General features: G+C 51.0%; 1 protein-coding gene across 1 annotated transcript; it reads left to right on the forward strand.

Annotated features, from left to right (window-relative positions):
- Positions 1-13,612: 13,612 nt before the first annotated feature.
- On the forward strand, positions 13,613-41,821 carry NRROS (negative regulator of reactive oxygen species). The gene is made up of 3 exons (XM_008266715.5): positions 13,613-13,766; positions 34,168-34,288; positions 39,668-41,821. The coding sequence occupies exons 2-3, from the start codon at positions 34,181-34,183 to the stop codon at positions 41,636-41,638; spliced, it is 2,079 nt and encodes a 692-aa protein (XP_008264937.1). The 5' UTR covers positions 13,613-13,766; positions 34,168-34,180; the 3' UTR covers positions 41,639-41,821.
- The last annotated feature ends 25,634 nt before the right edge of the window (positions 41,822-67,455 follow it).

Genomic DNA, 67,455 nt, shown 5'->3' on the forward strand with positions numbered 1-67,455 from the left:
AGCATCATCTCAGAATTAGACACAACTGCCCCAGATAGAATCCTGTCATTCTGTCACTCCAGGGACTCAGTTTTGTCCGGAGTGATGGGCCACAGTCTCTGATTTGTGCCGCCTGAGTTGCAGCTCGGGGTCCCCTAGGCCTGGCAGCTTTGCTCCCGGTCCAGGTAACGTTGCTTTAGCAAGACTCACAGCTGTCACTGCTGTCTGAGAATTCCAGGGAAACCCTGTCTTACTTTTCCAAACCCCGATACCTCTCTCCTTTTCCTAGTTCCTTCTCTTCTTCCCCCATCCCCTGTGCTAACTTCAAAGGGTGTTTAGGTATGGTTTTTCTCCTCGGACAATGAGTTGGGGTTTTTGACTGCGAGCAACAAGAGCTGATCCTGGCTCTCCTGGGCAGCGAGGAGGGCCTGGAGGGGTGGAGGGCGGATGTCCACGCCCAGCACGGGGCAGGTGGGCAACAGTAACAAGAGCCACAGCCAGGCCACGGTGAGCACAGCCTGGTGGGAGGGCAGCGTCCCCACGGCCACTGACCACCATCCTGGCACAGCCACCGCCACAGCCTGGGCCAGCAGAGGCTGCCGCTGCCTGCCCTGGAGCCAATGGCTTCTTGGCATCCCTGCTTCCTGACACCTGTTCAAATGGCTGAGCCCAGCTGCATCCTCACGGCCCAAGGACTGGGGTCTGTTTCATACCTAGACCACACAAGGGAGGGCGCCCCAAAACAGTAAAAGGGTTTGGAAGCTGAGCACTGCTCAGAAACTGCCCCAGCAAACATGGACTGTTAGAGATCCCAGCCATGGCTACCTAATCCTCCTTTCCCCAAGAAGGGGCTCGTCTCTGCTCTCAACGGCGTGAGGGCCCTTGCTCCTTAACAAGGAGTACCAACTTCCTGCAACTTTTTAATATATCATTTACATATTTAAATTAGTTACATTTAGGCTGGCACCGTGGTCAGTAGGCTAATACTCCGCCTTGCGGCGCCGGCACACCAGGTTCTAGTCCCGGTTGGGGTGCCGGATTCTGTCCCGGTTGCCCCTCTTCCAGGCCAGCTCTCTGCTGTGGCCAGGGAGTGCAGTGGAGGATGGCTCAAGTCCTTGGGCCCTGCACCCGCATGGGAGACCAGGAGAAGCACCTGGCTCCTGCCTTCGGATCAGTGCGGTGCACTGGCCGCAGCGCGCCGGCCGTGGCGGCCATTGGAGGGTGAACCAACGGCAAAAGAAGACCTTTCTCTCTGTCTCGCTCTCTCACTGTCCACTCTGCCTGTCAAAATAAATAAATAAATAAATAAATAAGTTACAGTTGTAAATATATATCATGGTGATTCACAAAATTCATAGAAAATGAATTAAGCTTATTTGAGAGACAGAGAGAAAAAGAAGCACAATCAGATCTCCCATCTGCTGGCTGCCTCTCCAGGAACCTGCAACAGCTTAGCCAGGACTGGGCTGGGCTGAAGCAGACCTGAGAACTCCATCCGGGTCTCCTACATGGGTGGCGGGGACCTAACCACTCAAGCCATCACCTGCTGCCTCCCAGGGTAGGCATTAGCAGAAGCTGGGGTCAGTAGCTGGAGCTGGAAATCAGACCCAGACACTCCAGTATGGAATGTGGGCTCCCAACTGGACTCTTAACCGCTAGGCCAAAAGCCTGCCCCAAGAAAAAGGATTTTGTTGGGAAAAGAAAAAAAAATTCCATGTACAACTTTTTCATAATACACATTTTCCAAGAACTTTTGGAAGCACCTTGTGTTTATCTGTATTATCTTTATATACTAATTATATTTAATGAAATGTAATGCCATAATATATAAAAATGTTGGATAATATAATTAATACATATTCCTGATCTCTTTTGCAACCATTTTCAACATAAGGATCATCTTTTACATTTTTTATTAATTTTTATTCTATTTGAAAGGCAGAGAAAGAGAGAGGGAGAGAGAGAGAATCTTCCATCTACTGGTTCACTTCCCAAATGTCCACAACATCCAGGGCTGGGCCAGGCTGAAACCAAGAACCTGGAACTCCATCCAGGTGTCCCATGTGGGTGGCAGGAACCCAAGAACTTGAGCCCTCCTCCACTGCCCCCCAGGGTGCACATGAGCAAGGAGCTGGATGAGACTGAGCCAGGCACTCTGACATGGGACACAGGTGTCCCAGCAGCTTCCTAACCACTGCACCAAAGCCCTGCCCTGATGGCTGTATTGTATTTTTTTTTTTTTTTTTGACAGGCAGTTAGACAGTGAGAGAGAGAGAGACAGAGAGAAAGGTCTTCCATCCGTTGGTTCATTCCCCAAATGGCTGCTGAAGCTGGCGCACTGCGCCGATCCAAAGCCAGGAGCCAGGTGCCCACTCCTGGTCTCCCATGCGGGTGCAGGGCCCAAGCACTTGGGCCATCCTCCACTGCACTCCCGGGCCACAGCAGAGAGCTGGCCTGGAAGAGGGGCAACTGGGACTAGAACCCGGCGCCCCAACTGGGACTAGAACCCAGGGTGCTGGAACCGCAGGCGGAGGATCAACCAAGTGAGCCGCGGCGCCGGCCAATAGTTGTATTGTAAATAAGAAATCTATGGCTTCAAAATATAACATTTAAACAATTGTGAAAGAGGGAATTCAACAGCAGTGAAATATTTTCCCTTTGAGAAGGCAAATATTCATGAGACACTCAACAACTACAAAGAGAAACCGCCCGCTGTGAAGTAGCGTGGTCAGAGCAGCCTGCCGCTCCGCTCAGCCAGCGTGGAGATGCTGGCTGTTCTAGCATCCCACCTGATCTACCCTGTGACAGCTGGGAAGCAAGAACCTTTAAATACCTATAGCTCCCAGGGAATTGGACACTATCAATTTAAGCACCAATCTTTTCCATTCTGGTTTCTTAAAAACTTTCACACAAGCCATACACTTCCCTTTCTTGCATTCAGGACACAGAATCTATGTGATTCTGTTCTTTTTTTTTCCCTGGTTTTATTTATTCCTAGTTTTTATATAATAGCTCTATTGGGCTATAACTCCCGTTCCATTTAATCTACACATTTAACATGTCTGGGCCGATGTTTCTGTTGGCAAACTCAGAGTTGGGAAACCGTCACTGCAATTCTTCATCTCAAAGGAAACCCACACTCATTGCCAATCACTCTCTATCTTCTCCCAACCCTCCAGAATGAGGTGCCCCTAATCTTTCTGTCTCTGTTTGTCTATTACATTCAAAATAGAATTATGTGATACGTGATCTTTTGTGACTGCCTTCTTTCACTTAGCACAGTGTTTTCAAAGCTTATCCATTTTGTGGTCTTGGAGGCTGAGGGGGCCAGGTTCTTGTCTCCAATACATGAAAGAAATCCAGGTCTAGATGTAGATAAAGTTAGCAGGAGAATCAGAGAATTTGTTTGTTTTTAAACAAAGTGAGAGCACACACTTGAGAGGGAGCGCTGGCATGCTGTAGAGTGAGCTGTAACCCACAGGGTTGGGGTCATCCCTTTATGTGATCTGCAGGCATAGGCGGTGGTGCTGTGGGAAGAGTTCTCCAGGAAAGGGCGAGGATTTCCAGGAATTTGGTGACTGCTCGTTTTCTGATGAAGTCTCGTAAGTATCCCAGTGTTAGGTGCATGATGGGAGTGGGAGTGTCAGCCACGTAATTTCATTATAATGATATAATAACGGGCTACAGGTCACTATGTGGACCCAATCGGCAGCCATGTTGGTATTTTCTGCCAGCATCAGTTCTGGGCAGTGGCTTTCCTATAATAGCCATTCGGGGTTGTGGGCCATGGGAGGAGTATTGGCGGCAATTCTGGGAGGGTAAGGTGTGTAATGGTTTCTCCACCTCTTTCCCAACCCCAACCGTCTCCTTACCTGTAATAGTAGGATGCATCTGTAACTCTTCACGGTTGGGCAATAGTCCATTGTCTACTTATACAGTGGCCCTGCATACCTGCAGATTCTACATGTACGGATTCAACCAAGTGTAGATGGAAACTATTCCAAAAAAAAAAAGTGTTAGACATCTTAGTGGATCTCAAGTAGAATCTCATTGTAAGTTTTTTAAATGTTTATTTATTTTCATTTGTTTGAAAGGCAGAGAGCCAGAAACAGATGGAGAGAGGTCATGTATCTAGTGGTTCACTTCCTAAATGCCTGCAACAACCAAAGCTGCATCAGGCTGAAGCCAGGAGCCTGGATCTCCACTTGGATCCCCCAAGTGGGTGGCAGGGACCCAAGTACTTGAGCCATTACCTGCTGCCTTCCAGGATACACATTAGCAGGGAGCTGGATCTGAAGCAGAGTAGCTAGGACTGGAACCAGGCATTTCCACAGGGGATGTGGGTGTCCCAAGTGGCAGCTGACCCTGCTGTGACACAGCGCTAGCCCCTCGTTATAGCTTTGATTTGCATCTCCCTTGTGATGAGTGATGCCAATCCTTTCATGTACTTATTGGTGATTTTTCTACCTTCTGGAGAGATGCGTATTCTATCCTTTACCCATTTAAAAACTGGGTTCCTTGTACATCTGTTACAGAGTTTTAGAATTCGTTAGGACACGTGCCTCCATCACAGCCCGGCTCTCACGGAGAGTCTGCCCGTCCACACAAGACGCTGTCAGGAGGAACCAAAAAGCAGTTCTGAGCCTGTGTCCTGGGTTCCTGTTGGGTTTCCTTTCTCCCTGCTACCATGCCTTGTTCTCTCAGCTCCAGAAAAATAGTATTGCTCTGGGTAGAGGCCAAGGGTGCCTCAGTTTCTCCCATGAAGGATGGGACATCATTGGTTTTGAGACGGTTTCCTGCTGTGTTCAGGGCCGGTGTAGCGGCCAGGGGTCCGATTTCTGGAGGAAGTAGGTGGCATTTCACCTACATAGTCATAGGGTGGGGATAACTGGGGCAAATCTGGGGGAGGTTTGTCCGTAGTGAGATCTCCGGGTAGAGGGAGGAGACTCCACGGACTGCGAGGGCGGGGGCGGGGTGGGCAGTGGCCCTGAGCGCTGGGTCCCGTGGAAGGGAATTTGCCAGGTAAGTGGGGAAGGCAGGTGCTCTTGGTAACTATGGTGAGAAGCAGTGGTGATGTCTCCAAGCAACCTTTGAGCCCAGGGCTAGGCTGGTGATGCTAATGATTGGTTCTGATGGGTTCACCTTCCTCTGGTTTGCTGGTGTGAGAAAGAAAAACTTACTCCTCCCCATTTCCGCCTCCCCAGCATCTCCTCCCCAGCCGACCCCTTCCTGCCCCCAGCTTGCGGCCAAACTGCCCAACTGCCAATTAAAACCCACACTTCCCAGCATGCCTTGCACCACTCAGAAGCCCCAGACCCCGCCATTCATCCTGCACAGCAGCCGAAAGCGGCCCTAGCAAATCACCTGCGAGATTCGGGGCTTCCAGGGCAGGCCTCTCCCCCAGTGCCCTTCCTTGCGGCTGACCCTGCTACCACTTGACAGCAAACCGCACTCGACACAGGAAGAACAGGCCCATTGCCCTGGGCCTCCACGGAATCAACAAGGGCGTGCCTGCCCGCTCCCACGCAGGCTGCCTCCCAGCCTTCCGCCCTCGCTCCCTGCTCCCTCACTCGCTTGGGGTCTCAGGTGGCCCAGCAGGAGAGCCCACCCCACCGCGGGCGCCTTATCCTTGACATGCAGAGTCTTTGGGGCAATGTGGGTCTGAGATTAATCTGGGAGCTTTGAAGCTCGGCATTGCAGCCGTTTGCACCTGCACTACTGCCGAGTCCCCTCTGGTCTCAGTCACCAACTTCCTCCTTCTTCAGAACCCCCCACCCCCACCCCGCTTCTCAGGAAGCTGCAGCTGACCCCCGCCCCAACTTGCACCCCTCCCTGTTCCAGGAATCCGTCACCACGCTTGCTTCCTTCTCCCTGAGCAGCCAGGGCTGTGCCCCGCCGAGGGGCCTCTCTGCTGCCACTCCGAGTGACACAGCTGCGGGGGAGCACGGTCAGGCTGTGGACCGAGGCAAATTTCAGGTCCTCATAGGAGCCCACAGCTCTGAAACCCAAAAAGCTCCAAAAACCAAGGACGTGTTTTTTTGTTGCATGAGTTTGACCCCATCTCATTTGGTTGCAAAACCTAGGCTGAACTGGCACAAGGATGTCATGTGTACCCACTGCCCGGTGGATGCGAATGGGAATGTTTGTGGCCAAAACATTGATGTATTGGTTTGGGGCTGTGGTTCTAGACTCCGTTGGAGGAATTATTAATAAACGGCAAATGCACTGCTGTTACCTCTCTCAGCCATGAAAAATTGTGAGTTTGAAATACTTGTGAATCCCACGTTTTGGGCTAAGAGGTTGGGCCCTGTGCTATTGCACTACAACAAAGAAGGCCAAATAGTTCATCCCAGGCATTCACACTACAGAACACGAGGGAGCTCATCACACTCACGTCTGTGGACATTAAGGACATAGGAAAAGAATTCTCACATGTTATAAATCATGCATGCACGCTTTGCAACATCTGGCTTTCACTTTATGTCTAACAAGAGACACGTGCATGGGTGCAGCTGGGAGGGCAAAACACCACAAGGTTCACAGTGGGTTGTCTGCCTCCTGGGCCTGTGGGTGATCTTAGCCTTTCTTTATCGGTAGTCACGTAATGCTTCTATAATCAGAAGTTAAACAAACCAGTGTTACTAAAAACAAGTTGGTACTGACACTTTCTGGTGTGTGACTTTGGTGAGTCTGATTTTCTCTCCTGTAATCTGGGACTGTCCACGTAGAGCTGCTGGCAGCGGGGCTGAGAGACAGTGTGAGTCCCCGGCAGACGGAGCTCCTATCACGCACCTCACGTCGCGTGGGCTTGCTCTACGCCAGCAGGCCTGGGCTGCCCGGGCCGGCATAAAGTATGCTGGCTGCCGCTGCCCGCGCGGGTCCTTGCTGATGCTCCGCAGGATGTTCAGGTCCCTTTGTCTCCTTTTCACGTGACTTTCGTTTCACCCCCAGCTGCGGAGGGCTTTCCGCTTTGCCAACGCCACCGCCAGCATGTGGGCACGCGACCCCAGCTCCTGCCATCCTTCCTGACCTGCTCTGCCAAGGACGGCAGCTCCGTGCAGGTGGCCCTTCCCCTCTCACGGGGGACAGTCACCCCCACCCTTCCCACCAGAACCCCCTCTCCAAGAGCACCTGTCCCTCCCTGTGTTGGCTTCAGTGCCTTGGCACTAATTAATCATCTCCTGGCTCCTGACACACACACACACACACACACACCCGGGCACTGTGTTGTGAGAGCATCCATCCTTCCACTCACTCACTCATTCATTCATTCATGCAGGTAGAAATGTGTGAGTGCAGCATCTGTGTCTGGCTGCGGGCCAAGCCCTGGGATACAGCAGTGAACACACAGACAAAGTTCTTTCCCTCAGGAGTGCTCAGTCGAGGTGGGAAGGCAGATCATTGGCAGGTAAATAAATAATAAAATGCCAGGCAGGGCCATAAGTAGAAAAAATACTGTGAAGAAAAAGCAAAACAAAGGAAAAGAGAGGTGGGGGCGCCGGGTTAGATGCTGTGGTCAGAGATGCCTCTTTGAGGAGGTGCTGTGTGAGCAGAGGCCTAAAGGAAGTTCGGGGGTGGGAGGGCACAGAGCGCAGCCTCCCTGACCCAGCAAAGAGCCAACGGCTCATCGGAGTGCCGATGAGGGCTGTGTTCTCCAAGCGGTGTGAGTGAGGTCACGCTGGGTCCGAGACCGCTGAGCCCAAGCCAAGGACTCGCTTTATCTCTGTCAGCTACGGAGAAGGACTTCTTGATGGCCAGGTCCTTGGCCTCTCTGGGAAATGACACTTGACCGTCCTTCGTTTAGGAGAGGTTGCTAAGCACTTAGGAGACGCTGGACTCAGGACGGCTTCAGGATGCATGCACATGTGAGCAGACCACGATCCCTGCCTGCAGGCACTTGCTGTCCCTGCGGACAGGAAGATGGTGGTGACAAAGATGATGCCCTGGGCAGCTCCATGAAGGAAGTCCCCTGGAGACACAAAGAGATGCCAGCAAGCCTCTCCCAGTCTGTCCTCCTGGATGAGGCCACATCCTGATTCACCGTCTTCCTATCTGTTCTCCACTCTGTCCCCATGCTCAGTCTCATTTCCTGTGGGGCCATTCAGGTGCCATGTCTTCCGGAAAGTTCTGTGTGAAATCTCCTGCCAGATGTGCCCTCTTCCTCCCACTGCTCCCCGTCCCCTTATTCCTGGGATGCCTTTTGTTCCACCACGGCCGGTGGCGTGGCCCCTTTCCTCCTCAATCCCCCTGGCAGCCGGGCCCCAGTATACCCAGTGTACATCTAGAAGCATCGTCTCATTCCTGCACAGCCTGGAACCCTTTGTCTCATGTAGACACTGTCGTTGACATCTTCCTTTCCAGAAAAGGAAGGGGCCGTGTCCCCACAGAGCCCGTCCCGGCAGTGAGGCTGAGGGAGGCCGTGGGGAGCACGGAGCACGAGGAGGTGCTCTAGGATCCGAGAGCCGGCCCTCCCCGCCCCCACCCTGATGGTTAGTAACCGTGCCGGGAGCGACCCGCAGTCAAACCCCACTCCTCCGTGGCCCTCAGTCTCTGCGTTGACCCCTAAGCCCTTCCGATAGCGGCATCACGAGGGGCTGAGTGGCACCAATGTGGGCGGGGGCCCCTCTTCTTCCATTTTTGACTTCTTGCTCTTAAGAACTCCATTCCAAATGAGGGAAATGAAACTCCCCCAACAGCCAGCTGACGTGGGGCCAGAGAACAATTCCCAGTTAGGGCCCCAGAGGAAATCCCCTCCCTGTCACGTGCTGAGGCTGCGAGGGGGGGGGGGGCCGCAGCTCACTGCCTGGCCAGCTCACTGTCCAGCCACCCCGGCCAAGGGCTGCCCTGTCCGTGGCCAAGGGCTGACGGTCCAAGGCAGGGTGCAAAACACCAGGGACAAGGGCAAGAGGGCCAGGCTCGTGGGCCCCGTCCTGGTTCCCTGCACACCACTGCTAGGCACGGTGGACTCTCCCCCATCTCTCCAAGGGACCCCTTGCATATTGTCCCCTGCTCAGATGTGTCTCCCTCCACTGTCTTTTAGAGTCTGTAGCTCAGCTGGGGAAAGCAGATAGAGATGCAAAACAATTAAATCCCGGCATGAGTGATGGCACAAGGTCATTGGGCAGATGCAGCCGGCACATGTGCTATGTGTTCAGAGGGACAGGTAGCAGTGGCAGCAGGCCGCGGTCTCTCAGAGGACAGGATGGAAGCTGCACCTTTGGAATGGGGAGCGTGGCGGGGGCAGAAGAGCGGCACCTCAAGCAGGAGCGAGTGCAGGCAGGGGGAGCATGCGTTGTATGGCTGGGGAAACAGTGGAACCCACTCACCCACCATGTGGAAGCAGCCAGGCCCAGCTGCAGCTCCGCGAGGGCTCTGGACTTTCTCCTCCCTGACTCCCAGCCTTCACTGAGCTCTCCCCAGGATATTAGTGAGCTGCCCCACACTAACTTTGCTTTATTACTTTTTTTTTTTTTAATTTATTTAAAAGTCAAAGTTACACAGAGAGGCAGAGAGAGAGAGGAGAGGTCCTCTATCCTCTGGTTCACTCCCCAGATGGCTGCAATGGCTGGAGCTGGGCTGATCAGAAGCCAGGAGCCAGGAGCTTCTCTCATCCGGGTCCAGTGGCTCAAGGACTTGGGCCATCTTCCACCGTTTTCCCAGGCCATAGCAGAGAGCTGGATCAAAGTGGAGCGGCCTGGACTTGAACTGGCGCTCATATGGGATGCCAGCGCTTCAGGCAGCAGCTTTACCTGCTATGCCACAGCGCCGACCTCCTTGCTTTATTACTAATGAGCAGGGGTGGGCACAAACACCACGATACACGCAGCCAACTCAAAGCAAGCAGTCCCGGGGCCCCAGATTCTCACTGGCTGAGGGTGGGTGTGCATGGCCAGGGCAGCAGGGCTCGAGGCACCGCAGGCTGTGTTGAAGAAGAAGCACTCTGCTCACCTAGGCCTCTCAAGGCACAGCTGGGCAAGGGCCCGGAGCCCTGGAACAAGCTAGGGAATCCGGAGCTGACAGCCTCGCTGGCGCAGGACTGCTGTTTTCAGCTGCAAATCTGCTTTGGTTTCCATCGGAAGTCAGGTGCTCCTTGCCACACCAGCCTGCTGCTAAGTCAGGAGAGACTTGTTGGTGCTGTTTTCCAACTAAGCTGTGTCCAGGCAACCATCAAGACCATCGGCTTTCTAAATTTTCTTGATGGGTCACAGCTGTCTTGTCTCAAAAGCAATCCCTGGGGCCGGTGCTGTGGCACAGGGAGTTGAAGCCCTGGCCTGCAGCATTGGCATCCCATATGGGCACTGGTTTGAGTCTTGGCTGCGCAACTTCCAATCCAGCTCTCTGCTATGGCCTGGGAAAGCAGTAGAAGATGGCCCAAGTCTTTGGGCCCCTGTACCTGCATGGGAGACCTGGAAGAAGCTCCTGGCTCTGGACTTCCGATCAGCGCAGCCCAGCCATTGCAGTTACTTGGGGAGTGAACTAGTGGATGGAAGACCTCTCTCTCTCTCTCTCTCTCTCTCTCTCTCTGGCTCTACCCCTCTCTGTAACTCTTTCAATAAATAAAATACATCTTTTTTTTTTTTTTTTTTTTAAAGCGCAATCCCTGATGTGTAAAACGCATAACAGTGGGACTTGGTGGGCTGAGAAGAGGATGGAGAGCCTAAAGTCGCACCCAGCTGGTTCCTGGGCCTCTGGAAGGGATCTCTGAACCAAGTTTTAAACTGCGGGTCCAAGTTGCATCCAAGGATGTAGTGCCAAGGTATGGAAGGCTGTTAAGCAGAGAGAGTGAGTTGATCCAACACACCTTCGAGAAAGATGCCAGGGGCTGCAGGCTGGAGTCTGTAGGGAAGCAGGTAAAGACAAGGGGCAGGGAGCCAAGGAGGCCGCAGAAGTGGTCCAGGCGTGAGTCGGTGAGGTCTACACCCAGGACCCTGGCCCACAACCAGAGAGTAGAATAGGGTTCAAGACCTTTCCGAGTAAAAATCACAGGAATTGGTGACTAATTGGATGTGTGGGGAGGAGACTCTAACCCAGGGCCAGGCTGCCGGGGTCGCAGACTGCCACAAATGGTGACGGTCACACTGGGAAACATACTGGGACAAAGGCTAGGACTTCACTTTGGAACAGGTGGCATGGCAGTGGCTCTGGGACATCCAGGAGTTGGTTGACCAGAGAGAGTTAAAAATGTAGGTCTGAATCATTGGCCCTGGAGGAGAGATTTGGAAGTAGAGCTCAGATTGGAGAATGTGCATGCAGTGCGAAGGCAGAGGCCAGAATCTGGAACCTGGGCTTGTGAGAACTGAGCGCGCAGCATTTGCACTGATGTCATCACTACCACCATCTCAAGTGGATGGTTTAGAGAGCACACAATGTGCCAGATGTTTGATGTCTGAAGCAAACACGACTTGCTCCTGCTCTCGTGGGACAGACTCGCCAAGCATAGCAATGCCGTACAGAATCACAAATGACCAGGCTGCCAGGCGGTGACCCCGTCCAGCTCCGCCAGAAGTTCCAGCACTCCAGCTCCGCAGGGAACTGAGAGAGAACTGGAGCCCCCTCCCCTGACGCTCTGTCTGCAGTTGTCTGCATCACCTGGGCGGCATGCTGGGGACACCCTGAGTGCTTTGCCTCTTCCAGGCTCTAAGATACTGCATGTAAAACTCTCTCTCTCTCTCTCTCTCTCTCTCAAGATTTATTTATTTATTTGAAAGTCAGAGTTACACAGAGAGAGAAAAGGCAGGGTGGAGAGGAGTCTTCCATCCGCTGTTTCACTCCCCAGTTGGACGCAACGGATAGAGCTGTGCTGATCCAAAGCCAGGAGTCAGGAGCTTCTTCCGGGTCTCCCATGTGGGTGCAGATGCCCAAGGACTTGGACCATCTTCCACTGCTTTCCCAGGCCATACCAGAGAGCTGGATGGGAAGTGGAGCAGCCAGATCTCGAACTGGCATCCATGTGGGATGCGGGCACTTCAGGCCAGGGAGTAACCCACTGCGCCACAGTGCCAGCCCCTGTATGTAGAACTCTTCACAATGACTGTCAGCCTTCTGATGGCAGCTGTTTCATAAATTCACATTTTTTTTTGAATTCTTGGCAGGAGCTAACATAGAACTTTAAAATTCCCAATAGATGTACTGACTTATGTTGTGGCATAGAGGGTTAAGCTGCCACCACATCCCATATGGGCACTGGTTTAAATCCCGGGTGCTCCACTTCTGAACCAGCTCCCTGCTAACGTGCCTGGGAAAGCCCGGAAGATGGCCCAAGTTCTTGGGCTCCTGCACCCACATGGGAGACCCAGAACAAGCTCCTGCTTCCTGGTTCCTGGCTTGGGCCTGCCCAGCTCTAGCTGTTGCAGCCATTTGGGGAATGAACCATTAGATGGCAGATCTCTCTCTTTCTTTCTCTTTCTAGCCCTGCCTTTCAGATAAATAAATAAATACATTAAAAAAAAGAAATTGCAGTATGTGTAAAAGAAAAAAACAAAACAGAACAGAGTGGGCATTTAGCCTGGAAGTCACCCTTTCCCCCTCCCACTCTCGCTCCCACCCCATGTTAGAGTACTTGGGTTCCACACCCAATTCTGGTTCCTGATTCCAGCTTCCTGCTAACGTGCACCCTGGGAGGTAGTAGGTGTTGGTTCAAGCAACTGGATCCACGCCAGAAGGCATGGATTGTGTCAGCTCCCAGCTTCTGCCGGCACCGTTTTGGCCATAGAAGATAATTGGAGAGTGAACCAGTGGATGGGAGTGTGCGCGCTCTCTCTCTAAAAAGATAAACAGTACAAATAAAAATGTTTTAAAAGCCCACCCATTCATGCAGCCGATGATCAGGAAGCTCGGGGCACTCTCCAACGCCCAGAACAACGCAACTCCCCTTCCTTTCTTTCATTCATTTTTCTTTTCCTTTTTTTTCATAGCTTGGCACTGGGCCCATAAAAGGAGACCATTATTAAAGACTGGGCTGAGGGGCCGGGGCTGTGGCTCCGTGGGTTAACACCCTTGCCTGAAGCGCTGGTATCCCACATGGGCGCCGGATCGAGTCCTGGCTGCTCCTCTTCCGATCCAGCTCTCTGCTGTGGCCTGGGAAAGCAGAGCAAGATGGCCCAAGTCCTTGGTCCCCTGCACCCACGTGGGAGACTTGAAAGAAGCTCCTGGCTCCTGGCTTCAGATCGGCACAGCTCTGGCTGTCGCGGCCGTCTGGGGAGTGAACCAGTGGATGGAGGACCTCTCTTTCTCTGTCTCTACCTTTCTTTGTAACTCTTTCAAATAAATAAAATAAATCTTAAAAAAAAAAAAAAAAAAAAAAGACTGGGCTGAAGGGGAAGGACTCTCCCCTTCTATAACTGGAAGATCCCTGAGCTGCCCACTTCCCAAATCTGCCTCAACACGCTCTTTGGACATAATTTGGGAAATGCATTTCCAGGCAGACAGCCCTAGAAGGCAAGGGCCCCCAGGGGCATCCCCTAAGAACAACCAAGACAAGAACCCTCGGGGAGCCCGCTTAGTCTGCTGGGGGCTCCTTGGCGGGCTGGGCAGGTGCTGCAAGGGCGAGTCCCAGCCCCCACGCCGCAGGGGGCAGTTCCCTCCTGGGGACGCTGAGCGCTGCTGAGTCGTTGAGCTGCAGCTCGAGCTCCATGTGACTTCAGTTTCCGTCCGTTCCTTCCGCAAGTGCTAAAATAATCCGATGCCCCAGAGAGGAGGCAACCCAGCCCCGCGTTTGGCTGCTCTCGAGGAGGCGGGAGCCCCTGGAGAGGATGCGCCCCGCGGAGCCGCCTGGGCCTGCGGGAGCCGTGAGTATTTCCCGCGCGGGGGCCTCCGGGAGGTGGGCGCGCCGGGAGGCTGGGCAGTGGGAGGTTGGCGCCCTGGCCGACAGCACGGAGCCAAGCGGGAAGTTGCGGCTCGCTCTGTCCCAGCTTGGCCCCGCTGGCTTGGGTGGGAACAACTCCCTGTAGGAGCGCTTAGGGCTAGAAAGGTGGGGTGGTGCAGTGGCAACAGTCGGGGCCTCAGCATCAGTCGTGACTTTGATTCGTGGTCTGGGGGGGGGGGGGGGAGAAGGTGAGCAGGTCAGAAAACGTTTCTGAACCTCAGTTTTCTCATCTGCAAAGTGGGAACAAGCGACGGCTTGGCTCTCCCTTCCTAGCCCTACCCCGCACCTGTATGGAGGGTCACCAGTTCACAGATGAGACCCTCCTGACACCACCCTTACCCACCAATATCCTCCACGTGCCAGGCCCTGGGGATGCCGCTGTGACTGTTGGCAGAACCCCTCCCCCACAGAGCATTTGTGTGGGGGGGGGGGGGGCGTGCTGGGATTCAGCAGGCTCTGTTCCTTGGGACCCCAGCTAGTAAGTGTCAAAGGGGGACTAGAACTCAGCCCTTCCGACTCCTTGTCCAGTGCTCTTCTGTGGCCCTCCTGGCCTCTGGGTGCAGGCTGGGTTGTGTAGGGGCGACATACATCCCCCATGGACCCAGGAGATGTAAGGATGCACAGACGTGGCTCCTGCTGCCCTCTGCTGCCTCGGAGGGGGCTGGCAGCTCCACTTTGCCCCCAGAGGAGGTGGACACGTGCCTGGCTGATGGTGGCTGGCCCTGCAGGAGGCTGAGGCTGGTGGCAGGAATGGGGCCTAGGACACAGCGAGGGAGGAAGGCACCTGTGGTGGGGGTGGGACGCAGGAGGACTGTGCAGTAGAGTGTGCGCAGCTGACCCTCCCCGATTCCCTGTGCTCCTCCTTCCTTCCCTGCTGAGGCTGAGACGCACCCCTGTGGCCAGGGATGCTGGTGGTTTCCTTGGCGTTGTGGTTCTGAGGCGTGCTTATCTTCCTCACACAGCCCACAGATCCGTACATGAAACCCTGAGCTCCTGGGACTCCAGGATTGTGGGCCCAGGAAAAAAAATCCCAACTCCCGTCTGTAAGTTAAACCCAAAACTCCAGGCTCAAGTGTTTGGCACCGAGGTGAGGCTGCCTCTCAGGACGCCCATATCCTACCTCAGAGGACCTGGGTTCAGTTCTTTCCGATCCCAGCTTCCTGTTAATGTGTGTCCTGGGAGGAGCAGGTGCTGGCTCGAATACTTGGCCGTGGCAGACCCAGGTGGGGTTTCAGGCTCCTGACTGGAGGACCCAGCTCCACCTGTTGCAGGCATTTGGGGAATGAACCGGCATATGGATGATCTCCCTCTCTGTTTCTTTATGGCTTTCAAATAAACAAAAACACAGCTTTGCCAAGAAAAGTGCTTTCATCAAATGGGTCCCCTCCTGGGAACTTGGTGAAGACCCCTGTGCACTTGAGCCCGAGCCTCCCGAAGCCTGTCATCCAAGTGCAGGAGCTTCCTAAACAGAGAGCAGGCTGGCCGTGTCTGGCTTCTGGCGTATGGGTTAGCAGTGCGCTGGGCTGTCTCTGGTCCTGACTCTGCAAAGAACAGTGCTCGTACTGGCGGTGCCCTGCACGCTGGCTGCAGTGGGCACCTGCATCACAAAGCAGAGGCGACCCTCTTGCACGGGCAGCTCCACGTGCCTCACCCAATACTCGGGTCCGTTGAGTTAGGGAGGCTCAGCTTCCCAGCCTGCTCAGGCTGAGCTTGTGGGTGAGACGCTTACAGGTGCCTGCTCACTGGTGCTCAGTGCGCATCACTGACAACTGGTTACAGTCTCTTTGGTTTTGGCTTTTACTTTTGGTATCTTTTTTTTATATAAAAGATTTATTTATTTATTTGAAAGGCAGAGTTACAGAGAGTCAGAGGCAGAGAGAGAGAGAGAGAGGTCTTCCATCTGCTGGTTCACTCCCTAGATGGCTGCAATGGCCTGAGTTGCACTGATCCAAAGCCGGAAGCCAGAGCTTCCTCTGGGTCTCCCACAGGTGCAGGGGCCCAAGGACTTGGGCCATCTTCCACTGCTTTCTCAGGCCAGACTGGAGAGCTGGATCGGAAGTAGAGCAGCTGGGACTCGAACCAGCACCCATATGGCATGCTGGCACTGCAGGCGGCAGCTTTACCTGCTATGCCACAGCACTGGCCCCATTGGTATCATTTTTTATATTCATTTTCTTCCCCAAACCATTGTTCTCAATTTCATCCTTGAATAAATGTGTGTACTCAATTTGTGAGGCACTCAGTTAGTTAAGGTGATGATTTAAAAAAAATTGTTTACTCAAGAGGCAGACAGACAGACAGACAGACACACACACACACACACACACACACAGACACACAGATAGCTAAAGGGAGCTCCTGTAGGCCTTGTGGCACAGTAGGAGGCCCTCGTTTTATCTCAACCCCAGAGACGACCTTGAGACACTCAGGGGCGCCGTTCGTTTGTAATGTCAAATGCAGCATGGCACAGGCACTGGCGGTCAGCAGGGGACCCCTGCTGGGTCAGGGTTACCTGCATGGTGGCTGGGTCATGGTGGGGGCGCTGGGAGGTCTGAGAGAGGACCAGGCAGCTGAGACACGGGCTTCTAGGGTGGCTGTTCACCTCGCCCCTCAGTTGAACATCCATTCGCTGGACACGCACTCCTCCCACACAGGTGCACAACCGGCACCTCCTACGTGGCCCTGAGCACAGTTCTGGCCCTGGCCTCACTGTGTAGCCCCTGAATGTTGGATTAAAAGTGGGAATAGTAAACAGGGACCTGCACAGATATTGGGGCACCGGGACTCAGAGCAGCAGCATCACAACAGCCAGAGGGGGAAGCAGTCCACAGGGCAGATGAGTGACAGAATGTGGCATGCATGCAGCAGAATATCACCCAGCTTGCAAAGGAGTGAGATTCTGACACGTGCTGTGTGGATGGATCTTAAAAACACTATACCAAGTGAAGTAAACAGACACAAAAGGACAAAGATTGCATGATTCCACATGCAGAGTGCTTAGAATAAAGGCAGATTCTTGGGGAAAGAAAAATTAATGGTTACCAGGGACTAGAGAGGGGCAGAATGTGGAGTTATTACTTGACAGTTTCCATTTGGGATGATGGAAAAGTTCTGGAGACGGTCGTACAGCGGTGTGAATGTCTGATCCGTGATGCTTCTAAGTGGTGTTTTCCACCACAACAATGGGAATAGCGCCTCTGGCACAGAGCTGGTGCAGATAGCAAATGGGGTCAAAGGTCTCCAAGAAGTCTTCACAGCCTCCATGGCCATTACTGTTATGGACCGATGATAGTATTACATTACCATCCACTTCTCTTTGCTGTCTCCAACAATTCCCTCAACACCATTATTTGTTTTAGAGAGGATACTTTTTAAAGAAACCACACGATTCCCTTTCCTCTCTGAATTCAAATAAGTTCCAGAGGGAAGGGGCCAGCGCTGTGCTGCAGCAGGTTGAGCCCATGCCTGTGACGCGGGCATCCCATATCAGAGTGCTGGTTCGAGTCCCAGCTGCCCCGCTCTCCAGCTCCCTGCTAATGCATATGGCAGGCAGTGGAAGATGGCCCATGTACTAGGGCGCCTGCCACCCATGTGGGAGACCACAACAGAGTTCCTGGCTCCTGGCTTCAGCGGGGCCCAGCTCCAGCTGTTGTGGCCATTTGGGGAATGAACCAGTGGTTCGAAGATTTCTCTCTCTCTCTCTTTCTCTGCACCTTTCAAATACATAAATAATTTAAAAAATAAAAGTTCTGGAAAGGAAAAAAGAAAACTTAGAACAAGTTACCAGTGTAATTTCAGGGATTTTTTTTTTTTTTTTGACAGGCAGAGTGGACAGTGAGAGAGAGAGACAGAGAGAAAGGTCTTCCTTTGCCGTTGGTTCACCCTCCAATGGCCGCCGCGGCCAGCGCGCTGCGGCCGGCGCACCGTGCTGATCCGATGGCAGGAGCCAGGAGCCAGGTGCTTTTCCTGGTCTCCCATGGGGTGCAGGGCCCAAGCACCTGGGCCATCCTCCAATGCACTCCCTGGCCACAGCAGAGGGCTGGCCTGGAAGAGGGGCAACTGGGACAGAATCCGGCGCCTCGACCGGGACTAGAACCTGGTGTGCCGGCGCCGCTAGGCGGAGGATTAGCCTAGTGAGCCATGGCGCCGGCCCTGTCTGCCTTTTTTTTTAAACAACATAGGAATTTTTTTTTTTTTTCAAATAAAATAGTTATGTGATCTTGGGATGCCCTTCAATGAAACTGATTCAGAAGACTGAAAACTAGCAACATTTCCAAAAAATGAAATCACGGAATTATTTATGGGAAAGTGTTCTGGAGACTAATTTATCTTGAATTGCAGAAACAGGCCCGCACCGCGGCTCAATAGGCTAATCCTCTGCATGCAGCACCGGCATCCCGGGTTCTAGTCCCATTCGGGGCACCGGATTCTGTCCCGGTTGCTCCTCTTCCAGTCCAGCTCTCTGCTGTGGCCCGGGAGTGCAGTGGAGGATGGCCCAGGTCCTTGGGCCCTGCACCCGCATGGGAGACCAGGTGAAGCACCTGGCTCCTGGCTTCGGATCAGCGTGGTGTGCCGGCTGCAGCGGCCATTGTCGGGGTGAACCAATGGAAAAAAGGAAGACCTTTCTCTCTGTCTCTCTCTCTCTGTCCACTCTGCCTGTCAAAAAAAAAAAAAAAAAAAAAAAAGAAAGAAAGAAAGAAATGCAGAAACAAATTAAATGAATTGAAAGGGTGGATACGACAGAGGCATGGGCAGACGTTTGCTAAAGTAAGTACAGCAAAGTGTTCATAGTAGAATCTAGGTCGGGGGTATATCAGTGATTGCTGTCAACATTTTTCCAGTTTTGCTCTATGTTGACAATTTTTCATCAGGGTCAGTGCTGTGGCACAGCAGGTGGCATCCCATATGGATGCCAGTTCGAGTCCTGGCTGCTCCTCTTCCAATTTAGCTCCCTGCTAATGTGCCTGAAAAAGCAGCAGAAGATGGCTCAAGTCCTTCGTGCCCTGCCGCCCATGTGAGAGACCTGGATGGAGCTCCAGGTACTTGGCTTAACCTTCGCCCAGCCCCGATGGCTGTAGTCACTTGGGGAGTGAACCAGCAGATAGAAGATTTCTCCGACTCTCCCTCTCTTTCTCTAACTCTGACTTTCAAATAAACAAAAGCAAATCTTTAAAAAAATTTTTTTTCATAATAAAGTGTTAGGAGAAAGTTAAAGAACTAACAAGACCTAGTGACTGCTCACATTTCTTTCCATAAACATAAATTAAATAATTTTAAAAAATAACACTTTTACAGGAGCTATAACTACCTCTAATAAACCCTTATTTGTGTACTGTTGCTCAACTGAACTATTAGCTATGATGAGGACAGTGATGATGAAGAGGAGTTTGTCAGGGGAGTGACAGCAGAGGCAGGGCCTCCTCCACAGAGCAAACAGCGTGTGAAAAAAAAAAAATGCATGATTTGGTTGAGGAGAGCGAGTACCCCGAGGTGGCTGGGCTTGTGGTGTTGAGGTTGAGTCGCAGCAGCACTCATAGACCCGGCTTGAATCGTAGCTCCAACACTCTCCAGTTGCACAGCCTAAGTCTGTGAGTTCACCGCGTGGGAAGTGGTAACAGCTCCTCGTGCAGGGTAGACTAGGTAAAGCGCCCGGCAGAACACTTAGCTCAAGGTGGGCACTCCCTGCACACTGAAGAGCCTGGCGGGGAACTGGGAACTATTAGGCGGATCTTGCCTACCCTATCAGTCAGCTTTTCACTACTGCAACTAAGACTGCCAGGAGAAGCTACGTACAAGTGGAGATCGGTTATTTCAGCTCAGTTTTGGAGAGTCACTGTCTAAGATCAGGCGGCTCCGTTAGTCACCTGGTGTCTGATGAGGGCAGTGGATGCTGGAAGGATGTGGAGGGGGGGATCACACGGCAGGCCAGGAAGCAGAGAGAGACAGGAGCATCCTGCTGCCTGTGTCCATGTCTCTCTCGCTCTTTCTCTCTCTGTCTCAGGACTTATTTATTTGAAATGCAGAGTTACAGAGAAAGGGAGAGACAGAGAATGAGAGAGAGATCTTCCCTCTGCTTGTTCATTCCCCAAATGTTGCAATAGCTGAGGCTGTGCTGGGCTGAAGCCAGGAGCTTGGAATTCCATATGGGTCTCCCATGTGGGTGCCAGGGGCCATGGACTTGGGCCATCTTCAGCTGCTTTCCTAGGTGCATTAGCAGGACGCTGGATTGGAAGTGGAGCAGCTGGGACTTGAACCATTGCTCATACGGGATGCCAGTGTTGTGGGTGGTGGCTTAACCTGCTGTGACACAGTGCTGGTCCCCCATGTCTCTCTTTAGAAAGCTGCCATGACTTCATTGTGGGGCTCCACCCCAACAACCTCAATACCACAAGCCCAGCCACCCTGGGATACTTGCTCTCCTTGGCTGAATCATGCATTTTCACATGCTGTTTGCTCTGTGGGAGAGGCTCTTCCTCCGGCCTTACTCACCTGACAAACCCCTATTCACCCTTCAAGGCCCGTTGCATGCTGCCTCATCCTAGTTTCTAGTTCACTTGAGCAGTATTCTGATAATTCATGAGAGTATGTCCAATCTACTACCACTGGGCAGACATGAGTCCATTAACCAGTAACATAAGACTTTGGGAGCTAAGCCCTTAACACCTGGGCCTTCTGGGATACCCAGACTGTCCCACTGAATTGAGTTGGCCCCTTGTCAGGAGTTCACATCAGTTCATTCCTTGGTTGCGTGCTTCCTTAGGAAAATCAAGTTGGTGCGGTGGGGTGTTTTTTCCTTCTCATCCCACTGCAGCCCCTAAACCTGTAAGCTCTGCCCGCAGTCCCCACAGCCTGCTGGGCTCGTCTCACCGCCCCTGAAGGGCCCAAGGTCAACACGCTGCAGCCCACGAGGGTGGGAGAAGCTGCCGCTTTGTCCTTGTGTTGCTGATTTCGGTGCCAGCTCCCCGTCTGCATGGAACACTGCTGTTTCGCTCTGCCTCTGCCCGCTCTCCCTTTGGGAAGCATCTGCCCTGTGGTGGGGGAGAGGCCCTCCTACTGCAGCCTGGGAGGAACTGGTCCCCCGCCCCGCACACTTGAGGTCCACAGTGTCCCTGACGTGGCCCAAGCTTCTCCACACGCTCCCTCGTTCTGTGTTGGCACAACCCTGTGAGAGCAGCAAGGCAGGTATTATCATCCCTCACGGCCACCACTGGTGTGAAGGAGCCAGGCTTGGCCCAGGGTCTCTTACTCCACACAGATCTCACCTGTTTTTCTTTAGTTTTTTTTTTTTTTTTTTTTTTTTTTACAGGCAGAGTTAGACAGTGAGAGAGAGAGAGAGAGAAAGGTCTTCTTTCTTTTGGTTCACCCCCCAAATGGCTGCTACGGCCGGCGCGCTGCGCCGATCCAAAGCCAGGAGCCAGGTGCTTCCTCCCAGTCTCCCTTGCAGGTGCAGGGGCCCAAGCACTTGGGCCATCCTCCACTTCCTTCCCGGGCCACAGCAGAGAGCTGGCCTGGAAGAGGAGCAACCGGGACTAGAACCCGGTGCCCATATGTGATGCCAGCACTGCAGGCGGAGGATTAACCTAGTGCGCCATGGTGCCGGCCCCATAAATACATTTTTAAAACTTATTAAAAATAATAAATATTATAATAATATAATATATTATATAATGTATATAATATATAATATTATTAAAAATAATAAATCTTTGGATTCAGGAGGTACAGATTTCTCCAAAACATACAGGGATGGCAATAAACAAATGAAAAGTTGCCCTCTCTCCTTGCTCATTAAGTAAATGCAGATCAAAACCACCATGAGCTGCAAGCTGCCCTTCATGCTCACCGGGAGATTCCAGTGATGAGAGGCACTAGCGAGTGCTGGAATGTGGAGACGTGAGAGCCCTCCTGCACTGCTGGGGCAGCCGCGGTGCAGCCACCCTGGAGAACGGTCTGGCTGTCCCTTCAAAGTTGACGCATTATGTCACCATATGGTTACGAAGTCCTGTAATTCTGTCCCCAGCCAGATGTCTAAGAACTGAAGGCATTTACCTTCCCCCTGCACACTTGTCCATGAGTGTTCACAGCGGCCTTGTCCATGGTGGCCCAAGTGTCCATCAGGTGATGGCAGAGCGGAGAGTGTGGTGCATTCGTGCGGTGGAATACTGATCAGCGTGGGGAGGAGGGGCTTCCTGACTTACGAGGCCACGTGGATGAAGTTTGAGTGCATTATGCATGCTAAGTGACAGAAGCCAGGCACAAAAGGCCACACCTTGTATGAGTCTATTTATGGAAAATGCCCAGAATAGGAAATCCATAGAGACAGGAAGTAGAGCAGCAACGTACAGGGGGTGGGGTGAGGGGAAGGTGGCATCGGGGACAACTGCAAACAATGTGGCATTTCTTTGGGGGCCATGCAGATATTCTAGAATTAGTGATCATGGTTGCACAGCGTGGTAGATATGCTAACACAGTGACTTACACACTCTGAGGGCGAATTTTATATGAATTATATGCCAGTTTTAATAAAGTACATATTGTGGGTTACTTTTAGGAAAAGGGACCTCATGGTGTCTTTTAAGAAAGTGTTCCGTGTCTCCCTTGGGTTTGATAACAAGCTATCAAAGTAATCCTAAGATCACTTCTCAGCAGTGGAATGATTTTCTTATTGAATTTAAAGTTTGGTCCACATGGCTGGGTATCTCTCACCCCGTCTGTCTTCTTTCCTTTATCAGCTGATGTTTTCAGCAATAAATACACTTGCATTTTGCTAAGCTATTTGATGTAAATATGATTTCTCCAAGCAAAATCCTTGCAAATAAAATTATTTTAGGCACAGATTGTTTTTTGACATGATGATTTGTCAATACCCAAAAAAGAAATAGCTTTTCCTATTTCACATGAATCTGATTAGTACTAGAATGCAGTTAAAAAAAATGTGTGTGATGCAAAGAGACAGAAAGACAAGACAGAGGGAGAGCTGCTATCTGCAGGTTCACTCCCCAAGTACCTAAAACAACCAGGACTGGGCCAGGCTGAAGCCATGACCCGGGGACACAGTCTAGGTCCCTCATGTGGAGACAGGAATCGAATCACTTCAGCCATCACCTGCTGTCTCCCAGGATCCATACGTACTGTATCAAACCCGGGCACTCCATCGTGGAAGGCAAGTGTCTTAACTGCGAGGCTGTGCACCCAAGTGTACTTTTGAAAAAGTTTGTACCTTAATGTGTTAATTTTCTGTCACCTTATTTTAAGTTTATTTTTATTTGCTTGAAAGGCAGAGTGATGGAGAGGCAGAAGGAGAAAGACAGCGATCTCCCATCCACTGGTTCACCCCTCAAAGTCCAGCTAGGCCTGCACCATGCTGAAGACTGGAGCCTTGAACTCAGTCCAGGCCTCCCACGTGGGTGGCAGAGACCCAAGTGCTTAAGCCATCATCTGCTGTCTCCCAGAGTGTGCGTTAGCAGGGAGCAGAGATGGGACTCAAACCCAAGCACTCTGATGTGGGATGATGGTGTCCCAAGATGTGATAAGCCAGCTGCACCTTGATGCTCACTCCTCTTGTAGTTTTTTAAAGATTGATTGATTGATTTGAAAGGCAGAGTGTCAGAGAAAGAGAGACAGAAAAAGAGAGCTTCCATCTGCTGGTTTACTCCTCAAATGGCCTCAACAGTCTGGGCTGGGCCAGGCTATAGCCAGGAGCCAGGAATTCAATCTGGATCTTCCATGTGGATGGCAGGGGCCCAAGCACTTGGACCATCATTTGCTGCTTTCCCAGGCACATTAGCAGGGAGCTGGATTGAAAGTGGAGCAGCCTCCACTTCTGATCCAGCTCCCTGCTAATGCACCTGGGAAAGCAGCGGAGGATAGGCCAAAGTTTTTCCGGCCCCTGCCGCCCACATAAGAGACCTGGATGGAGTTCCAGGCCCCTAGCTTTGCCCTGGCCCAACTCAGGTGTTGCTGCCATTTGGGGACTGAACCAGCAGATAGAAGATTGTCTCTCTCTCTCTTTTTCTCTCTCTCTCTCCCCTCCCCTGCCCCGTTTGTCTCTGTAACTCTTTCAAATAAATACATAAATCTTTAATAAATTAATAAATAAAAGTAAATTGAAAAAAAAAAAGTGGAGCAGCCAGGACTTAATACAGCACTCTGATATGAGATGACAGGGTTGCAAGCCTTGGCTTAATTAGCTGCATCACGAAGCTGGACCCCTTTTATTTTATTTTAAAGATTTATTTATTTATTTGAAAGGCAGAGTTACAAAGAGAAGGAGAGGCAGAGAGAGAGAGGTCTTCCATCTGATGGTTCACTCTCCAAATGGCTGCAACATCTGGAGTTGGGTCGATCCAAAGCCAGGAGCCAGGGACTTCTTCCAGGTCTCCCACATGGGTGCAGGGGCCCAAGGACTTGGGCCATCTTCCACTGCTTTCCCAGGTGCTTCAGCAGAGCGCTGGATCAGAAGCGGAGCAGCCAGGACTTGAATTGGCGCCCACATGGGATGCTGGCACTGTAGCCGGCAGCTTTACTGCTTTGCCACAACGCCAGCCCCCTCCATTTTATTTATTTATTTGTTTATTTATTTATTTTAAAGATTTCTTTTTATTTATTTGAAAGAGTTACAGGGAGAGGTAGAGACACAGAGAGAAGTTTTCCATTAGCTGGTTCACTCCCCAAATGGCTGCAGCAGCCAGAGCTGTGCCTATCTGAAGCCAGGAGCCAGGAGCTTCTTCTGGGTCTCCTATGTGGATGCAGGGGCCCAAGGACTACTTAGGCCATCTTCTACTGCCTTCCCAGGCCATAGCAGAGAGCGGGATCGGAAGTGGAACAGCCGGGACTAGAACCGGCACCCATATGGGATGCCTGCGCTTCAGGCCAGAACTTTAACCTGCTGCACCACAGCACCGGCCCCCTCCCTTTTATTTTTAAATGAAATTTCAAACTTACTGAAAATTTACAAGAATAGACTAAGGGAGTCACATAAATGCTTTCCCCAGATTCAAGAATTGCTAAGCATTTTGTGTTAAATTTGTTTTCTCTCTGTCTGTATATATAGATAGATATCTATCTATATCTGTGTTATATACATACGCATACATATTTATACACATGCATATAATTTTTAGCACATATTTTCTAAGAACAAGGACAGTTTCTTTGTGTCTTTATAGCACAAGATATTAAAATAAATCTTCAAGTTAAAAAAAAAAAAGGAGCAGGTGTTCAGCCTGTGGTTAATACACCGGAGGCCCACATGGAAGCGCCTGGGTTCCATTCCTGACTCTGGCTCCTGATTCCTGCTTCCTGCTAATGCAGACCTTGGGAGGGAGCAGGTGCTCAAGTACCTGGGTCCCTGCCACCCATGTGGGAGACCTGGATTGTGTAACCCACGCCTGGCTCCAGTGCTGACCCAGCCCTGGCTGTTGTGGGCACTTGGGGAGTAACCAGCAAATGGGTGTGCACTTTGTCTGATTATCAAATAAATAAAAATATTTTGGAAAATTTGGAAAGTTAACATAGCTACACCATTATTTCATTCAATTTTGTCCCAGTAAATTAGTCAAGATTGAATTTTGAAAATGCTTAAAACTCCCTTTGCAATGTCTTTTAAAGCAATTTGATTGAGGTATATGCTGGTGTCTCCACCACAAATCAGCTGTTTTCACCTTTGTGAGATTAATAAAAAAGCCTGTAGGGAGACACTTTGAAACTGTATTATATCTTATTTTATAGCACGTTTTCCCTCTCTGGTTTTACATCTCTTGATGATTCTCTCTTCTCATCTTTGAAACATTCTGTCCTGGACATCGATCGTAGGCAGCTTCTCTCAGTTCCCGGTGGCATCATAAAGCCTGCACCTGCTCTCGGGGACTGAGCAGTTTGGCCCTTTGCACCTGAGCTTGCCCAAGGGCCCAAGTCCTGTCTGAGCTGAGTTCTTCTTGTTGTCAAGATGCAGCATTTTTTGAGTCAGCCCTTGAGGTCATGAGAACACTGGGAACTTGGAAATTAACTCGGCCTTGTAAAGAGTCATCCGAAACCATGAGAGGCAGCGGAGGAAGAAGCCGTGGTCCGCACCCTCCCTCAGCCCCCGTCATCCATCCTCTTCTCATTCTTCCTTTCCCCATTCCTCTCGTCTTTGCCCTCTGTTCATTGTGCTGTTGTTTTCTGTTCACGCACCTGGGCAGCTACCTCCTTGGCAAGTCCTCTATGGAATGCACCTCTGCCTTCTCTCCCTGTGCCTCTGCACTGCCGCCTTCACTGCTGGGAGCAACCGCTCGCCCTTGTCTCTGGGTGCCGGCACCAGGATTGCTTGTTGGGTGCTGGCAGCAGCAGAGCTCTGTCCTCGCCTTGGTTAGGCACTTCCCCAGGACTCTGTCAGCTTGGCGGTGCTGAGGGCGTGGGATTCTCCCAGGAGGGGCCCCTCCAGAGGGCTGGGGGTGGTGGATGCAGCCATGACCTTTGGCGTGGATGCTATGCCAGCCCATCAACCGCATTTCCTGAGCTACAGTCAGGGCACATAATCTGACACATTTGTGTGCTCTCAGGCATAAGGTGCCATCTGGAAGCTCTGGTTTGAATGCCAAAATGTTAGAATTGTCAGGCTATTTTTTAAGGCTTCTGTGTATTTGCATTTCTAGTTGAACAAATGAGCACTTTCCCGAGAAGAGTTTGTGAGGAAAGTTTGACAGAAATTCCTGGAAATCTGGGAACACACTGCTATCATGTTGTTCCCCTTTTAGGAACATCAATATTGATTTTTCTTTTGCTTTTTTTTAATTTCGAAAAATTTCCAATTTATAGAAAAGTTCAATGAAAGTACAGTGCTAAATGTACCAGTTGGGGATATTTTGATTTGACTCTGCCAAGCCATTTGCAAGTGCATGGTGCAAATGACAGCCGTTGTGAACGCTCATGCCCAAATAATTCAGTGTGCAAGGCCTAGGAATCAGGACCTTTGTCACCTCATCACATCGTTACCATACTTAAGAAAATTGGCACTGATCTGATTATAACTGTATGTACACCTCTGAAAACATTTCTCTTAGTACAGACTTGGATCTGTCTCACATTTTTCTTTTAGAGATTTTTTGAAGCCCACTCCGAGTTCATGCCTTGTAGCCGGTTTTATGCTTCTTGGTCGCTTACAATCCAGAAGGGACAGCCTTGGTTTCTGCGGATGAGTCAAAGCCAGCTGTCTCGCAGGGCATCTCGCAGCCCGGAGCTGTCACATTGCTCCCGCGTGACTGGATTGGGGAACCGAGGTTTTGGCAAGGGCACTGCCAGCGTGGTGCTCTGTGCTTCCAGTGCCCCCACTCAGGGCTCAGAGTGGCAGGTGGTCTCACTGTGGAGAACGCTGAATTTGAACATTTGGTTGAAGACGTGAGGTTCCGTTCTTTAGTCTCTGTGGTCTGCGACCAGTTGCCCGTCCATCTCTCCCAAGATTCCAAATGCAATGTACTCTTTTTTAAAATTTTGTTTTAATTTTAATTTTTTTATTTTTTGACAGGTAGAGTGGACAGGGAGAGAGAGAGACAGAGAGAAAGGTCTTCCTTTGCCATTGGTTCACCCTCCAATGGCCCCTGGTCTCCCATGGGGTGCAGGGCCCAAGCACTTGGGCCATCCTCCACTGCACTCCCTGGCCACAGCAGAGAGCTGGCCTGGAAGAGGGGCAACCGGGACAGAATCCGGCGCCCCGACCGGGACTAGAACCCGGTGTGCCGGCACCACAAGGCGGAGGATTAGCCTAGCGAGCTGCGGCGCCGCAATGTACTCTTTGGTTTTCATTTTCTCTTTTAAAAATTTTACTTACGTATTTGAGGGGTGGAGAGAGAGAGAGAGAGAATCTTAACGTCTACTGGTTCCCTTCCCAAATGCCTACAATTGCCCCAGCTGGGGAAGGCAGATACCAGGGACTAGGATCTCCATTCCATCTCCCACGTGAGTGGCCGGGACCCAGGTCCTTGAGCCGTTACCTCTGCCTCCCTGGGCGCATTAGCAGAAAGCTGGACCGGAAGCGGAGGTGGGGCTGGATTCCAGGCACTTCCATACGCAATGCGGGTGTCCCCAGCAGCTGCTTAGCCACTGCACTGGGTACCTGCCCCTCTTTGACCCACTTTCTTGGAGAGCCGCCATGTTCTGTGGTGTCACCCTCCCTGTGTTGCAGGCTCCTGCTCTCCTTGCTCTTGGAGAATCCCTCCCCGCAGGCCAAACTATAAACATTGGCTTCTAACCCAGAATATCTTCACCAGCGACCCATTTTCTCCACAAGACCTCTTTTCTTGAGGGTTTTTCTCAGCTCCAGTCCTTTGGAGGAGGACCTTCTCAATTGCATGGTAGTGTATGTACACCTGCTAACAGCTCCTTCAGCCGAGAGGCCGCCCTCCCAGCGCTGGAGGGGCTGTGGCTGGGGCAGGGTGGGAAGCAGAGGCGGCGCGGGCGTGGGTGCAGAGAACTGGGGGATGAGGGTGGGGAGAAGTCTAGAGAGCTGTGGTGCACAGGCCTTCTCCCATCATTGTCATCTCAGTGCTATTTCTGATCTGCAGGCTCCCCCTGAACATTAGAAATCCAGCATCTGAGTTACTCCTTAGCACTCCAGACTTTTTGAGTGTGAGGCGCTCTCTCTCTCTTAAACATTATTCATTTATTTGCTTGGAAGACAGAGTTATGGGAGGTGGGGGAGGGGTGGTGAGAGAGAGATCTTTCATCTGCTGGGTCACTCTCCAAATGGCCACAGTGGCTGGGGCTGGGGCTATGCCAAACTGAAGCCAGGACCTAGAACTCCACCTGGGTCTCCTACGCTGGTGGCACTTGGGCTATCCGCCACTGCTTTCCCAGGCATATTAGCAGGGAGCTGGACTGGAAGTGGAGAAGCTGGGAGGAATGAGCATTCACATTGGATGCTGGCACCACAGGCAGCGACCCCCAGGGGATCTCGTTATGATCGGAGACACCTGTAGGTTGTGCCCTTACCTGATGGTGGCCATGCTTTCCTGTCGGCTGAGTGAGCCACTATGTAATGACAGAAAGCTGCCTGGAACGAACAACCCTTAGGAGAAGACATTTTTTAAATTATTTATTTAAACATTTTATTAATACAGAAAGACCTATATACATGCTTTTTTTGGGGAAAATAAAACACATATGCTTGGTCACAAGGCCCAGATTTTATGATGGTAAGGAAATGGACATTTCAAGACATCGGAAAGCAAGGGCAGGTGAAAGATTCCTTTAAAAAAAAAGTGGGGTGGGACTGGTGTTGTGACGTGCCTTTCAAGCCTTTCAAATAAATCAGTAAATAACTCTTTAACAACAAACAGGTGGAGTGGGCATTTGGCGCAGTGGTGGCGCCTCCGCTCGGGATACCCACACCCACATCGGAGTGCCCCTTTCCAGTCTTGGTCACTCAGCTTCCTGCTGATGCTCCCCCTGGGCGGCAGCAGATGATGGCTCGGGTACTAGGGTTCCTGTCACTCACATGGGAGACCCCAACTGAGCTCCAGGCTTCTGGCTCCAGCCTGCCTCAGCCTGGCTATGGGAATGTTTGGGGAATGAACCAGCAAGTAGAGCATCTCTCTGTCTCTCTGTTTTTCAAATAAAATTAAAACTTAAAGATTTTCCCTACCCCTTTTCCCTGTCCATTGCAAAAGCAAGTGCTACCCACATGTCACCCACACGGGAGACTCTCCTTGGCCTGCTGCACACGGCGGTTTCCATCCGTCCAGGCAGTCGTGCGCCTGGCGCCGGTGTGGTCACAGGGATAGCTTTGGAGCAGTTGCCGCAGCTTGCAGCCGGGACCACGGCCAGCACGATCAGGAGTGCCCTTTCCAGAGGGGGTGAATGTTGCCAGCCCCCCACTGTTTCCCACAGCCGGTGTGGGCAGCCAGCCAGTCTTCTTTTACCCAATTGGGTCAGTGAGGCAGGAGCTTCCCTTTATTACTGTGTGCAAACAGAGAAAGCAAAAGAGCACCATTTCTAAGGCAAAGTTGAATTTCTGCAGCGGGCATGTGCTCTGCTTCCTATAGTGTTCCCATTCAGAAGGTGATCGTGATTAGTGTTTTTATGGAAGGAACCTGCTTTCCCCATGTACTTGTCATGTCCAGGTCTGCAGGGAGAAAAGCCACACCCAAGTCACACTGTCGTTCTCCCTGCAAAGGAACAGCAGCTCTTTTTTATTTATTTTTTAAAGATTAGGCCGGCACCACGGCTTACTTGGCTAATCTTCCGCCTGCAGTGCCGGCACCCCGGGTTCTAGTCCCGGTCAGAGTGCTGGATTCTGTCCTGGTTGCTCCTCTTCCAGGCCAGCTCTCTGCTGTGGCCCAGGAGGGCAGTGGAGGATGGCTCAAGTGCTTGGGCCCTGCACCTGCATGGGAGACCAGGAGGAAGCACCTGGCTCCTGGCTTCGGATCAGCACAGCACCGGCCGTAGTGGCTATTTGGGGGATGAACCGAAGGAAGAAGACCTCTCTCTCTCTCTCTGTCTAACTCTGCCTGTCAAAAAAAAAAAAAAAAAAAAAAGAGAGAGAGAGAGAGAGAGATTTATTTATTTATTTGAGAAGGAGAGACAGAGTACAGCAGCTCTTTTAGACAAGGGATGGCTTTGAGGCTGAGTTATTGGTTCCCGTGAGGACCAGTGAGAATGTGCCCGTTTTCCAGATGTGCCAAATCTTGTCAGGACAGGAGCAGCAGACAACCTGGGGAGCCCAATTCTGTGGGGAGCTGCGGCGGCCGTTCTACCTCTGTGGCTCTTTCCCTTTTAAACCAAGCACGAGCAATCTGGGCACGCTCCTGCATAGATGCCCTCGGAAGCCGGAAACTCTGTCAGGAGCTCTGACGCTGAGTGTGGGAGGAGAAGTCAGGGTCAAGGGCTTTCAGCTGAGGCGTGGCGTCCCCACTGTTTACCTCGGATTCTTTGCCATGCCGTCTGCAGCTGTACACTCTAGGAAGAGTGCCTCTCAACCCAAATGGTAGCTTTAGAAGCCTTGTATTTCTCTTCAGCGTCCTCCCATACTTTTCCATTCAGCACCGTTCCAAGGCCATCCTCACCTTGTTGTGTCAGTCAGGGTTCAACAAGGAAGCAGAAGCCACCCAGAGGTTTTTTTTTTTAAATGCAGGAAACTGACACTACGCAGTGGGGGAGGAGGTGCCAAACAGAAAGTAGGCAGTGACCCCAGCAAGTTCAGGAAGCCCTAGGTAGATGGAGGACCAAAGGGAGGGGTGGTGTGTCTGTCTAAGGCCACCGATAAGGAAAGGAACCGTGGGCGCTCTCCCCTCAGGACCCAGCCTGCTGCGGTGCGGGAAACAGCCCGCAGGAGTCAGCCCCTGCCCGGGGGAGCAGAGCAGGCCAGGGGGACCAGCTGGCTCTGAGGACAAACAGCTGTCAACCGGCAGTGTCGTCTGTTCCTGGGATCAGCCTTGTTCTAGAAATTTATTGATGGGGAATTTTTAATCCAAGCTTCCCCCACGGCTTTTTACACGTTTAGTTAGTATAGTGCTATGGTCACCCCTGCAGCCAAGTGAGTCATTCCTTTTTCCTGGCTTTGTTAGCTGTCAAATTACCTTGCAGCAGTCACCCAGGAACAGCTAACTACCTCTCAGCCAGCTCACAGCATTTGGGATTCATGAATAGTAATTATGTTATTAACCACCTTCACAGGGACAGTCAACAAAGCATTTTGACATGCTGTATACTGTAATTCTCATCAACCTCTGTGAGTAGCTGTTACGCCTATTTTGTAAAAAGGATTATCTGCGTCTTGGACACGAGGTCTATCCACGCGCCAGTCTGACGTGTCACAGGCTCCCAGATGAATCTGCCCCCGCGCCCCCTATGCATCCAGATTCGGTGTTTCAAGCTGCAGGGCTGGTAGTTCTAGAAAGGTCAGAGGCAGCATGTCCCAGCCCAGGCCTGACAGAGAGGGTGAGGGAGGAAGGCAGGGAGTCTGGCCACAGTCCCAAGTCCTCTGTCCTCCTGAATGAAGCGCAAGTGTCAGATAAACACGTGTTTAGTGTGAGTATACCTCTGCCATCTGAGCGGCGTCCTGCAGGTGGCTACATGGCGCAGCCGCATCTCGAGGCGGGCAGCGATCCCAAGGTTCCAGGGTCGTGGGGGTGGGCTGGGGGGATGCTGGGGACAGGAGTCCACGTGGCTATGCTTTTGCCAGTGTTGTGGGCCATGAGCTGATGGCTCCTGCACAGGCACAGAAGTGGCAGGAGGGTGCAGAAGGGGCTTCCGGGTGTCCGGCACGTCCTGATGCATTCTGAACCGGCGTCATCTCTGTGGTAAGCAGTGCTGGCCTGGCGTAAAGGGAAGGTCGTGGTTGCTGTACCTGGCGCACCCAGCCTTTCTGTTACTCTGTTTTCCCGGGTGACGGTTTGCGACCTGACCAGGAAGTTAAAATTAGCCTTTGTGATGTGCCAGCTTATTTGCAGAAAGGCAAGGAGGAAGGGGCCATAGATGGCCCCAAGGAGTCAGGTGGGAAGGTCTGTGAGCGGCACAGTACGGGCAAGGGGTGTGTGGTGCTGCTGGTGCTGCTGGCCCGCAAGAGGACGGAGGAGCAGAACTGCGTGCTCCTTGCAGGTGCGCAGACGCAAGGAGAGGAGGGGGCGGGGGCAGTGCTGGGCCCACTCCCTCTGGTTCTGACCAGTGCAGACAGGGGCTGTCAGCGCTCCCGACAGGAGGGCAATCACTGCGCGGGCAGCTCCACGGCGTGAAGTCAGCCCGGGTCCTCCTGAGCCCAGGGAGGGAGACCCGGGGGCAGCTCTCAACACTGCCACCGAGTGGATGCGCCATCCTGAATGAGCTGCTACTCTCTCTGAGCCTTTGCCTGTGATGGTGGGGGAGATTCAGATTTACTTTGGAAAGCTCATAGATGGAATGAAGGGTAGCATGCACTTTCTGTGAACTAGTGGAGGTGCCGTAGCCCACATTACACGCATCCATCTTTCCTCTTAGTTCCACAGCGCTGCCGGGGTAGGTGTCATTTTCCTTCTCATGGTTGCAGTCCTGTGTGCGCTGGTCATCAATAATCTTTATTACATCTGAAGGTTGCCTTTTCATTCTCTAATTTTGTAAGAATTTATTTATTTATTTCAAAGGCCGTGTAACAGAGGCACACAGAAAGATGGAAAAACAATTTCCATATGTTGGTTCACTCCCCAAATGGCAACAGCTGGGGCTGGGCCAGGCCAAAGCAAGGGGGCAAGAACTCCATCTGGGTCTCACGTGTGGGTGGCAGGGGCTGCAGTACTTAGGTCATCCTCTGCTGCTTTCCCAAGTGCATCAGCAGGGAGCTGGATTGGAAGCGGGGCAGCCCAGATTTAAAAACTAGCACTCTGATATTGAAAACCAGCATCTACAAACGGGGCCTAAACTGCTGCACCACAATGCCAGTCTCCCCCTTTAGTGTTTGTCCTAATCCCGGCAAAACATCAAAATCCTTTTGTCCAAAGGGCTATATTCAAATAGGTTAGCCAATGAGATCTATGCTTTTCTAAAAGCCACGTTAGCAAGACAATTAGTAATTTTTTTGTGTGTGTGACAGGCAGAGTTAGACAGTGAGAGAGAGGGAGAGACAGAGAGAAAGGTCTTTATTCCCGTTAGTTCACCCCCCAAATGGCCGCTACAACTGGCACACTGCACCAATCCGAAGCCAGGAGCCAGGTGCTTCCCCCTGGTCTCCCATACGGGTGCAGGGCCCAAGCACCTGGGCCATCCTCCACTGCCCTCCCGGGCCACAGCAGAGAGCTGGACTGGAAGAGGAACAACTGGGACAGAATCTGGCGCCCCAACCGGGACTAGAACCCAGGGTGCCGGCGCCGCAGGCAGAGGATTAGCCTAGTGAGTCGCGGTGCCGGCCAACAATTAATAATTGTACAGGTCCAGAGGCTACAGTTAGTATTTCAATCCCAGTTCATCCTTCATCCATTCCCTCATTCATTCAGCAAACATTTATTGAGCTCATGTGATGCATCTGGTTGGTTTGAGCTGGAGTGAGGAAAAGTAGCAGAACTACAAGACACAGGAAGCAACAGGTGACTTGAGACCTGGTTCCTTAAGTCCTTTGCTTCTCCTTTCTGGGTAGACTCCAGAGTTTGTGTTCAGCCACCTGTCCCGCAAAGCGAAAATGAGTCCTTACCAACAGTTTCAGTGAAAGGTTGAAAATGTTGGTTCAACTGGAGTATTTGAATAATCTGTGGGTTCCCACCTCCATGTGGCTGTGGCCTCTGAGCCCAGACGCAACCAGGAACTGGCTCCTTCTGCTGAGAATGCAAAGCAGCACCCTGAGATGTCCTTCTCTGACTCGGTTCCCCTCTACCCTCTGTCCACAGGGCTGCCCTTGAGATGGAGTTGCTGTCCCTGTGGCTCTGCCTGGGTTTTCACTTGTTAGCAGTGGAATGGAGGAACAACGGTGGAACGGCCACCGCCGCTTCCCAAGGGGGCTGCAAGTTGGTGAGTTTTCTCTTGAACCCGGAGTCGTCCCTTGCCCCTGTCCTGACAAGGTCAGGTCCATCTGGGAGAGCTGACGGACTGTCGGTTAGGAAGGGCAGGGAGTGAGAGACTGAGTCACTCTGAATCTGCCTAGCACGATGCTGTGTTGCTGGCTGCTGTTCAACCAAAGGTTTTTTAAGATTATGCCTGGGAAAGGCCACACCACTTCTGCTCTACCTTTCTCATGCCTACAGAAGACAGGAGGCCCCAGACACAGGTGCAGGTCAGCCCCCTATAACAAGAACACCTTGGTAAGACTAGATGATCGCGCTCTGTGCGTGGTGTCAGAATCTCTGGGTGAGGTGCATTGATGTGGGAGAAGCCCTGGCTCAGCGGTGTGTGGATGAGCTGGCAGCAAAGACTTCACCATTTGCATGGAGTGCTGCCCGGCACAGCAGTCCTTGCCCGTGCTTGGGCTTCAAAGGATGCACGGGGGTTTCCGGGCCTTTACAGCCACCTTCTCCAGAGCTGTCAAACTTGGCTCATAACGGAAATACATTTCCAGAGATTCAGAAACAGACTTGGGTCACGATTAAGCACATTTCCATGTTATCCTCTGCTTATAACTCAATGATCAAAATGTGTGCTGAAAAACATATATTTAATGGGCATTCCTTGAGCCCTATTATATACCAAGCCCTGGGAAGACCAACTGGATGTCAGGGGCAATACTTACATTCAACAGTGAGTTCTCAAACCTGATTAATCTCAAAAGCCTAGCTGTCATGGTTCCTGACCACTTGCAGTTAACCTCTAACCACCATGCTAGAGTGTGCTGCAGTATGGGGTAAGGGTTATGAGCTAGAGTGACCATGTTAAAACCCCAGCGCACTACTTCTTAGCTGGTGACCTTGAGGCCCCTCTGTGCCATGGTTTCCCCATCTGTACAACAAAAAGGTAATAATAGTACCTACAGGTAGTACCGTAACTGTGGATTGTTGTGACGATTAAATAAATTAATATCTATAAATATAAAGCAATCAAGACAGTGCCTGGTGTGGACTAAGTGCTATGTGCTTTACCTCTTATTATTAATATTATTATAACTGTCTGTTACATTTGACCTTCACCATTCCCTTACAGAGGCAATAAGAGATGAACTCTCAGGGGTTACCAGGCAGAGGAAGAGGGAGGAAGAAAGTGAATTCTCTGCCTGCCTTTCAGGGTTTAGGCTGGATCCCCTACCTGACCCTCTCCAACCTGGTGAGCAGCGTAGGGACCTGGCTGCCAGGGAGCTCACAGAGAGCAGATTTCCTGTGATGCGTATGGAACGAGGACTGAGAGTCTGAGAGCGCAGTATCCTCCACTGCCCCCTGCATTAGCCATCTGCTGTTACAGTCACACAGACGAGGTCAGGTGTCCAGGGCTCTGTGGGCCACGCGGTCTTTTGCAGCACTTCGGCGGGACCATGGGAACGGCAGAGGCCTGACCCCCATAATTGCAGCAGTCACAGTGGAGCCGGGTCTCATGGCCTGAGGAAAGCCCCTAACCACAACTCTCTCCACAGAGTCCCTGAGGAGCGGAGAGACCAACACTTACTCAAATAAAGAAATACACCTTGTTTCTGGATGGGGAGATTCATTTTTGTAAAAACATAAATTTTCCCCCTAACTAATCTGTAATTGTAATGCCATCCCAGCCAAAATTCTGAAGACTTTTGTTGGGGTGAGTGGAGATATGGAAGGAGCATAGCAAGTTCATTTTAATGTTCATCTGGAAATTACAAACAATTCAAGTACTCAACAAAAGGAGACTAATAAGCTCATGCCAATAACTATAGCTAACACTTATTAAGCACAATAAATAACAAATGTGTTTTACATAAACAATCACCTGCAAGCCTTGGAGGAAAAAAAAAACAAACCTGTAAGAAAATTACAAGGCAGGTTAACGGTGGTCCTGATGCGTTAGGGAACCAGCCAAAGGTAGCCCTTTGGCTAAAAAGCAGAGCCAAGTGGACTGACCTTAGAACTCTTTCCCTCAAACAGTGCTATTCATGAATGAATTCATATGGCTAAAAAGATGAAACTTATCACCACCAAGGCAATATGGCTATCTACATTAGTGAAGGGGAAAAAGTAGACCACTAAGCAGTTTGTAGAATATGGTCTTTTAAAAAAATTTTATTTATTTACTTGAAAGGCAGAATTACAGACAGAGAGAAGAGGAGATATATATTGAGAGGTCACCCATTCATTGGTTCACTCCCCAGATGGCCACAAGGGTCAGGGCTGGGCCAGGCCAAAGCCAGGAGCCAGGGGCTTCTTCCAGGTCTCCCATGTGGGTGCAGGGGCCCAAGCACTTGGGCCATGCTCTACTGTTCTCCCAGGTGCATTAGCAGGGAGCTAGATCAGAAGTGCAGCAGCCAGGACACAAACTGGCACCCATATGGGATGCCAATATTACAGGCAGCAACTTTATCTGCTATGCCATAATGCTAGCCCCTGGTCTCATTTTTTTTTTTCCTAAGGTTTATTTATTTATTTGAAAGACAGTTACAGAAAGGCAGAGGCAGAGGCAGAGGCAGAGAGAGAGAGAGGAAGTCTTCCACTTGCTGGTTCACTCCCAAATGGCCACAATGGCCAGAGCTGAACTGATCTGAAGCCAAGATCTAGGAGATTCTTCCAGGCCTCCCACATGGGTGCAGGGGCACAAGGATTTGGGCCATTGTTTACTGCCTTCCCAGGCCATAGCAGGGAGCTGGATCAGAAGTGGAACAGCCAGGACTCAAATCAGCGCCCATATGGGATGCTGGCACTGCAGGTGGTGGCTTTACCTGCTATACCACAATGCTGGCCCCCTCATGGTTTTGTTTTTGTTTTTTTTTTAAGATTTTATTTTTATTTATTTGAAAGAGTTACAGAAAGAGGTAGAGACAGAGAGAGAGGGGTTTTTCATCCGCTGGTTCACTTCCCAAATGGCCACAATGACTGGGGCTGGGAGAGGCCAAAGCCAGGAACTGGGATCCAGGAGCTTCTTCCTGGTCTCCCACATGGGTGCAGGGGCCCAAGCACTTGGGCCATCCTCTGTTGCTTTCTCAGGTGCATTAGCAGGGAGCTGGATTAGAAGCAGAGCAACCAGGACTCCAACTGGTGCTGCAGGCTGGGGCTTTAATCCAGTGCACCATAGCACCACCCCCTCCCCACCCCACCATGTTCTTTAAAGATAGATGATATCTTTAGGAAAGAGCCAGAAGATGTAACAAAAGGCTAGCAGCATTTCTCTGAGGATAGACTGATATTACTGAAGAGTTTAGTTTTCTCTACTTCTGTATGATAAATTTTAATTACTAGATTTTAAACATTAATTTTATGTATTTAAAAGGCAAAGTGCCAGAGAGAAAGGGAGACACAGAAAGAGAGAGACAGATCTTCCATCTGCTGGTTCATTCCCCAAATGCCCACAACAACAGGGGCTGGACCAAGCTGAAGCCAGGAGCCAGGAATTCATCAGGGTCTCCCACATGGGTGCCAGAACCCCAAGTACCTGAACCTTCATCTGCTGCTTTCTCAGGCACATCAGCAGGGGGCTGGATCAGAAGTGGAGCAGCTGGGATTTCAACTGGTGCTCACAGGGGATGCTGGCATCACACTGGCCCCTAAAAAGTTTTATTTTAATGATGCAACAGAGACTTGAGGTTCCAAAAGTTAACTCCTTGCCAAAGGTCCCAGGCTAGTGACAGAGCCGAGGTCCTGTCCTCCAGTCCTGGGCTGCTTTCCTCCCTTGTTCCAGTTGCCCACTGGCCTCGTCTTACTGAGAAGTCGTTGTGCTTCTCTCGAACGCTGACCAACAGGCACTGGACGGTTGACTGTTTTTGCCAATTTTGTAAAACACGGGGCTTAGTCTCCCGACTCCCGTGATTTCTGCAGCGAGACTTGGGTTGCACCATTCCTCCTGCCTCCTTACACCATACAACAGTGTTCAGGAAACAACCTGGGCATTCAGGGTGCTGGTGCCAGCACGGCCACTGGCTCTTCACGCCTCCCCTCCAGACCCGCTGTACTTCTCTGTGTGATCCACAGGGTGGATGGCCAGCTTCAAAGCCCTTGGAAGCTGTAAATGTGTCAATCTAGAGTGCTGGGAGCCTCCCGGGCAAAATTACTTTGGGTGACACAAAGATGCCACAGCACTGCCGACTGTGAGGCGGTGGCTCTGTTAGAGACATCTGTGCCACCTAACAGTGCTAACAACGCAGTGGTGACCAAGGCTTACCAAGTGCCGACCGTGCCAAGCACTGGGCTCAGGTCTTCATGAGCAGCCGCTGGTTTAATCTCACAACAGTCCTCCAAGGTAGATACTATTTTTGTGTCCATTTTTTCAAATGACAAATGTGGGCTAAATTGTTTGCCCAAGGTCACACAGTAAATACACAGCAGAGGCGGGGTTCAAATCCAAGTAGAGGTCTGGTCCTCAGTCCTCGCAGCTATAGCTAGACTACAAGTACAGTTGCCACCTCTCAGCACCTGATGAATAGCTGCTCAAAGCTGTAATAGTCTGTGGCGGGGGGGTTTAAATTAAAATCATTTAACAAATTTTTATTTAAAAGGGCAGATGGCTGTGGTGTAGTAGATTAGGCATCTGCCTGTGGTGCCGGCATCCCATATGGGCGCCATTTGGAGTCCCAGCTGCTCCACTTCTGATCCAGCTCCCTGCTGATGGCCTGGGAAAGCAATAGAAGATGGCCCAAGTGCTTGAGCCCCTGTACCCACGTGGGAGACTTGGAAGAAGCTTCTAGCTCCTGGCTTCGATTCAGCCCAGCTCTGGCCATTGCAGCCATTTGGGGAATGAACCAGAAGATGGAGTACCTCTCTCTCTCTCTCTGCGCCTCTGTATCTGTAACTCTGCCTCTCAATTAAAATAAATAAATGTTTTTTAATTTTTTTATTTAAAGACACAGACAGAGCTCCCATCACTGATTCACTCTCCAAAAGCCAGCAATGGCCAGGGCTGGGCCAGACCAAAGCCAGGAGCTGGGAACTCAGTTCAGGTCTCCCATGTGGATGGTAGGGACCCAACTACCCTAGTCATCACCGGCTGCTTCGCAGGGTGTACATTAGCAACGGGAGCAGAGCCAGGATCTGACCCCCTGCACTCGGGCACTCCCACATAGGACATGGGCATCTCAATCCACAGCTTCACTGCCCGATCAACTCATTCTGTGTTTAAAGTAAGGCCTGGAATTCAGCCCCTAGCTACGTGCAGATGTAAATAATACCTTCTTATCTGATCTGAAAAGCTGCCATGTCGAAGGCTGGTCCCGGTGGTCTCAGGGGCCGCCAGATAAAAGCACCACGTGTGTGTACCAGCCGGGCGCCCTGATCGGTGTGTTTCTGCACGCAGACGGATGGAGCCGCTGACTGCCGGGGGCAGGGCCTGGCATCGGTGCCCAGCAGCCTCCCGCCGCACTCAAGGACGCTCATCCTGGACGCCAACCCCCTGCAGACGCTGTGGAACCACTCCCTGCAGCCTTACCCGCAACTGGAGCGCCTCAGCCTGCACGGCTGCCGCCTGCAGCGCCTGGGCCGCGGCGCCTTCCGCCAGCAAGGCCGGTTGCGCAGCCTGGGCCTGGCTGACAACCGCCTGGCGCAGGACTACAGGGAGGCGGCCGCGGCGCTCCGCACGCTGCCGCGCCTGCAGACGCTGGACCTGGCGGGCAACTCCCTGACGGAAGACATGGCGGCCGTGCTGCTGCACAACCTGTCCTCGCTGGAGGCCGTGTCCCTGGCGAGGAACACCATCATGAGGCTGGATGAGTCGGTCTTCGAGGGCCTGGAGCACCTCCGCGAGCTGGATCTGCAGCGCAACTACATCTTCGAGATCGAGGGCGGCGCCTTCGACGGCCTGACGGAGCTGAGGCGGCTCCACTTGGCCTATAACAACCTGCCTTGCATCGTGGACTTCCGCCTCACGCAGCTGCACTTCCTGAACGTCAGCTACAACGGCCTGGAGTGGTTCCTGGCGTCCCGGACCGAGGCGGCCTTCGAGCTGGAGACGCTGGACCTGTCCCACAATCAGCTGCTGTTTTTCCCGCTCCTGCCCCAGTGCGGCAAGTTGCGCACGCTCCTGCTTCAGGACAACAACATGGGCTTCTACAGGGACCTGTACAACACCTCGTCGCCGCAGGAGATGGTGGCCCAGTTCCTGCTCGTGGACGGCAACGTGACCAACATCACCACCGTCCACCTCTGGGAGGAGTTTGCCTCCAGCAGCCTCCCGGACCTCCACCTCCTGGACTTGAGCCAGAACCAGTTCCAGTACCTGCCCGAGGGCTTCCTGAGGAAAATGCCTTCCCTCTCCCGCCTGGACCTCAACCGGAACTGCCTGATGACGCTCCACATCCGGGAGCAGGAGCCCCCCGGGGCGCTCACCGAGCTGGACCTGAGCCACAACCAGCTGTCCGAGCTGCACCTGGCGCCGGGGCCCAGCGGCTGCCTGAGGAACCTCCGCTCCTTCAACCTGAGCTCCAACCAGCTGCTGGGGGTCCCCCCTGGCCTTTTCGCCAGTGCCAGTAACCTCACTACAGTCGACATGAGCCACAATCAGATCTCCCTTTGCCCCTCACCAGCCCCCTCGGGCCGGGCGGCGCCCCACAGCTGCGTGGACTTCAGGCATATGGCGTCTCTCAGGAGCCTGTCTCTGGAGGGCTGCGGGCTGGAGGCGTTGCAGGACTCCCCGTTCCAGGGGACGCCCCTCACTCACTTAGACCTGTCCGGCAACTGGGGGGTTCTGAACGGGAGCGTCACCCCTCTCCGGGACGTTGCCCCCACGTTGCAGGTCCTGTCTCTCAGGAATGCGGGCCTCAGTTCCAGCTTCCCGGAGTTGGATTTCTCCGCGTTTGGGAATCTGCGCGACTTGGATCTGTCGGGAAATGCCTTGACCAGCTTCCCGAGGTTCGGGGGCAGCCGGGCCCTGCAGACCCTGGATCTCCGCAGAAACTCGCTCACGGCCCTTCCCCAGAGGGCTGTGTCCGAGCAGCTCTGGCGAAGCCTGCGGACCGTCTACCTCAGTCAGAATCCCTATGACTGCTGCGCCGTGGAGGGCTGGGGGACCCTGCAGCGCCTGCAGGCCGTGGCCGACTTGGCCTTGGTCACTTGCAACCTCTCCTCCAAGGTCATCCGCGTGCTGGAGCTGCCGGGTAGTGTGTCTCAGGACTGTAAGTGGGAGCGGGTGGACACAGGCCTGCTCTACCTTGTGCTCATCCTTCCCAGCTGCCTCACCCTGCTGGTGGCCTGCACCGTCATCTTCCTCACCTTTAAGAAGCCCCTGTTCCTGCTCATCAAGACCCGCTGCCGCTGGTCCTCCGTGTACTGACCCAGCTCCAGGCTGGGTCCCAAGCCGAGGTCTAAATTAAAATGTAAAATGGTTCTATCCCTTACCCTCTGCCCCCACCCCCAAGTTCTTCATGGTGGTTCATCCTCCTCATCCTGGTCAAATATTTATTAAGTGACATTACATGAAAATAAAAGACAAAGTATCTACTAAATATTTTTTAAATCAAGTGTAGCTTGTATTTTTTCTTTTTCTAAAGTTCTTTGGTTTCACCTAGATTTGTTTTTCTTAAGACTTATTTATTCATTTGAAAGGTAGAGTTAGAAACAGAGAGAGAGAGAGAGAGGTCTTCCATCCCCTTGTTCACTCCCCAGATGGCCTCAATGGCCAACGCTGGGTCAAGCCAAAGTCAGGAGCTTCATCCAGGTCTCCCATGTGGGTGGCAGGGCCCCAAGATTTTGGGCCATTTTCCACTGCTTTCCTTGGTGCACTAGCAGGGAGCTAGATTGGAAGCAGAGCAGCCAGGACATGAACCAGCGTCCATATGGGATGCTGACATCACAGGTGTTGGCTTAACCTGCTCCACCACAGTGCTGGCCCCTCACTAAGATGGTTTTCAGTGCCCTTCCCTTGGTGACATCCATGAGACCAAAAGGGTGGCGACTCAGTGTTCCCCTCTGGCAAAAAGAGCTCCAAGAGCACATCCTGGGAAGGGTGGGAGTCAATGCCCTGGAAGTTCACCAATGACAAGCATTTCAAAGCATGACTGGCAGATCTGGCAAGGGATAAGTCCCGCCCCCTGTGTTGGCTGGCAAAGATGATCACCGCAGTCAGAAAGGCCATGGCAGGGTCTCTCCAGGTGCCCTGGATGCATACCTGCAGTCTGGCAGGAAAACATACAGCCCTCCCGTGGGAAAGCTGAGAGCACAGTAACTGGGCCCCTAGTTTACCCGTCAGTAAACTGAACACCAGGCACAGCCTTATTCCCAGAAGCACGGGGGGCTGCAGAAAGGAATGGAGTTGGCTAACTCGTGTGCCAACTTAACTGTTCCCAGAAAAGTCAGCTTCTCGGCAGAGGTTCAGACTCTGCGTTCACCACTAACCTGGTTCCCCTTCTGTCGCCACTCCTTCAAGGAACAGGAAACAACACCTGTACGCCCCTCGAGGGGTTAAGACAGTAAAGACACAGCCGCTGCCCTACTGAGGATCCTTGAACTTTGCATCCTCGCTTATTAAATGCAGAGAGCGGTGGCGGGAGTGGGGGGTAAGAGGTTGGGGAGGTGAGAGGGTGGAAATCCCACAAACTGACGGCTGTCTCCACGCAGACGAAATGTCAGCAGAAATGTCGGGGCAAATCAGAGATCAAATCAGCGATCTGACTGACACAGCAGAAACTTTTCTTGGGTGTTCCACAAAGCCATGTGCTTGGTGGCAGCCCCTGTTAGACTGTGCCCTTGTTGTCACCTCCCTCTGCTACCAGCATGGCTGTCTTTATCCTGCGCTGCCCCACTCTCGGAGGCCCCTCAGGTTGCCCTGAAGCCTCAGTCCAGTCCTTCTGGGCAGTCTCCATCACCCAACAGCGCACAAGACCACACTCTCCGTATTTCCTCCCCCTACCAACAAAACCCTGGGGCCGTGCTGTTTCCCCGAGTGGCAGCTAACTAGTTAGTTGAATGAGTCTATCTGAGGCTGTTATGTTAGATCAATCATGGTTCTTGAAGAAGACTCTGCCTGGGAATTCAGTACAAGGATCTGGGGAGCTCTGGACTCTGGGAACAGAGGGGAACAGGCTTGGAAGACGGGCAGGAACAGGGATGCTATGCAGCGGGGGGGGGGGGGGGTCACAGCCCAAACTAGGCCATAAACAGCAGTTGGCGGAACGTGGCTGTGGCCAGCCCTGAACACTGGCTGCTGCAGTTGGCGCTGCTGCCACCCACTGCCCAGTCAATGCTCCCCAGATGCTGCCCTTTGTCTCGGGACCCCCTGATGTGCACAGTCTGAGCAGTGTGTGATTGGCTGACCGTACGTCATGTGCCCCTGCCCTGGCTGCACAAAAGGCTGGGAGAGCAAAATACTGTATGTACCTTTTGATTTTGCGTCTATGGGAGAAGGTGGGCTCCGCCTCCTCCAGATACTCATAAGGGGCGCAGTCGCCCAAATACAGAAGGGAAGTGAGATTCTGAGCAGACGACAGAACGACAGGAGAGCACCGCCCGCTTCCTACCAGCAGGGACCTTTCAGCAGAGAGCTTCCAGAAGCAATTGCTTTAGCATAAAGGAATGGCAGGAACTTCAGACAGAACCTCAAGTGAGCAGGGAGATGGTTTGGGGTCTGTCAGGTCTTTTGAGGTCCCTCCCCAAAGTCAGACCATGTAGCGGACCTGCCACTCTTCCGCTTCTTAGGGCCCAGTATGGTAGGATGGGAGGGTTGAGATGTTGGGACAGAGCCCTTCCCTGCCTGCTTGTAGCAGCGACTGCGGGAGGCTGTGGGCTTTCCCTGCTCGCTCAGTCCAGCACTAGGGTCCAGAGCTATTTCCCAGATTTCTTTCAGTCTGGCAAGAATGTTGGCTCAGGTAGGTGGATTTCTGCCTCTAGTCTCGAGCTGTGGCTTGCCCAGCACATTCTGTCCCTGTGCCCTGCCTACCTAGCCCACCCCTGCCTGAAGGAGGGAGCACTGTCCACTCACTGCTGGAGAGGGTACAGGTTCCTCTGTGAGACCAGAATGGTTTTATGCTAAAGAAGTCCCCTTCAGCCAGTTTGAGCACCAAGTGTTGGGTGGGAAGTGGGAGCCACTTCCTGTTGCCACATGTCATAATATTCAGATAGGAGAATGTTCAGAAGCGAAGATAAATTATGTCAGGGACTAGCCTGTTAGCGTGAGTAGCGGTGATCAGATTCTGAGGACCTGGTCCTAAAACAAAAAACTTCAGGTTTTACTAGAGCCACAGCATTGCTGGGAGTCAACTGATTCTCTGAAGCCCCCAGCAGCAAGGGGGTGAATGAACTACAGCCCCTATTTCCTGTCACTGTCTTGGTCACCGTTGATTGGTGTGTGCACAGCCCACTTATTTCTTTAATGTTCCAGGATCTCGTGATCGCCCCTCCAGATCCACTTTCCACCCTTCTCCATGCCACCCCAGCAAGCCAACCTCAAGGGGGTCCCTTTTGCTCTCTGGCTTCCAATTGCATTTGGCTAAGAAGGAGTCCAGCAGATTTGAGAGGAGAGAGTGAGGTGGGGATATTTATTCTCCCAACTCCTCCTATGGAATCATCTCATACTGGCTGCACCTGTCAACCAAAGGTCACAGGACTCTCAAGGTGGCCCTTTCTGGACAGATCTCAGCATTGTGGTTCTAGGAGCTGCTGACCCCACTGCTCCCTCCCCTTTGGGCCTGGAGATAGGTAAGGACTCTGTCTCACCAGCCTCTGTGACTGTGTTACCCTTTGTGGTTTGCCTTTCCCTACCCACTCCCCTTTGTAAATAGTCCCTTTATAAATCCTCCTTGGACTTTGTGCCATCCAGTCCTGCTGGGACCTGGAACAATGCCGTGGGTTCATTGTTTAGTAATTCTGAGCCACAGAAATTCCAGCACTTGCATCACGGAGCCCCCAGCATGCCAAGAGTGCAGCCAGAGCTAGGAGTACAAATCGCTCGAAGATGGCGTTCCTCTGATTCATTGTGGGTGGACACGAGGAAGATGGCACATTCATCGCATTACAGACAGATTCAGATTTCACCCAAACTGGAGTGGGAGAAGTTTCCAGCCTTGGAGAACTTCTTGAAAAGACTGTGGGTATCGTCATGGCCCAAAGATAAAGCCAGGAAAACAGACAATGGAGCTAGGGAAAAGGTGTTTGTATATGTATATGTATGTGTATACATTAAAAAGGAATACTTCTGTCTCACCAGCCATCTGCTACTTCATCCTCATCAACAATTACCAAGCACTTATTTTGTGCAAAGTGCTCTAGATGAGTGATTTCACTGAACCTCAGGGGAAACCCTAGGCTGAGACAGTTAGGGTTTGCACCAGGTCATGCAGAACGGGGGTAAGGGTGTTATCTTTATGCTGAAGAGGAGGCAGCAGCTCAGCAACTTGGCCGTCTTTATCAAGTCCATCAAACTGTCAACCATAGGCAGTTAGAGGCTACTGAGCAGCACACATTTGCTGGTTAAACAGCCACGGCGGAGAAGGTCTGCGCGGGGCACTGGCAGGGAAGCCAGTGATGGAAGATCCCCCACTTCAGCTGAGCCTGCAAGGCAGCGGCATGGTCTGTCCATCATCCCCCGAGGGCTCCCACTCTGCCCCTTCCCTCTTCAGCCCTGCAGCATCTCCCTCCCGGACAAGCAGGGTGAAAGGCGGATGTGCGAGGACTTGGGTCTTCACCATGAGTCTAAAGGCGCATTATGGGTGTGAGGACCACTATTAGGGAAACCAGTTTGCCAGGGAGGAGGCTGTTTTTGGAATAATCATCTCATCCAAGAACCCAAGTGTTGGAGACGTAGTTTCTCAGGAAAGAACAGTTAGGTTGAATGCCCGTAGACGTGGTGTTGGGTCAGTGGTGTGAGCTTGTTGAAACACCGACCCATTCACTCCGGGACCTCTGAGAGTGCAGGCAGTCTTGGTTCTCAGTGTTACCGTGGATGGCAGAAGAGGGCTGGCTAAACCCAGGGAAGACTTGAAGGAGGATTGCAGTGTGCAGGAATGACACCCCAGGTGGAGCCGCTCTCAGATTATACTTCTACGGGCTCTTATTAAAAACTGTCCTGTGAAGCTGACCTTTGGCCTGGCAGTTAAACACTGCATTCCACAGAAGAGCACCTGGCTCCGGCTCCTGACTCCTGCTCCCCGCAATGCGCACCCTGAGAGGCAGCTGTGATGACTCAAGTAGCTGGATTCCTGCCACTCACACAGAGACCTGGGTGGAGTTCCTGGCTCCCCGTTTCGGTCCCAGGCCTAACCTGTGCAGGCACTGGGGAGTAAAGTAGCAGATGGGAGTCTCTCTGTGTGTCTCTATATGTATGTATGTACGTCTCTGTGCAACTCACCTCTCAGGTTTTTTTTTTTTAAGTCTTCGGTGACTCTTCTCAAGAGCTGTGTGTGCCTGCCACTGCTCCTAGACCCAGCTTTGGTGTTAATTGTCGATTGTCATGCCAGTGTAATGACCATCCCCAGCCACTGAGGAATGGCCGGAGTCATCCTTGAGGCACTTACCCTGCGCTCTCCCCCTCCCAGATGTAGAAACATGAAAATGAGATTCCAAAGGAACCCGTAGAGCCTGTGGACCTCGCTTTGTTCATTCCAGGGGTGTTTAGGGGCAGCACAGCAGCCGTTCTCCATACAAGAACATGCAAAAGCAGTTCTGACAGCGGCTGAGTCCGCGCCAGCAGTCGGTGTTCATCAGCTTCACACAGCGTCCTCACACGCTCTGCTGAGCCGGGAAGAAGTGTTAGCAACATCTTAAAAGAGATGCTGTGAGCAGATGTCAGTGTGAAAACAGTCTTCCCGCGGACCTGAAAAATAATTATCTAATAGGAGTGCACAGGCACAGCACGTGGCCAACCAGATTCCAATGGGGGCAGGCCTTTTGGTGGTTTGGGGAGTGAAACCAGTGGATGGGACTGTTGTGTGTGTGTGTGTGTCTCCATCTCTCTGCCTCTCAAATAAATAAATAAATAAATATTAAAAGGTATTTTCAGGGACCGGCGCCGTGGCTCACTAGGCTAATCCTCCGCCTTGCGGCGCCGGCACACCGGGTTCTAGTCCCGGTCGGGGCGCCGGATTCTGTCCCGGTTGCCCCTCTTCCAGGCCAGCTCTCTGCTGTGGCCAGGGAGTGCAGTGGAGGATGGCCCAGGTGCTTGGGCCCTGCACCCCATGGGAGACCAGGAAAAGCACCTGGCTCCTGGCTCCTGCCATCGGATCAGCATGGTGCATCGGCCGCAGCGCACCAGCCGCGGCGGCCATTGGAGGGTGAACCAACGGCAAAGGAAGACCTTTCTCTCTGTCTCTCTCTCTCACTATCCACTCTGCCTGTCAAAAAAAAAAAAAAAAAAAAAAAAAAGGTATTTTCAGGACCGGTGTTGTGACCTAGCAGGTAAAGCTGTAGCCTGCAGTGCCGGCATCCCATTAGGGCACCAGTTCATGTTCCAGTTGCTCTATTTCCGGTCCAGCTCTCTGCTACAGCCTGGGAAAGCAGCGGAAGATGGGCCAAGTGCTTGGGCTCCTGCACCTGCGTGGGAGACCTGGAAGAAGCTCCTGGCTCCTGGCTTTGGATCAGCTCAACTCCAGCCATTGCAGGCACTTGGGGAGTGAACTAGCGGCTGGAAAATCTCTCTCTCTCTCTCTCTCTCTAATGTAACTCTGCTTTTCCAATAAATAAGTATCTTGAAAAAAAAAAAAAGACATTTACAGTGGGCATAAAGTTGGCTGGCCTGGGCCGGCGCTGTGGTGTAGTAGGATAAGCAGCATCCCTCTTCTGATGCTGCTCCCTGCTATGGCCTGGGAAAGCAGTGGAGATGGCTCAGGTGCTAGGGCCCCGTATCCTCATGGGAGACCCTGAAGAAGCTGCTGGCTCCTGGTTTCAGATCCACCCAGCTCTGGCCGTTGCAGTCATTTGGGGGAGTGAACCAGCAGATGGAAGACCTTTCTCTCTGTCTCTCCCTCTATCTCTATCTGTAACTCTACCTCTCAGATAAATAAATAAATATTAAAAAAAAAAAAGTTGACCGGCACTCTGGGGTGGCCTGGTTGATGCAGCCTTAGCAAGGACTCCGGTGAGGGCTGTGGCGCCAGCCTGGAGGAGGCACCAGATCGAGGTGGGAGAGGGAGGGCTGTGCTTTCTGGGGGTGGGTGTGCTTCTCTCTTTTCCGGCTACTGTTTTCGATGTGGTGAGCACATCCCTTCAGCTGAATGCCCTGGAGAGGAAGCCTAGCGCTTCCTGTTTTCTTACCAGTGCTGAGAAATGCAACTGAGAATAAAGAAAAAAGAGGAAAGGGGGAAAATAATGGGACATTCTCCTGGGGAGGCCAGGGACGGCAGCCTTGAAGAGGAAACTCAGCCTACTTTTTTCCTGGACATGGAGAGGAGGAAGCACGTTCCAGATGTCAGTTGCTTTTCAAATCAGTCTGGGTCCAGAAAATAACTTCTCTATAAATATAAAGAACATTTTGAAAAATAAAAGAATCGAGAATAAAGCTGAAAATCTTAAAAGGCTGAAAAAGGAGAAATGTCTAGGGCGAGATTGCCAAAGAAATATACCTGTCCCTGCTCCGCGTTCTTAAAACGCTTCCGATTCGTGAGACTATCCCAAAGTTTTGCAGTGTTGGGAAGAACCTTTTAAAATTTTTGTTATTTATTTATTTATTTTATTTATTTGAGAGAGAGAGAGAGATCTGTCATCTCCCCGTTCACTCGTCAACAAGAACAGGGACGGGGCTGGGCTGAAGCTGAGAGCCAGGAACTCAATCCAGATCACCCTGTGAGTGACAGGATCCCAGTGACATGAGCCATCACCCCCACTTCCCAGAGTGTGCATTAGCAGGAGGCTGGAATCAGAAATCAAACCCAAGCATTCCAACGTGAGGCGGAGGCATTTTACCTGGAGTCTGTCTAGTTACCGGCCAAATGTCCAACTCCAAGAGAATAATTTTTAATTCCAGATTCTGGTTTGTTGTTTGACTTCTCTGAGTCTCTTTACCACCTTTGGACACTTCATGAGATTTAGCAGGAACTGGCTGCTGGGCTGGAGTAGACAGGTGGTGCCGACACGCCACTGTGTATTTGTATATTTATTTATAGCATCATAAGTCAATATAAACAAATTTATCTCTTATGTTACAATACAGTTTTCCACTTACAAAAAATAACCTGTCATGCCTTGTTTTTCACCAAAACCCTTTTTTTCTTTCCCTCTTAAAACGGCAAGGCCAATTTTAGCCCCATCAACATTTTGTTTGAGAGTGGGTATTTGGTGCAGCAGCTAAGACCCCGCTCGGTACCCACATTACACCGCAGAGAGCCTGGGTTTGAGTCCTGACTCCACTTCTGATTCCAGCTTCCTGCCAATGCACACCTTGGGAGAGAGCAAATAATAGTTCTAGTAGCTGGGTCCCTACTACTCACATGGGAGACCTGGACTGAGTTCCTGGCTCCCAGCTTTGGTCCCAGCCCAGGCCAGGCCACGGTGGGCATTTGAGGAGTTGTAAACTAGCTAGCAGGAGTTGTAAACTAGCTAGCAGGAACTCTGTCTGTGGTCTCTCTGCCCACGCACGTCTCTATCTACCTATTTATCTTTGTCTTTCATAAAAATTTGTTTTTTGTTTGGCTGTCTGCCTTGCCCTTCCCTCCTCCCAGAAGACATCTTTGGGAGATCCGTGGGAGAGACTGGATTCAAACTGCAGTCTACTAACACTACAGCTCCTCAAGTTTTGCAATTATGCAAGAAACTTCTCTTTAATGTTTCAAACCCACCCTGGCTTTTTTGAGTTCAAGTTCTTGAACAATATCATCTTCCTCTATTGCCTGTGCTTCCCCTAGTAGCACCTCCTTCCTCACAAACAGAGATAATGGCAACAACGAGTCCACTTCGATCACAATGGTTTGCTAGAAAAGGGAACAGGTCCAGTTTTCTGACTTTTCAAAAAATACCGCACTTCCTCCGGTAAGATGATTCAGCTTTAGATCACCAGCTCCATTCCCTACAGTTTTCCTAAAAGGCAGCTATTGACTGCCTGACAGGTGAAAAAGAAAAGCAAACAGGCTTGGAGTCCTTTGCGTCTCTTTAATCATGCCCAGTTTTGTTTCTAAAGATAATGCTTTCCTACTTCAATCTTTACCAGAACTTCCAACGTACTTTCTTAATTTAAATATATATACATTTACTTGAGAGGCAGAGACAGAGAGGGAGGTTGAGAGAGACAGAAGGCAGAGGTCTTCCATCTGCTGGCTCATCCGTCAAGCCCACAATGGTCAGGGCTGGGCTGGGCTGGGTGGAAGCCAGAACCAGGACCCCAGTCTGGGTCTCCCATGTGCGTAGCAGAGACCCAAGTATTTGTACCTGCTGCCTCCCCGGGGTCTGCATTTGTGGGAAGCGGGAATCAGGAACTGGAGCTGGGAATTGAGCCAGGCACTCTGGTGTGGGATATGGGCATTCTAACCAGTGTCTTAAACACTAAGCCCCCTGCCGGCGCCGCGGCTCACTTGGCTAATCCTCTCACCTGCGGCGCTGGCATCCTGAGTTCTAGTCCCGGTTAAGGCGCCAGATTCTGTCCCGGTTGCTCCTCTTCCAGTCCAGCTCTCTGCTGTGGCCCGGGAAGGCAGTGGAGGATGGCCCAAGTGCTTGGGCCCTGCACCCACATGGGAGACCAGGAGGAAGCACCTGGCTCCTGGCTTCGGATTGGTGCAGCGTGCCAGTTATAGCGGCCATTTGGGGGGTGAACCAACGGGAAGAAAGACCTTTCTCTCTGTCTCTCTCTCTCTCTCACTGTCTAACTCTGCCTGTCAAAAAAAAAAAAAAAACAAAAAACAAAAAACAAAAAAAAAACAAAAAAAACCACTAAGCCCCCAACCATATTTTCATTACCTTCTGAAACAATTTTTATGGAAGACTGTTAAATATTCTGCAACACAGATCACATCCCAGAGAAACAACCGCACACATATGGCTGGTGACAACCCGAAGTGAAGGAGAACCACAAGGGGCACTGCCCAGCCGGCGCTCAGCTGCAGGAGGGAGCATGGTGAAGCCTGAGTTAGGTTCTCTTTGCCTTTGCACTGTTGGGAAAAGAAAGAACTATCATGAATTGCACAAGTGGAAACAAATTCTATTTTGGCGTACAATGCATATATTAGTGAAGAAAAAAAAAAGACTAAGGGCAGGAATTTGGCCTAGAGGTTAAGACACCGCTTGAGGGGCCGGCATTGTGGCATAGTGGGTAAGGTCGCCGCCTGCAGTGCCAGTATCCCATATGGGTGCCAGTTCAAGTCTCAGCTGCTCCTCTTCTTATCCAGCTCTCTGCTATGGCCTGGGAAAGCAGTAGAAGATGGCCCAAGTCCTTGGGCCCCTGCACTCACATGGGAGACCCAGAAGAAACTCCTGGCTCCTGCTTCGGATCAGTGCAGCTCTGGACATTGCGGCCCTCTGGGGAGTGAACCAGAGGATGGAAGACCTCTCTCTCTCTCTCTCTCTCTCTCTCTCTCTCTCTGCCTCTCTGTAACTCTGCCTTCAAATAAATAAATCTTAAAAAAAAAAAGACACCTCTTGGGACCCCCACATCCCATATCAGAATACCTGAGTTCAGGTCCCCAGTTCCTCTCCAATTCCAGTTTTCTGCTGTTTTCAGCGCCCTGACACATCCATACAAGGGGACTCAGATTGAATTCCTGGATCACAGCTTCTGCCTGGTCCATCTCTGGCTATTCTAAGCATTTGAGGGGTGAACCAGCAGATGGGAGATGTCTCTCTCTTTCTTCACTCTTTCTCTCTGCCTCTCAAATTAAACGAATGAATGAATAAGAAAAGAAGAAAGGAAGGAAAAGGAAAACTGGGAGACACCCAGACTGGATGTCTGAGGCCTCCTGCACTTGAACCCAGAGTACTCAATACAGGGGACTGGCCTGACAACCCCTCTGGCCGCCATGGCAGGCAGCCAAGGAAGGAATCCAGGGCAGAGGCAGAGTATTGGGCCCTGGCTCTCCCTAAGCACAAGGCAAGAGAACACCAACAGCCCTGAGGCCATGGTCCAGGCATGGGTTCTTGGGCCAGCAGCTCTGCCAGATTTTGAGACATCTCTTGGGTCATCAATGCTAGGTTGGGTCAAGAATGGCCAACTTACCCCATATTGTGCAATAAAATGTATAGGCAGGGGCGCTTCAAAGAGTTCATGGAAAACGCAGATTATGAAAGAACTATTCATGGATTTCAAGTAGGTTTGCACCAAATTAAACATCTTTTAATTCCATTTTCCATGAACTTTTTGAAGTAGTCTCATGAGTGAGCCTGGGTGAAATGAAGAAATGACACATGAAAAAAAGGGCTCCATTAGGCCTCTTAGGGGCTGGCGCTGTGGCCTAGCAGGTAAAGCTGCTGCCTGTGATGATGGCATCTTATACAGTGCCTATTTGTGTCCTAGTTGCTCCACGTTCAATCCAGCTTCCTGCTTGTGTGCCTGGGAAAGCAGAAGATGGCCCAAATCCCTGGGCCCCTGCACCCATGTGGAGACTGGGAAGAAGCTCCTGGCTCCTGGCTTCAGCTGGTTCACTCCCCAAATGGCCAAAATGGCCAGGACTGGACCAAACCAAAGCCAGGAACCAGGAGCTTCATCAGGGTCACCCACGTGGGTGCAGAGGCCCAAGCACTTTGGCCATCTTCTGCTGCTCTTCCCAGGGTGTTAGCAGCTGGATCCGAAGTGGAGCAGCCAGAACATGATTCCAGCATTGCAGGCCGTGGTTTAACCCACTATGCCACAGCATCAGCCCATCCTACTGAATTTTTTGTGTCTCCCACTTCCCTTCTCCCAACATCGTTCTAGCACCTAGGAAGTGGGTCTTCCACATGGGTGCAGGAGCCCAAGTACCTGGGCCATCCTCCACTGTTTTCACAGGTGCACTAGCAAGGATCTGGATCGGAAATGGAGCAGCAGGAACTCAAATTGGTGCCACAGATGGCAGCTTCACACGCCACACCACAGCGCTGGCCTCCTCCTTTTCTTCCATTTAAAAGAATTATTTATTTATTTATTTGAAAGACAGAACAACAGAGTGGGGGAAGAGTCAGAGAGAGAGAGAGAGAGAGAGAGAGATCTTCTATCTGTTCATTCACTCCTCAAATGGCTGCAATATCAAGAGCCGGGTCAGGCTGAACCCAGGAGCCAGGGACTCCACTTGGATCTCCCACATGTGTGACAGGAGCCCATGCACTTGGGCCGTCATCCGCTACCTCCAAGCACATTAGCAAGAAGCTAGATTGGAAGCTGAGCAGCTGGGACTTGAACCAGCGCTCCGGTATGAGGTGCTGGCATTGCAAGTAGTGGCCTAACGTCTTTGAGCCACAACACTGGCCCCCCCTTTTCTTTCATTTTTAGGTTGCTCTTTTGAATGTATTTTTGTGAGTTCATATTCAAATTTTACATCTTTTGAGGGACTTTGTGTTTTAAACTTTACTTATTTATTTAATTTGAAAGTAGGGGGAGGGAGATGGGAGAGAGAGAGAGATCTTTCATCCTGTGGCTCACAACAGCCAGGTCAAAGCCAGGAGCCTGGAATTCAGTACAGGTCTCCCATATGGATGGCAGAGACCCAAGCACTTGAGCCATTACCTGCGGCTTCCCAGGGTGAGCCTTAGCAGGAAGCCGGATTGGAAGCAGAGTGGACAGAACTTACCATACCCTCCAACACAGGATGTGGGCGTCCCAGGTAGCAACTTAACCACTGCACCACACTCCTGACCTTGGGTTTGGTTTTCAACGTTCAAGTTTTTGTCCCTGAATGTAAGTCTCTATAACTCTCACCAAATGTTTCACTTACTGCTTATTTTGTATTTAATTTTGTATTTTGGCTTTAATCCCTGTATCACATACCGCTGGAGGAGAAACATTCTTGTTGCAGTCACGGAGCTGGTGACTGCCATGATGGATTTGTTAGGACCAAAGCAATGCCTGAACTTTGATGTCATGACTTTTTGTTCATTCTAAGGACAACTTACCTGTTTTTTAAAAAGACTTATTAATTAATTTATTTGATAGGGTTACAGAGAAGAGAGGGAGAGATAGACAGAGAAAGAGAGAAAGATATTCCATCTGCTGGTTCAATCCCTGGATGGCTACAATGGCCAGTTCTGGGCCAGGCCAAAGGCAGGAACCAGGAATTTCATATAGGTCTCCCATGCGGGTGTCAGGGGCCCAGAGACTTGGGCCATCTTCTGCTGCTTTCCCAGGCCATAGCAGGAAGCTGGATTGGAAGAGGAGCAGCCGGGACACAAATGGGTGCGCATATGAGATGCGGCTTTACCCACTGTGCTGGCCCTCAAGATGACTTACTTTTGAGTTGCCAGCTGAAACCAGGAGATTCTGATAGCAATGGGTTTCGATATTAAATGTTAGAGCCTGCTCGGTTTCTGGGGATGGATGACAGTGCTCATCGCCTCTTTTGAGATGATTGAATAGTTTCCTTTGGAGGCTTGTATCAACCCTGAGCTTTTAGGGGAGCACTGCTGACTGAACATTCCTTTGAGTCATCAGTGGTTCACAATTTCTGTGTTTTAGTAGGACACACTACTTCTCAATCCTAAACTCTTCTTTTTTTATTTTTTTATTTTTTATTTTTTATTTTTTTGGCAGGCAGAGTGGACAGAGAGAGAGAGAGACAGAGAGAAAGGTCTTCCTTTGCCATTGGTTCACCCTCCAATGGCCGCCGTGGCCGGCGCACCGCGCTGATCCGATGGCAGAAGCCAGGTACTTATCCTGGTCTCCCATGGGGTGCAGGGCCCAAGCACTTGGGCCATCCTCCACTGCCTTCCCGGGCCACAGCAGAGAGCTGGCCTGGAAGAGGGGCAACTGGGACAGAATCTGGCGCCCCGACCGGGACTAGAACCCGGTGTGCCAGCGCCGCAAGGCGGAGGATTAGCCTAGTGAGCCGCGGCGCTGGCCAACTCTTCTTTTCTTAATATTTTTTTTTTTTCTTAATCAACCATTGGGTGATAAGTTTTTTCCACTGTCAAGTTTTCTGAGGTTTGACAGGTAGGTAGGTAGAGCAGTCTTAGGTCTGGCTGTTGAATCCACTCAGAAGCGGAGTGACGTCAGTACAACAGACAGAGGCCTGGAGGGATGTTGCAGCCAAGGCTACAGCGCCTGCCTGGTTCTAGCTACACACATCCCACCCACCGGCCTCTTCCTCTCCACTTGAAAAGAAGGAAGCTGAGCTGGATCACCGCTCCAGGTCCCTGCGAGCCTAAACTTCTGTGATTCCGAGGTGCTTCCTGCGTGACTCTCTGGGTGAAGCAGGCAAATATAAAGAGTGAGAGGGATTGGCTTAGCTAAGAAACTGAGGACATCAGGGCTGGCGCTGTGGCTCAGTGGGTTAATCCTCCACCTGCAGTGCTGGCATCCCATATGGGCACTGGTTCTAGTCCCGATGCGCCTGGGAAAACAGTGGAGGATGGCCTAAGTGCTTGGGCCCATGTACCCATGTGGGAGACCCAGAAGAATCTCCTGGATTCGGATCAGCCCAGCTCCGGCCATTGTAGCCATTTGGAGAGTGGACCAGCATGTGGAAGACCTTTCTATCTGTCTATCCCTCTCACTGTCTGTAACTCTACCTCTCAAATAAATAAATAAAATCTTTAGAAAAAAAAAAGAAGTCGAAGACACAGAGGGATTCAGCCTGGGGCTGGCCCGAGGCTGGTGGTGAAGCAGCTCTGCGACCTTACTGGGTGTAGCCCGGCTCCCAGCTCTGTGAGAACAACCGCATGGGGTTTTTGGTTTGTTGTCCATAAGGCTTTTAGCTAACTAGTCTCCAAAGGCCAGTGACCCACTGGTGTGTCTGAGCTCATCCAAGTTCTAGGATCTGTCCGAGGAGACTGGCATCTGGGCTACAAGTCCCCCTCCACACCCCGCAAACCAACTGACAGTGACTGGGAGGATGGGGCCAGAGAAGTCATAAGCTTCCGAGCATGACAGAGGGTGCTCTGCTGGAGAACTGCCCACGGGTTTCTTGGTATCAGTCAAGCACAGCCTGGAAGAAACAGCTTCATGGCCCAACCCCCCACATCCTCAAATCTGATGTCCTAACAGTTACAGCTGTGTCAGTGTCGCCTCTGCAGTTTTGATATCAGAAACCTTTAACTTTCAGCGATGTGCACTCATTCTCTTGGGACCCGTTTCAAGTCCAAGTGCATAGAAACTTTTACTCCTGATTCTATGCCCCTCAGTACTGTACATTCATTTCTTCACTCATTCACTTAGCAAATATGTATCCAGCCTCTGCTCTGTTCCAGGTACTACTTAACTCTGGGGCCACAGACAAAGATAATTTTTCTCATTGTTTGTCACTTGCAAATGACTGGTTTTCACTTCTGTTATAGTTTGTATAATAGTTTGAGTGTTTCCCAAAAGCCCATGTTTTGGAGACTTGGTCCCCAAAGCCTTATGGTAACAGTTAATGGAGTAATGTTAGTGGTTAATGGACTAAGGGTATAGACTTGATCTTATTAAGGCATCTAGAAGGAGGGTCCAGTGGGGGGCCTTTAGGTCACTGAGAGTGTGCTCTAGGAAGATAGTTCTCAGACCTTTCTCTCTGTCTCTCTCTCTCACTGTCCACTCTGCTTGTCAAAAAAAATTTTTTTAATTAAAAAAAAAAGGAAGGTAGTTCTCAGGAGAGGGTAGGTTTTATAAGCTGAGTTAAGCCCAAGTATTATCTCTTTGCTTCCTGGTTCACCATATGATCCTCCCTCCACATACTTCCTTCAGACACCAGACTAACACAGCCCCTTGATCTTGGACTGTGAACCTCCAAAACTGTAAGCCAAAACAAACCTTCTTCCTTTCTAAGAAGTTCCTCTCAGACATTTTAGCTGCAGTAACAAGAAGCTGACCTATGTAGCTTCCATCTCCCAGTTCCTCCACTGCTCTCCACTGCCCTCAGCGTCCTGGAGAGTGGAGTACTGTACAACTCGTGTTAGTGCTGGGCTGTGTGCACTGTGTTATGTTTGGGCAATTACAAGGAGGATGTGTGGCATGGGTGTAATATAAGCTCTTCTCTGTGTCTGTCTTCTTCAATTTAATACACCATCCTCTACTGCTTTCCCAGGTGCACCAGCAGGGAGCTGGATTAGAAGTGGAGCAGCCTGGACTCGAACCGTTGCCTGTATGGGATGCCAGCATGGCAGGCGGTAGCTCTACCCATTATACCACAGCACTGCCCCCTTTAAATACTTTTAAAGGATACTTCAAAAACTTTTTAAAAGATGTGGGAGGAGGAATACTTCCAACATGTTTTAGGAAGTTAGCATAATTCTGATATCAAGACCTTTAAAATATGCTGCAGGGACTGGATTGTGGTGTAGCAGGTAAATCTGCTGCCTTTGACACTAGTATCCTGGTTTGTGTTCCAGCTGCTCCACTTCCAATACAGCTCCCTGGATGATGGCCCAAATGTTTGATCCCCTGCTACCCACTTGGGAGACCTGGATATAGCTCCTGCCTCCTGGCTTCAGACTGGCCCAGTTCTGGCCATTGCGACCATCTGAGGAGTGAACCAGCAGATGGATGACCTGCCCCTTTCTGTCTCTCCCTCTCTCTATATAACTCTGACTTTCAAATAAATAAATAAATCTTTTTTAAAAATACATTGCAAAAAAAAAAAAAAGAATGTTAATGGACAACATCTTTACTGAGCCTAAGATATAATATCCTTAAAAAATTATCAAATGCAATCCAGTAATATAAAAAAAGAATCACCTCTTGTTTATTTACAGGTTTATTTCAGTAAATCAAGATTAATATAACATTAATAAAATCAATCAATATAAATTTCACATCAGCAGATCATAGGAAAATAACCTAATTGTCTCAATGTGTTAAAAAAAGAAAAAGGAGTATTTGACAGAATTCAGTTCTCGTTAATGTGATAGAACTTAGTAATCCAGAAATGGAAGCTTCTTTAATCTGATAAATGGCATCTATCCACAAAAATCCTATAGGCACCATCAGAGGCAGTGCTGAAATATCAACCACCTTTCTCTAACTTCAGAAATGTGACCATGATATGTACTATCACCACGAATATTCATGTAATGGAACTGCTAGATGTTACCATAATGCAAGGGAGAAAAGGCCTAAACATGAGGAAAAAGTAATAAAACCATCGTTATGGGGTGGGTGTTGTGTGCAGCAAGTTAAGCCGCTGCTCAGAAGCGCCTGGTTCAAATCCTGGCTACTTCGCTGCTGACCTGGCTTCCTGCTGATGCGCATCCTGGGACAGCACATGCTAACTCAGGTACTGGACTTCCTGCCACCCACCTGAGAGACTCAGATTGATTGGTCTGCCCAGCCCCAGCTGTTGAGAGTATTTAGGGTCTGAACAAACACATGGAAGAGCCCCCCCCACACACCAAATAAAGAAACATTTAAAAAACTGTCATTATTTACAGATGACATGGTGCCAATACATAACAGTTCTGACAAGAATCTGCAAATAAACTATTAGAATCCATAGATGAACTTAGCAAAGTTCTAGCTAAAAGTCAACACAGAAACCAATTATGTTTCTATATGTTGTTTCTACAACCAGAAAGCAAAAATCTTTAAAAGACCACTCATATTAACGCTTTTTAAACCCCACTAAATGTATTGCTCATTAGGAATAAATATACCAAGCATTCACATTGCAGCTCTGCCCTGAAAACTACAAACATCGCTAAGAGAAATTACAGAAAGCATATCCAAGGAGACCTATGCCATGTTCACGAATTGGAAGAGTCAGTATTCCCAAGATGTCCCATCTCATCAAATTGATCAATGGAGTTAATGTAATCCCAACCAACACCCCTGCAAACTATTTTTTGCAGCAATTGACAGAAGATTTTTACATGTATATAGAAATAAAAGGGGTCTAGAACAACCAAGATGTCTTTAAGAAAAAAGTTGGAGGAGTTACACTGCCAGATGTTTAAACTCAGTATAAAGCCACAGTTAATCAAAACAACACTGTGTGAGGGGTAAAAACAGACAAATATGTCCATAAAAGAGAACAGAGAGTTCTAATGTAACCTCAACGCATACATAATCTCTTGATGTATGACCACAGTGCCACTGCATTTCAATAGGCAAAGGATGGTCTGTCTTGTCAGTAAGTAGGACTAGAGTGACCGGATATCCTTATGGAAAAAGGAACCACAATCTCTCACTTCACGCCACATACAAAACTTGATTTGAAATTGATCTTAGACCCAGATGTTAAAACTGAAACAAGGTTTTTAGAAGAAAATAAAAGCATGCTGTCTTAAAAAATTCATTGTATTTATTTGAAAGGCAGAGCTACAGAGGGAGAGACAGAGTGAAAGAGGGACCTTCCATCCCCTGGTTCACTCCCCAAATGGCCACTGCAGCCAGGGCTGGGCCAGGCTGAAGGCAGGAGCCTGGAATTCCATCTGGGTCTCCCCCATGGGTGGCGGGAGCCGAGGTACTTGGACCATCCTCCCCTGCTATCTCAGGCACAGTAGCAGGGAGCTGGATAGGAAGTGAAGCAGCTGGGACTGAACCTCATGCTCCCTGTGGGATGCTGGCATCTCAGTCAGTAGCTTACCCCACTGCACCACGGTGTCAGCCTGAGAATTTATTTTATTTATTTAATTTTCTTTAGGGTAGGTAAAGATTATTTAGCCATGGCACATAAGGCAATACACAAAATAAAAAAAAAAAAAAACAATGTGTTAGATTGGTTAGAATGAGATTATTTATCAAAGACATGATTAAGACAGTGAAAAGACAAGCTTTGAATTGTAAGAAGATTTTTTGTAAAGATTCATTTATTTATTTGAAAGTCAGAGTTATACAGAGAGAGTAGAGGCAGAGAGAGAGGGCTTCCACCTGCTGGTTTGTTCCCCAGTTGCCCGCAATAGCCAGAGCTGAGCTGATCTGAAGCCAGGAGCCAGGAGCTTTTTCTGGTCTCCCACGTGGGTGCAGGGGACCAAGCACTTGGGCCATCTTCTACTGCTTTACCAGGCCACAGCAGAGAGCTGGATTAGAAGTGGAGCAGCCAGGTTTTGACCAGCACCCATATGGGATGCCAGGGGATTAACCTGCTGTGCCACAGCGCTACCCCAGAAGAAAATTTTTAATACATATCCATATTTCCAACAAAGCACAACCTGTCTGGATATATATATATATATACATATATATATAAAAAACATATGTAATACCTTTACAGATCAATAAGAAAGAGACAAATCGTGTATTTTTGTTTGTTTGTTTGTTTGTTTTGACAGGCAGAGTGGACAGTGAGAGAGACAGAGAGAGAAAGGTCTTCCTTTGCCGTTGGTTCACCCTCCAATGGCCGCCGCGGCTGGCGCGCTGCGGCCGGCACACCGCGCTGATCCGATGGCAGGAGCCAGGAGCCAGGTGCTTTTCCTGGTCTCCCATGGGGGTGCAGGGCCCAAGCACCTGGGCCATCCTCCACTGCACTCCCTGGCCACAGCAGAGGGCTGGCCTGGAAGAGGGGCAACCGGGACAGAATCCGGCGCCCCGACCGGGACTAGAACCTGGTGTGCCGGCGCCGCTAGGCGGAGGATTAGCCTAGTGAGCCGCGGCGCCGGCCTATTTTTTGTTTTTAAAGTTGGGGCCAGCGCTGTGGTACAGCAAGTTAAGCTGCTGTCTGCGACACCAGCACCCCATGTGGACAGAAGTTTTTGTCCCAGCTGCTCCACTTCCAACCCAGCTCCCTGCTAATGCGCCTGTGAAAGCAGTGGAAGATGGTCCAAGAGCTTGGGACCCTGCACCTACTTGGGAGACCCAGATGAAGTTCTTGGCTCCTGGCTTCAGCCTGACCCAGCCCTGGCTATTGCAGCCATTTGGGGAGTGAACCAGTGGATGGAAGCTCTCTCTCTCCCTCCCTCTATCTCTCTCCTCAACCCTCCTTCTCCCTCTCTCTGACTTTCAAATAAGTAAATAAGCAAATCTTCCACACAAAAAAAGTTGAAAACAATCTATGGTGGTAGAAGTTAGCAGTTGTTACATTTTGGGGACTGGAGCTTGACAAGGAAGAGAATGAGACATGCTTTCAGGGGTGCTGGAGGACTGTCCCCCCTCCCCGTTGGTGATCACCATAGTGGGGTACACAGTTGTCCCTTGATGTTCTTGGGGACTGGTTGCAGGCCCCCAGTGATGCAGTATGTACCATTACCTACATACTGTATATGTTTTTCATCTCTAGATTACTTACAATATCTAATACAATATAAATGCTGTGTAAACAGTTGTATTGTTTCAGGAATAATGACAAAGAAACGAAGTCTGCACATGCTCAGTACAGACCCAAACTTCCCAGCATTTTGTACTTGAGCTTGGTTGAATCCATAGATGTAGAGCCCTGGATATGGACGGCCTATTCTGCATACATCAACATTCATTGAACTGAACGTATAAAATTGGTGCACTTTGTTGTACCCCCATAGAACGAAAAGAACTGTGGAGCAACAGTAGGGACCAGCCTAGACAATGATAGCCCTGGAGACAACAGATGTTGAAAACCTGGTCCAGGGGCCGGCATTATGGCACAGCAGGTTAAGCCATCGCCTGCAACACCAGCATCCCTTATGAGTGATGGTTGAGTCCCGGCTGCTCAACTTCTGATCCAGCTCCCTACTAATGTACCTGGGGATGCAGTGAAAGATGGCCCAAGTGCTTGAACCCCTGCCACCTGGATGGAGTTCCAGGCTTCCGGCTTTGGCCTGGCCCAGCCCCAACCCAACCATTTAGGGAGTGAACCAATGGATAGATTTCTTTCTCTCTCTCTGTTTTCCCTCTCTCTGCCACTCTGCCTTTCAAATAAATAAATAAATCTTAAAAAAAAAAAAAAGAAAAAAAAGCAAGCAAGCCTGGATCAAAGCAATAGATCTGAAACTGGGTGTGTGGGGCTATAGATGACTTCTGAGGACTCTTTATGACTTATTAAAATCAAAACAGTATCTCCTTAGACAAAAGAAAAGCATGAAAATAGCCACCCTACAATGACTAAATTTATTTCCTTTGCGATTTTATCTTCTGTCTTAAGGAACACTGTTACTTTAAACACTTGATGTAAATTTTTTTTTTTTCAAAAAAAGAAAAAAAAACACGAAGTGTTACAACCTAGGAAAACTTGCCAAAGGGCTTGTTAATTAGCAAACACACAGTGCGTGTCAAGTGCTCCTCCCTGAGAGAAAGGAAATGAAGACGAGCCACAGCAGCAAGCAGTCCTAAGCCACCGAAAGGATGAAAGGATGGAGAGGGGCTTCGTCGGCTGGGCGGCAGGGGTGGGCGGGCCCAGCACACCTGCCTGACTCAAGGAGAGCTGGAGATGCGCTTGTGGGGGCATTTCTCCAAAGCAGGTGTAAACGAGAGGTGCTGAGCACCTGCTCCACCAGAGGAGGGCCACAGACCCCTGCCTCGCACCTCACTGCCTCCGTGAGAGCATGTTTCCCCAGAGTAGCCCCATGGATGACGTGATGCTTGTCATCAGGCCGGTTCAGAAACAGCCTGAAAACCTGTTCTGTGGGTTTCGTGAAGCCACCTGTTCTTTTAAGCACCCATGTCACTGAAGAGAGGAAACACGAGTCTTCCGTGAGGAGTCAAACTCCAAGGACCACGACTTATGACTCAGTGGGACACAGGACGACTCAGGAGCCAGGTGTGGAGGTGCGGACCGCGACGCTGGGAAGCTGGGCACTTAACTTTGTACCTGTCCCCCGGGCTCCCTTCTCTTGGGAGCTGAGGCCTGCACCTAGGGACATGTGGGCGTGTCAGTCTGCAGAAGGAGCCTGCTTGCAGCTGAGGCTCTGTCAACAGGCGCTCACCCGGAGCAGGTAAGGAGTAGGCACAGAGATGATTGCTCTAAGGATTTATGGGAGCAGCTGGAGCCGACCCCATCTCCAAAGTCAGCTACCCAAGGGCAGAGTTTCAAGACCCTTCTCGACCCCTTGCTGCTGCCACGTGGTTGTGGCATTCATTACCTCTTCCCCTCCCCCGCCCACCCTCTTCCTGCCTCTTGTACTTAAGAATGGCCTATTACATAGCTTCTTTAGGGCAAAAGCCCAGCCATGTTCTCTATGATCCTCTGAATAAACTCTTTCTTCACTTCAGCCCCTGGTCCTGCAGCGCTGTGGGCAGAGCAGAGGAGCTAGGACTGGGGAGCGCGCCTCTTGCATTCCCAGGGACTGGTGAGCTGGCCCCAGAGCTGCCTGGGGCAGGCGCTGACCTCCCCTGCCCCTCTTGCTCCGGGTCAGAGCACCCAGCCCTTCCCAGGGCAGAGATCTGAACTAATCAGCACACGATGCTGGAGTCGCTAAAGGAAGCTATAGACAGGGGCAAGAACTCCCTGGCATGGGGGCCCTCGGGGGGGAGGGGTGGGAACTTGCTCTCTCTCTCTGCCTCTCAAATAAATGAATTATAGACAGAAGTCAGTGTAAGGAAACAAGACTCTTAGACATTTGGCACAGTGTGAAAAGCTTAGGAATGGCAAAAATTAGAAATAAATGAAAGAAAAGGAGTTACAGTAATTTTTTTAGATATCACTTATATTGCAAACAGATGTTCATTGTATGAAAAGATCACAGTAATATTATTTCAAGTTTTCTTAATGCATTGCTTTCAATAAAAGGAAGCTGTAAAATACTGGGAGAAAAGTGGCTACCATAGACTCCCGTGAGCCCAGGAGATGGTGCTCAGCCTAGCAGTTAGCACGCCCACATCCCACACTGGAGTATCTGGGTTTAGTGAGCCACCGCCAGCTTCCCGCTAATGCACACCCTGGGAGACAGCAGGTGATGGCTCAAGAGATTGGGTCCCTGACACCCGTATAGAACACTGGGATTGTGTTCCAGGCTCCTGGCTTCCACCTGGTCCAGCCCTAGCTGTTGCAGGCATTTGAAAAGTGAACCAGCAGATGAGAGCTGTCTCTGGGAAAACAAATTTAAACATTAAAACAAGCACACCTGGCCTATGGATTATCCAAGTCAGGATATAAACCCCACCTCTGCTGTCCTTGGAATGCTGGGTCGCCTCCTGTTTCCTTCACTCTGCGCGTTATTATGTGTGTAACAGTACCAGGCATTCGCCGAGGCAATTCTGAAGGGCATCTGTCATTGGCACACTCCTGCCCCCTGGTGGCAAGTCTTAGAACCATGTGGGCAGCGGTGAGGGCAAAAAGAAAATATGGAAACTCCCAGGTGGGTCCTTCCTTGGGATGCGGGGAGTTTGTGACTTGTTATTTCCAGCTCCCTCAGTTTTTTTCCCCTAGTATCACCACGCTCACCCACACGCACTGCAGGAAGTTTTCTTACCCCTGGGGAAGGGCACATCTCTGCTTTCCTGTTTATTTCCCCTTCTCTAGAGGGCACGGGTTTGTGCTGCATGTCTGGGGCTTCAGGCTGTGAGCTTGGCCTTTTCAGATGTGACCACGGAGTTGAACAAAAGCCATGGGAAATCAACAAGATCCAGCTGGAGGTCACTGAGGTGTGTAAAACTGCTGTGGCCCTAGCAGGTGGAAAGAATCCAAGACCACATGAGTCAGTAGATGAATTGGATTTAATTAGGGCATGAAGCAGTTGAGGTAGGGTGCTTTACCTGTCCCTATCCCGTGATAAAATGGAAAGAAGGTCAAAGAATTAGCAGGCCTTTAAGGGGGCCGGCCTTGTGGCGTAGTGTGCAAAGCTGCCACCTGAAACACCAGCATCCTTTGAGGGTGATGGGAAGCTGCTGCACCTCTGATCCAGCTCCCTGCTCGTGGCCTGGGAAAGCAGCAGTCCACACCAGGAACCCGGAAGAAGCTCCTGGCTTCTGGCCTCCACCTGGCCCAGCCCTGGTGGTTGCAGTCATTTGGGGGGTGAACCAGCAGTTAGAAGATCTCTCCCTCTCTGTATTTCTTTCAAACAAATAAATAAATCTTTTTTTTTAATAGAGCTTTAATCCGGACTCAACTGAATAGATGGCAAATCCAACCCCATTAGTAGGACAAGTATCTTTTTTAAAAAAATGTTTTAAAAGGATTATTTATTTGAAAGGCAGAGATAAAGAGAGAGAAGGAGACAGCCGGGGCTGGGCCAGACTGAAGCCAGGAGCCAGGAGCTGCATCTGGGTCTCCCTCACAGGTGCAGGGGCCCAAGGACCTGTGCCATCTCCTGTTGTTTTCCCAGGCCATAGCAGAGGGCTGGATTGGAAGTACAGAAGCCTGGGGTTGGTGCCTCAGGCAGCGGCTTTACCCGCTATGCCAGCACACCAGCCCAACAAGTGTCTTTTTTTTTTTTTTAATTATTTTTTGACAGGCAGAGTGGACAGTGAGAGAGACAGAGAGAAAGGTCTTCCTTTGCCGTTGGTTCACCCTCCAATGGCCGCCGCGGCCGGCGCGCTGCGGCCGGCGCACCGCGCTGATCCGATGGCAGGAGCCAGGAGCCAGGTGCTTTTCCTGGTCTCCCATGGGGTGCAGGGCCCAAGCACTTGGGCCATCCTCCACTGCACTCCCTGGCCACAGCAGAGAGCTGGCCTGGAAGAGGGGCAACCGGGACAGAATCCGGCGCCCCGACCGGGACTAGAACCCGGTGTGCCGGCGCCGCTAGGCGGAGGATTAGCCCAGTGAGCCGCGGCGCCGGCCAACAAGTGTCTTTTTTAAAAAAAATCATTCCCCCCTCTTCCCACAACAGTAATTGTGAGCTTGGAGCTGGAGCTGGAGAGGAAGACGAAGAGTAGAGGGAAAGAGTAGGAGGAACATCGTAGGAATGGGGATGGGCTGGGAAGGGGAGCGAGCAAGGTCCCAGCATCCTCTCGGGGCCGAACAAAGCTGTTGCTCTGTGCTGCGGCTGCTGACTGCCAGGCTGCAGCCTCTCCCCACCGCTGCCTCCAGGCTGACCAGTCTGGCGCTGGCGCCGCACCTGGCTGTCCTCCTCCTCTGGGTCCACCCTAACTCCTGGAGCTTGCATCTGCTGCCCTTTCTCCCACTGACGCGAACCTATCTAGCTGAGGCTGTGACGTGGCTGAGGTATCTGGGAGATTCAAGCATCCTGGAAGAAAAATTAGGAGTTTTGGGGACCCTGCTCTAATTTGGTAATTTACCAAATCATAGCCTCCTGAAACCCTGGAGTCATTATCTGTGAAATGGATGTATCCTCTCTAGCTCATAAGAAGTTGTGTAGCTTAGGGGCAGGCACTGTGGCATAGCAGTAAAGCCACTGCCGCAGTGCCAGCATCCCATATGGGCACCAGGTCGAGTCCCGGCTGCTCCTCTTCTGATCCAGCTCTCTGCTATGGCCTGAGAAAGCAGCAGAAGATGGTCCAAGTCCTTGGGCCCCTGCACCTACGTAGGAGACCTGGAAGAAGCTTCAGATTGGCACAGCTCCAGCCATTGTGGCCATCTGGGGAGTGAACCAGCAGATGGAAGACCCCTCCCCCCATGCCTCTACCTCTCTGTTAACTCCTACTTTCAAATAAATAAATCTTTAAATAAAAAATAGAAGCTGTGTAGCTTAAATGCGTGAAGACACAGGCAAGGACTTATGAGAGGTGTGTGCAGTAGTGTCACTGAGGGCCAGCACGGGACCAGCTGCTGCCTCCAGCCTCCCCATGAACCCTATGGTATTCTCTGGCTCCCTCCTGCCTGCCTTTACCCTTTCCTATTGCAACCCACTCTTTTTTATCTAGTTGCTTTTTATACTTTTTTTTTTTTTTTTTTGACAGGTAGAGTTATAGACAGTGATAGAGAGAGACAGAGAGAAAGGTCCTCCTTCCGTTGATTCACTCCCCAAATGGCTGCCATGGCCAGTGCTGCCCCAATCTGAAGCCAGGAGCCAGGTGCCTCCCCCGGTCTCAGTACTTTCCCAAGCACATTAGCAGGGAGCTTGCTTGAAAGTGAGCAGCCGAGTCTCGAACTAATGCCTATATGGGATGCCGGCACTGTAGGCCGGAGCTTTACCACTGCACCAAAACGCCAGTCTCGGAACAAGCTTCTTCTGTTAGCACCGTTTCTGGACCCAGTGTGGCCTGAAAGACAGGACCGAAGACCTCTGCGAAGAAACTGATATAGTGGATAGAGCAGGGCATAACGGATTGAGGACGGCCAGGGAATTGGCAAGGGCTGAACAGAGCAGTAGACCTTGGAGTCTAAACCTGGGTGCAGT

This window comes from Oryctolagus cuniculus, chromosome 4 (genome assembly GCF_051225735.1).
Source record: "Oryctolagus cuniculus isolate XC-2025 breed Fujian yellow rabbit chromosome 4, ASM5122573v1, whole genome shotgun sequence".
NCBI lineage: Eukaryota > Metazoa > Chordata > Mammalia > Lagomorpha > Leporidae > Oryctolagus > Oryctolagus cuniculus.

Excerpts from the sequence above, each read along its gene's own strand:
- NRROS (XM_008266715.5), top strand. The coding sequence starts at position 34,181 with ATGGAGTTGCTGTCCCTGTGGCTCTGCCTGGGTTTTCACTTGTTAGCA. Across the intron at positions 34,289-39,667 it reads CCCAAGGGGGCTGCAAGTTG|ACGGATGGAGCCGCTGACTG; the intron begins GTGAGTTTTCTC and ends TTCTGCACGCAG.